General features: G+C 55.2%; 3 protein-coding genes across 3 annotated transcripts; 2 read left to right on the top strand and 1 right to left on the bottom strand.

The window, feature by feature from the left end:
• Window positions 1-9,770: 9,770 nt before the first annotated feature.
• On the bottom strand, window positions 9,771-16,536 carry LOC311523080 (calcium-binding protein 2-like). Its single transcript, XM_084632798.1, has 7 exons — window positions 16,068-16,536; window positions 15,334-15,664; window positions 12,926-12,956; window positions 12,187-12,330; window positions 11,268-11,377; window positions 11,002-11,149; window positions 9,771-10,144 (listed from the first exon to the last, which is right to left on the bottom strand). The coding sequence occupies exons 2-7, from the start codon at window positions 15,577-15,579 to the stop codon at window positions 10,116-10,118; spliced, it is 708 nt and encodes a 235-aa protein (XP_084488924.1). The 5' UTR covers window positions 15,580-15,664; window positions 16,068-16,536; the 3' UTR covers window positions 9,771-10,115.
• Window positions 16,537-30,490: 13,954 nt separating this feature from the next.
• On the top strand, window positions 30,491-31,507 carry GPR152 (G protein-coupled receptor 152; the record flags this gene model as incomplete). The annotated part of the gene is made up of 1 exon (XM_084631364.1): window positions 30,491-31,507. One exon carries the CDS (start codon window positions 30,491-30,493, stop codon window positions 31,445-31,447), a length of 957 nt encoding a protein of 318 aa, XP_084487490.1. The 3' UTR covers window positions 31,448-31,507.
• A 3,089-nt stretch (window positions 31,508-34,596) lies between these two features.
• On the top strand, window positions 34,597-44,949 carry CORO1B (coronin 1B). Its single transcript, XM_084632317.1, has 11 exons — window positions 34,597-34,756; window positions 36,787-36,989; window positions 37,517-37,639; window positions 37,890-38,019; window positions 40,463-40,644; window positions 41,138-41,257; window positions 41,759-41,863; window positions 42,094-42,239; window positions 42,455-42,512; window positions 42,858-43,136; window positions 43,967-44,949. Exons 2-11 carry the CDS (start codon window positions 36,789-36,791, stop codon window positions 44,090-44,092), a joined length of 1,470 nt encoding a protein of 489 aa, XP_084488443.1. The 5' UTR covers window positions 34,597-34,756; window positions 36,787-36,788; the 3' UTR covers window positions 44,093-44,949.
• The last annotated feature ends 15,480 nt before the right edge of the window (window positions 44,950-60,429 follow it).

The raw sequence follows: 60,429 nt of genomic DNA, 5'->3' as shown, positions 1-60,429 counted from the left end.
GAATTTGGTTAAGGATCAGTGCTGGGATGCAGGAGGCCCAAGGTCAATTCCCTGCTCTGCCACAGATTCACTGTGTGACCTTGGTTAAGTCATTTCACCTCTTCAGACTTCACTTGCAAAATCAGGATAATGATGCAGCTTCAGTTGTTTCATCTGTTTAGACTGCAAGCATTTCAGACAGGGATGGCCTATGACTCTGTGCCTGGGACAATGGGCCCCAATCTCATTTACTGTGTCCATGCAGAGTCCGGCAGAACAGGCCCTGATCTCCATGACTGTCTGTACAGCGTTCTGCACAATGGAGCCCTGATCTCAGCCAGAACCTCTAGGCACTGTCATAAATACAAATAGTAAGAATAATAGATTTAGAAGCCAGAAGGGATTGTTATGATCATCTGGTCACATGCATAACACAGGCTAGAATATCTTGCTGCAGAGGAAATCATTTATCTGCACTCCATGCAGAAACTGCTCTCTCCATGGGTAAGAATCAGCAATGTGTGTCAAACCCACTGCCTTTCAATATCTTCCAAGCTCTGAAAGGCCAACACACAATCCATTATCGCCACCAGTACAGGATACTCACTGTACACTGAGCCAGACCCCAATGGGATCATCATCAACTTCCATGCGCTCTGGATTGCACCATTAGTGTATTTCCTCTCTCAAAGATGAATTGGGGTTTGCCAAAGCCCAGAACTGTAGAGTCTGAGATGGAAAAGTCCCTTTACTTTCTAAAAACTAAACCAGACATACCCTGAGGCTTATCTTCCTGCGGAAACTGACTGGGATAGTGGAATAAACCATTCTAGAATATCTCCCCCTGTGGAGACCCTATTCCAGAACAAAACTAACTTTAATCCAGAATATTTACTCTGCTTTGGAAGTCACTTTTATTGTGGAATAGAGCAGCCACATGGGGACTTATTCTGGCAGACCTGTAGCAGAATCGTTTATTCCACTGTTGCACGGCTGGTCAGTTTCCTTGGGTAGATAAATTTCCAATGGGATCAGAAAAGAGCAATTTTAAAGAAAGCCACTTACTAGCGTGGGGGGGGGCCTCACCCAGCGGGGAGATTGAACCTGGATACAAGGCTACTGTCTCAGGGATGCTGCTTGCAGGGGTGGCCAACTGCTGCAGCCCAACTGGGATATGGGGCAAACTCATGAAACAAAGAACTGCTCTTTTCTAGCTAAGGTACTTATGCCCCCCTCCATAGTGTCTGAGTGCCTTCCAGTCCGTAATTGGCTGAGCAGGCTATATGCAGTATTGTGGCAGGCACGTTCGCCCCAGGATAAGAGAGACACAAAGTGCGTGAGGTAATCACTTTTATGAGGCCAGCTTCTGTTCGTGAAAGAGACAGGCTTTCGAGCGTATACAGGGAAGACCTGAAGCAGAGTTCTGTGGAGCTTGAAAGGTCATCTCTTTCTCCAACAGAAGTTGGTCCAATAAAAGATAATTACCCCATTCACTCTGTCACTCAGCTTGATGGCATCTCCAGTGTCTGTCTATCTTGGAATCACACACCCCATCCATTCCAAACTCCCAGGGAATTTCTAGGCAGTGATAGGCAGAAAACTATTAAAATGCGGGGGTGGGGATCTGAAATGGGGGATCCACAGAGCCCCGGCATCTGATTAGCACAGCCACAGCATCAAGCACCTCTCCACTTGTCTGTAGCTCATACAGCTGGTTGACCGCGCCTTTAATACCGGCACACATAACAACACCCCCATCTCAGCTCAGCATAGCCTCCCACTAGAGTTTAACATGTTGACACCCTGGATGACTGAGTGCCCAATAATAATGGTGGGGAGGGCCAGAGGGAATGGGTGGGATGCAGGTAGCCCCTGGCATGGGACGTGGTGAGAGGAAATGAGGGATTCTGGCATGGGTGGAAGAGGGGAAGTGGGATACACAGAACCCCTGGCTGGGGAGGTACCCTGGTATGGTGCCCACAGATCCCCTAGCATAGGAGGGGCCCACACAGTAGCAGCTGCAAAGGGGTTAATGGGCATAAGCTCTGTGAGGAAGTTGCTGACTAGCAACAGCTGAGCTCACAGGATGCTCCTGGAAGGAGAAGCCTCCTAGGGAGAGAGCAGCTGAGCTCCCAGGGCAGCAAGACCCTGGCCAGAACAGCATCTGAGCAAGGGCCCTCCCAGGGAGCTGGAACGGGCCCAGCCTGCAAGGGGCTGCGCGGCCAGGCAACCTGAACAGACTTGCCATCAGCCTGAAGGTAGGAAGTGGCCGTGGGAAGTAGCAGTGAGTGGGATGGATGGAGCTGCTTACTCTAGGGTTCCTGGGCTGGAAGGAAGTGGGAGGCCTGGGTTCCCCTTGCCACTCCTGCAGGAAGGGGAGGGCACAGCTCTGCCACAAGGGAGCTCGAGGACTCTTGAGCCCTGGGTGGGGATGATGGCTCAGGCCCATTATTTTCTTGAGGAAGGGGCTGGGATAACTAGGACAGGGGGTCTCAACTGGAGGTGGGGGGAGTCACACCTGCCCTGCCCCCCCATATTGCTATATGGGAGGGGATGGATGGTCTAGTGGTTAAAACACTAGCCTGGGACTTGGTTCAATTCCCTGCTGTGCTACAGACTCCCTGCATGACCTGGGCAAGTCCCTTAGCAGCTCTGTGCCTCAGTTTCCCAATCTGTGCAACAGGGATCACAGCACTGCCCTGCCTCCCGGGGAGGGAGCGTGATGGTTCATACGAAACAGATTGGGCGGTACTCCGTTACTACGGTGATGGGGGTCTGATAAGGATGGTGTCACACACAGACAGGAGGCTTCTACCCCAGGAGCCTGGAGAGCAGCGGATGCTCTGCTCAGACCGGCCGACCCAGGTGACTGCAGCATCGGCAATGGAGGATGCTGCGCGCTGGAGATTAGCTCGTTGGTGGAGTTAGAACCGGGGGGAAAGACACCATCTCTGAACTATGCAAGGTCCCCGCAATGGCAGCCCAGTGGGGAAAGGGCAGTACTAGAAGCAGCAAAGGGTATGCACCCCATAGGGCAAAGGGGAGCACATGGGACTGACACGAGCTCTGAGGTGTCAGAGCAGAAATACGGTGAGTCCGGGGGAACTGATGCCATCCACTCCATCCCCCACCCCAATCCCACTCCCCTTCTGGGGAAATGCTGGCGCACACACCAAGGGAGCGAATCCAGATCAGTGCAGGGGTCGCAATGGGAGAATCCACTCTCAGGAGCCCTTCTCCCCCAGCCCCACCCCTGGCTGGGGCTCTCAGACCCAGGCCCCTCCAGCGGCTTTGCCACGGGCAGGGAAAGGAATGAGACTACAAGCATGGAGATCTTCCCTGGGGCTGGGACCCAGCGGGGTGTGTGACAGCCGACACACTGGGCACTGAAGTGGGGTCCGCCGGAGCTAAAGGCACAGAGCCACTACAGCTGGAGCTCGAGATCTGGAACAGACTCCTAACCTCTCTGGATGAGCACCTGTCTCACCCTGCCCTCTGCTGGCTGGGTTCACAACTGCTCTTCTACACGCTGGTGGGATTCTCCTTTAGCTCAGCAGCCTGGGCAGAAGGCTCTGCTCCAGCCCCGCTGACAGGCAGGGAAACCTGGAAAGGGACACTAGGGGGCCACAGCCAGGTGACACTCTGTAGTGCAACAGCCAGCGGGAGGGCAGCATGGCAACCATGGGCCTCAGGACTGGTCCATGGGACGTAACCCATGAGGAGCAGCTTTGAGGGACCCAAGAGCTGATTCTCTCTAGGGGGCTGGGAGCTAGGGGTCTTGCCCCAGGCCTTGAGCCTGGTCTGTCTCCAGCACTGAGATCCCCATGGTCCCCAAAAAGAGTTAGATCCCAGGGGGAAGTGCTGGAGCAATGGGGGGCAGTTGAGATGGAAGGCTGGCCCAGTAGTTACGACACTGGCTTTGAGGGGCCTGGATTCAAGTTCCAGCTTTCCCATGTGCTCCCTGGGTAACCTTGGGCAAATCATGTAGCCTCTGGGTCTCAATTGCCCCATCTGTACAATGGGGATCACAGCACTGCTCTGCCTCATGGGGAGCTGCGAGGGTCAATACGCTAAGGGGTGCACAGGTGGTAGCTTGTGTCAACTGGGTGCACTGCACCCTATGGGCTCCATGCATCCCTCCATCCCCCCACAGCTCCCTGCTGCCACCTGCCATCCCCCTCTATTGCAGGGACTCTCTGCATTCCCCCAGTCCCTGTGTGCCCCCATTCTCTCATGCTAGGGACTCCCTGTGCCCCCCACTGGCCCCTTCCCCTATATCAGGGCCACCCATCTCCTCCCCACCTCCCCATGCCAGGGTCTGTGTGCACCCATCCATTCCCATTTTCTCCAATATCAGGTTCCTCCAATCTCCACCCCACCAGGGATCCCAGGTACCCCACCAGCCAGCGAGAGTGGCTGGAGCAGCCTCTTCAGCTCCAGCACCCCCTGGCTATAGTCACTGTTAGGCTGGGGAGTGGCACCTTCCCACGCCTCAGCCCTCTGGCCAGGTCCCATCCAGCCCCACTCCTTCAGGTGAATCAGTCCCTGAAGAGTGGACAAGTCTCTACCAGGAGTCTAGCTCAGTTGGACTCACTGGTCAGTGCTTGTGGCATAAAGCAGGAGGGCTGAAGCCCAGACACGCAATCACGGAGTCAGTGAGGCTACAGGGCCTACCCTGGAGGAAGAGTGAGACCCCTTGAGGGTCTAACAAACTGAAGGGGTTCCTCCAAGAAACTGTTTAAAAGGCGCAATGTAGCAGCAATCCTGTGGCAGTTGGTGTGAGCAGTGGGATACTGAATGTATCAGTAGTATTTTGCAATACTGACTTGCTGAAGTAAAAAACAAGGTTAGTCAAAGGAAAAAGCAAGAAAATGGCATATAACTATCTCCCTAAGAAGGACATCATAAACCTGTGCTGGGAGAGAGGGTTAAGCATTGGAAAGCTCAACAAGAAGCAACTGAGTGCATGGCTGGAGAAGGATGATTGGACCAAGAACCAGATTCCAGAGCCAGTTGAAGTTCTAAGGCGGTCCAAGATCAAGAAAGGCCACAGCAGCAGCAGGACGGCCTCAAGACCTGATTCTCCTTTCAGCAGGGAACCTTCATGACCTGGTTCCCCATTAATAGACTTGAAGTGGTGAGAATTGGAGCTGGGAGCTAAGGATCTTCAAGTAGAGTGGCAGAGACTGGAGTACTGTGCAAGGGAGGGAGCTGACCAGGAGAAGCAGCAAAAACATGAAAAAGAACACAGAAGCATGAACTGGAGATGGAGAAATGGAAGTGGGGAAAGACCTCGGGCTGCCAATCCTCAGGAAGCCTAGATACCATACAGTTGCCCCAGTTTAAGGGGATGATATAGATGCCGAAATCACTGCCTTTGAGAAGCCTTGTGATTTGAACCAGGATGACCCTGCTTACCAGCTCCAATGTCTTACCTACTAACTCAGTACCAGGGTACAATGCAGACATGTGAGTAGCTTTGTCACCCCTGCCCTCTAACCTGGGGTGCCCTTTACATGACTTTGCTACTGTAGACTCCAGTCTGGACAACTCACGAACAACAAGTCACTCCCAGCTGTGTCTGTGTGTGGGCTGCAGCCAGCCAGCCACACATGGATGATGCTCTGGCTTTCACCAGCCTTGACTATATTTCAGGGTGACACTAGCATACCCCCAGTCCTAGATTTTCCCCAGAAACGTACATCCTGTGCTGCCCAGCCCTTTCCTGGCCAACACATGTTCACTTAAAGTCCATCATTTTATTCATAGAAATGATATGCACCCACCTGCTGTCCTAAATGGAGGTTCCCAAACACTTCTGTTTAGACACACTGGATTAGATAAAGCAAGTTTATTAGCTACAGAGGGAGAGAGCTTTGAAGTGAATACATAATGAAGCATAAAAGTCAGAAAGGGTTACAAGAAAAGTAAAGATAAAACACAAATAAAGCCTCCCTGAACGAACGACGTTAAATTCACAGCAAAATTTCTCTCACCGCATGCTCTCAACAGTTTTACGGGCCAAACTTCCTAGGCCAAACCCTCTCTCCCCGCACAGGTTTATGATGTCCTTCTTAGGGAGATAGTTATATGCCATTTTCTTGCTTCTTCCTTTGACTAACCTTGCTTTTTACTTCAGCAAGTCAGTATTGCAAAACACTACTGATGCATTCAGTATCCCACTTCTAACACCAACTGCCACAGGATTGGTGCTACATTGCACCTTTTAAACAGTTTCTTGGAGGAACCCCTTCAGTGTGTTAGACCCTCAAGGGGTCTCACTCTTCCTCCAGGGTAGGCCCTGTAGCCTCACTGACTCCTTGATTGCGTGTCTGGGCTTCTGTGTAACGGCTGCTTCCTTTGTTCCTTCTGGTGCAGCAAATCGATGGACAGAGTGAAAGGAAGGAGGAGTCCCTTGGGGTGTCTGCCCCCTTTTTTTATAGTCCTGTCCCCACTTTGAGATGCATTTCCAGCTGGGAACAGGCGACAGGCAGCCTGTGTGGAGTGGAACCCCAGGCTGGTTCTTTGCTAAGATGTAGGGTTTTTGGTTTGGGGTTTTTTTGCCCCTGCCCCCTTTCCTGCCAAAGAATGGCCACTTAGCAGGTAATGGCCCTGCTTGTTGACACCAGGCTGAGGCATCAATTTGTCCTTCCTCTCTGAGGAACTGGTTTGGCCACTCCCCAGAAGTCTCTGGAAAACCTACTTCTAGTCATGATCTCCGCTTATGTTTAGAACTTCCCATAGAACGTGGCTATGTATATTTTGCCATGATATTATTGATCAGCAAATTATGAGTTTTTTCACGGATACCTCTCACGGCATGCCTTGTACAATAGGGTGTGGACTCAGGGGTACAGTCTGTCTCACTCGGTTCCAAAGCAATACAGGTATACAGCCAAACGGATAGAATTGATAGTGGGGGCCATGAACAATTTGAAAAGACTCCACTGCTTAAATCTGAAATGACACCTGAGGCTTACAGGAAAAGGTTTGGAGTGTATGCAAAAGATCAAGGTTGTGACACATATGGAAGCCACCACCCTGATGGAAGAATGATGATGGGGCAAAGATGCAGGTGTCACTACACTGGAGGATCTGGGGAACAACTTTGTAAGATATGTCCCTACAAGCTTAAAACATGGTTAGCGGACAGAAAGTCTAAGGCTGTAGTGGGAGCAGAAGGTTAATGGGAAGACATTCATGGGCTGGAGGGACTGTGGGACAGAGAGAATCCTTGCTGGTGAAACCCCATCAAATCCTGAAAGGCAGGACAACCTGAAGGAAGATTCCAAATGGGAAGCCATTGGCCCTACCTATGGCTGAGATCCCTTGGCAGACATCCAGGACATCAGCTTTGACTTCCTTTTGGGGAATGAATGTGTCACTTTAAGATAAAATTCAGCCCCTCCTCCTGGCCTAGCCCAGAGTCTGAACCAAGCAGACCGGAGGTGTTAGTGACAGTGCATATAGGGAGAAGGAGGAAAGGTTAAGGTCGGGAGACCCATAAGCAGACAGCTGTATCCAAGTGGGGCAGAGGAATGGACCCAGCCATCTCCACACAGCAGATGTGAGTCACATGGGCTCAGGCACAACTTCCCTGAGGCCTGCTGCTGTGACCAAGGGAGCCAGCCTGGGGAAGTAGAGGCCAAGCTAGGTCCAGTGGTGGCTGAGGCCCTAGCTAAGCTACTGGACTTGGACACAACTACTGGACTTGGACACAACTTGTCAGGGCATGGCCATGGACCTGATGGGTGCGCCTACCCAAGACAGTCTGAATCACAGCCCATCAGGGCCGGGGACCATAAGACAGGACTCTGTCCTGAGGGTGAGGGCAACAGGTTGACCCCACCAGACGCTCACGGGGTCACTTCCTAGCCAACCTAGGGGTCAGGACACCCCGGTCTGCAGCCAGGATGGCTGACCCATGGAGGAATGTGGGTTCCGTGCCCTCATCTTTCCCTGGAAAAAGACAGGGAGGAGGTAGTGGCAGGACTCAGTTTCAAACCCAAAGGGTCTGGGGTGGCCAAAGGGCTGGGGACTGCATGGAAATTTCCCATGTGCACCCTGCTCATGTCATCGAACAGAACAGACCAAAGGGAGGGTGTGAAACAGCTCTGCCCTGTGCTGTGAAACCTGTACGCTTGGTTAGAAACTGTGCTGTACGCATCTCGCAAGTGCCAGGTAGAACTGCTACCATGGAAATGGGCATTATGCTAGGGCGTCTCCTAATAACCATGGTGGGCTCAAGCCTCCCAGGTCAAAGGGTAAAGCCGTCTTGCTCAGTTCGGCCCCCAAGGGAGGAGAGCTGTGCTGAAGTGGAAATCTTCTGTAATATTTTTATGAATCTTGTGTGCCTCAGTTTCCCTCTGTACTGTGTTGCTAGCCAGTTTGGGAGTGGAGAGTTAAATCAGTTCTTGGGGGGGCTGTGTGGGACAGGAGGGGAGTGTGTATGTGAGAGACCTTGCTGTCTGGGCCGCAATGAATAGGTTCATCAGAAAACTGGTTGAAACTGACCCAGCTCAAGAGAGGGTCCTGAGAGACAATGGGAAGCCCTAAGGACTGGACACTGGACAGCAGGCAGGGCTGTGAATTCTGCATGTCCTTGCCTGGAGCCAAAGGATTGGGAGGTGACCAGTGGAGGACCAAGAGTGGGCTTCTGGAAGAACCTGGCCCCGACTAAGGACGCCAGAGAGACACAGTGCCTGAGATGGAATTTGCTACAGCAAGGCAGGTGGTTTGCTCGGGCTTGGCCAGAAGGATTGTGCTTTAACCTTCCTTTCTTTGGGCTACCCTCAGGACTTGGAAAGCTGTATGCCAGGGGACTAACCAACCCTGCCCTGGTTGGAAAAGCTGCCCCGTGTCACTGCAAATACCCGCTGGAGTGCATCAGGCCCTGGAGAGTTACACATCCCTAAGCGGACTTCTGGCTCAGTTGGCCTTGCTGGGCAGAGCTCCCCACATGAGGCAGGAGGGCTGGAGCCCAGAGGCAAGTGAGGGTGTGGCCAGCCCTGGAGGAAGAGTGGGACCCCCTTGGGGGCCTGGTCCACTGAGCAGAGTCCTCCAAAGCAGTGGTTCCCAATGTTTTTCTCTGCCATGGCATACCTTGATACCATCATATGACTCCTGTAACGTCAAGTTCATATGACTGTAGTGTAACGTTGCGTCTATCATAGGTCACTCTTAATTTTGAATCTTGAATATTCAGGAACCAACCCATAACGAGGCCAGTAGGGTTAAAATCCAAACAAACATGGTGGCTAGCATTAGATTGCGATCTGTCATTTGTGCCAGAATTAACATTTTCAGACAGTGGAAACTAACATTAAAGCTAAATATAAGAACTCTGGACATAAGCATGCTCAGTGGAGACAACAACACACCCTTGAGAATAATATTTTGGGATGACAAGCAATTAATAATTAATCATTTCTGGTCATTCCCAAAATAGTCTTCCCAAGTACATGTCACTTTCTCCACTGTTTTTAAATGTGATATAATTAATTATAATGCCGTTCCAGGTCTGGCTCGTTTCAGCTTTTACCCTAAGTCAAAAGTAAATATAAAATTTAGGCTTGAATTGTATGTCTTTTTTTATGTGCATCACCATCAAAGGCTCATTGCACCACATTGCATTCATCAGGGCACGTCTGTCTGTGTTTACTTTTTCTCCCTCTTAGCCTCACTTTGGGAAATGGAATGTGACGCGTGCATAGTATTTGAAAGGGGCCTCGTCCCGGAGAGCAAACGTACAGACTGCCATCCAGCTCATTGAAATACAAGGGAAGGTTTTTTATTCTTACGTGTAGTTTTTTAATAAATTCCACAGCCCGCCTATTGGGCTCCCAGCTGGGGTGCAGGGCCTGCCCTCGTCAGAGACTTAGCAGCCCCCCAATGGGGTTGCCAACTGGGCATTCAGGCCCCTGCTCCCTGGCAGCGCACTGTGAGGGAGAGGGGCCAGCAGAGGGGCAGGCAGACCCGGTGGGAGGGGTCTTCTTAGGCCCATAAGGGAGGCGTGAGGGAACTTCCTGCTGGCGAAGAAGGGGGGTCACCAGTTGTCAAGAAGTGGGGATCCACTTGGAGCTGCTCGGGTCCCCTGGAGGCTGGAATGGCGATGGCGATGGGGGGTGAGGGCCTTGTTAGCGGGAGGACAACATCATCACAAACTCTGAGAGAGACACAACGTGGGACCTGGAGTGAGCAAACACCAGCACCTCCCAATGCACATCCTGCACAGCACAGCCGGACTGCACTGTCCTGTGCTACCCCACACTGCATCCCACCCCCTAGACCGTAACCTGTGCCACAGCTCCCCCTACCAGGCTTCAGGATGCTGCTGCCCACCCCAAACAGTGCATGTAGAGCTTCTACAGGAGGGGGCACAGGGCTGCAGGGGGGCTGTGAAGGGCAGGGTGAGGGCTTGGAGCAGCCAAAGGGAGGAATCATGCCCCCCGGGAGACAGGATGCTGGGGGGAGATTGTCCCCTCCACCCCGCAGCCATCACTGCCACTCCTCTCATTTGCCCCTCCCCAGTCCTAGCTTTGGCTCCCTCCCCTCCTCCATCCAATCCCAAAGGAGGCAGCTCTGCCCCCAGGCACCCTGTGAAAAAACAGCCCTCCTGGGGCTCTAGAAAGTGAGTCTGAGCCTCACCCTGTTCTGGAGGGGGTGGGGGGTGGCTCTTTAGCCCAGGGACCTAGACCCTATAGTTCTGGGTTAAGGGCCCAGCACACAACTAAACACAAGGGGGAGAGCACAGAGAGGACTGCGGGGGTGGGAGGGTGTCACAGGAAGACACTGGCAGGGAGAGAAGGGGGAGATCTCTGCAGGGATGAGTCCTTGCTGTGGGGGGGGGGGCAGAGGAGGTATCCCTAGGGCTCAGTATGAAGGGAGGTGGGGGGTCTCTAGCACCAGTGGGTGGGAGGCAGGTTCCCAAAGGCCAGTGCAGTCAGTGGGGTGAGGGGAGTCCCTGGGGTCAATGGGTTCCCCAGGGGGTTGGTGGGGTGGGTGCTGCAGAGGGTGTCTCACCGTCAAAGTCCACGTGGCCATCCCCATTGAGGTCAACGTCGCGCAGGATCTCCTCCACCTCCGGCAGCGGGACCTGCTCCCCCAGCAGGGCCAGGAGGGCGTCCTTCAGCTCCATGCTGCTGATCTCCCCGTCCCCGTTCCTGTCCAACTGGGGGCAGGGGGACAGAGAATGGGGTGAGCGTGGGACCGCCCGACTGGATGGGTGCAGCCACATCCCCACCTGCTCCCCCTCCCCCCTGTGCCCATGTTCCCCTACACCCCCATACCTCACGGAAGGCGATCTTGAGCTCACGCACCCCCACCATGTGGGCCGTCTCCTCCCGCAGTTTCGGCCCCATCATCTCCACAAAGTCCTCAAAGTCCACGCGCCCACCCACTGCGGGAGAGACAAGGAAATCAGTGCCCAGCCCCCGCAATGGGGAGGGGTCCCACGGAGGGAAGTCACATCAGGGGAGTGGGGTCTCTCTGGGACAGGGGCAGGTCTCACAGGGGGAAGCAGTGTGAGGGGAGGGGGCGTCTCTCTGGGGCAGGGGCAGGTCCTATGGCAGGGGAGCAGTGCGAGGGAATGGGAGTCTCTCTGGGGCTGGGGTAGGGTCCCACAAGGGGAGCAGTGTGAGGAGGGGGGTCTCTCTGGGGCAGGGGCAGGGTCCCACGGGGGGACCAGTGTGAGGGGAGGGGTGTCTATCTGGGGCAGAGGCAGGGGCAGGTCCCACGGCGGGAGCAGTGAAAGGGGAGGTGGATCTCTCTGGAGTAGAGGCAGGTCCCACAGGGGGAGCAGTGTGAGGGGACAGGGGTCTCTCTGGGGCAGGGGTAGGGTCCCATGGGGCAGAGGAGTGTGAGGAGATGGGGGTCTCTCTGGGGCAGGGGAAGATCCCACAGGGGGGAGCAGTGTGAGGAGGGGGGTCTCTCTGGGGCAGGGGAAGGTCCCACAGGGAGGAGCAGTCTGAGGGGATGGGGGTCTCTCTCAGGGGCCAGTGCTGGGTCCCAAGGTGGGAGCAGTGTGAGTGGACGGGGGTCTCTCTGGGGCAGGGGCAGGTCCCACGGTGGGGAACAGTCTGAGGGGACGGGGGTCTCTCTGGGGCAGGGGCAGGTCCCACAGAAGGAGCAGTGAGAAGGGGTCTCATGGGTGGGTGAGATGCAGTGCGGGGAGGGACCCCTGAGGGTACAGCCATTCCCCACACTCACTCCTCATCTTGATGTGCTGGGAGATCTCAATGAGCTCCATCTCAGTGGGCATGTAGCCCATGGTGCGCATGCAGGCGCCCAGGTCCTTGTAGCTCACAAAGCCATCTTGGTCCGTGTCAAACTCCTTGAAGGCGTCCAGCAGCTCTGCCAAGAGGAAGAGCCAGAGCCACCCTCAGCGCTGGGGTGCCTATCCCAGGCGTCCCCCTGGGGGCTCCAGGGAAACCAGCCACAGTGGGGTGAGAACTGGGTCAGAACCAACCCGAACTGGCCATCGATGCATGGGGGTGACCCCTTCTTTGGCCGCTGCACTGATGCCACCCAGCGCCCAAGACCCTGCTGCCAGGACCCCCAGGGGTGCACGGTGAGGGGTTCCACCAGTAGCAGTGGTTCCAGCTGGGATGCCCCCTAGTGGTCATTCTAATTGTAAAGTGGGCAATGCCAGGTGGGATATGCTACCCAGAATCCTCTGCTGCAGGCTGGGCATGCCTAGGTTTGCCCAGAGACATTCTAGCCCAGGACAGGGTCACAACTGGGAGAGTCTACAAATAAATCCAGACCCACCCCCTCAGATTGGCAGGCACTGTGCCCTTCCTTGTGTCCCTGGCCATTGACCCAGAGGGGACTGGGCATGTCTGAGAGACAGGCACAATCTATTGCCCCACCTCTAAGAGGTCAAACAGACATGCCTGGGCCCCAGTGCCCCCCTTCCAGGGGCAGGCCCCCACTCCTGCCAACTCACCATCCAGTTCTACTGGGGAAAGATCTCTCTCCTGGGGGCAGAAAGAAGAGCAGGCAGTTAGACCCCAGGAACGTGGGGAGGACCCCCCTTAGATAGGCAGCCCCAGTACAGAGCTGTTGTCAGGGAAACCCTCCCCACAAAACCCACCCCTAGGAGCCATGCCAGCATGGCAAGCAGGGTCAGGAGCCAGGGCAGGAGACAGCAGGAAAGGGCTAACTGGGAAAAACTGCCCCCATCCCAGAGCAAGCAGGGATTGAACAAGGCAAGTGGGGGAGGGCAGAGGGTAGAGCAGCCCCAAAAAGCAAGCAGGGGTGGACGACAGGGGCTCCATGCCCAGGGTGTTTCCGTGGCTCCCAGGGATGCTGGGAGCTCAGTGCTAATGCCCCCAACCGCTGCCCTTTGTAACTCGATCCCCATCACCTTCCCCACTAGCCTTGAACAGCAGGGTCAGCGCAGCAGAGCCACACGCCCCCAGCCCCACAGCACAGCCAGCACCCCACGCCAGCCTGCCTCAGCCAACTGGCCCCCTAGCGCCTGAACCAGCCAGTGCCCCCGCCCCAGGCCCAGATCAGAGCTGGCGTCCCCTAGAGGGGAAAGGCCTTGTGTTCCATTCACTGCCCCCTGAGCCAGGCAGTCCTCCCCACTCCAGGGCCAGATCAGAGCCAGCATCCCTTAGAGGATTTTGGGCCCAGCAGTGATATTTTATTGGAGAAATGTGAGGAGGGGTCTCATCTCTTTGAGCACACACCTCATTGCAGAGAGGGGTGATGTGAAGGGTCCAGTGGGGGAGGGGAGGCGCGGGAGGTGCTGTCAGGGTGGCAACTTCATTTAGAAGCCACAGAAGCGGGTGAGAAATCCCAGCCAAAATTAACCTGCTGAAACTGGGATTAAGGAGATTGTGGGCAAAGCTGTGATCTCCAGCCCCAGCCTGGTTCAACGGCCAGCTCCCAGTGCCCCCCACCCCACCCACACTCCAGCCCTCCAATGGTTCAACCCGTTCAACCCCTGCCCCACTCCCCCCAGCAGGGCCCTGCTCCCCACTCCATCGCCTGAGAGCCCCTACTCCCCCATCTCTGACTGGCCCCGGCACTGGCTGCCCCACGCCCAGGGATAATGGGATTGGCGGGCTCCCAGCAGGGAGCTGAGAAGGGGTTATTTATACCAGCTAATCGGGGTGACAGGGTGCAGGCAGCAGGGCCATTGTTAAGCCCCAAGGGCGCCATGCCATGCTGCAGCCCACTGAGCTGCCTGGGGGGCAGAGAAGGACCTGGAGGACTGGGCTCCATCCCTCCAGGCTCTTGGCCCCAGGGAATGATGGGCACCAGTGGGGCTGCCCCATTTCCCATCTGGGAGTGGGGACCCCTGGCCCACCGGTGCCTGCAGTGCCCCATTCTCCCCCACCCCTTGGGCCCTCTGAGCCTGCCCAGCGCCTCCCCGCTCTGGAGGAGCCTGGGGGCAGGGTGCCTGCCCCCCAGCACCGTTCTGGGCATCAGAAAGCTGTACGTGCTGCACAGCCACCCTGCCCTGCTGCCCCCATCCCACCCCAGCATGCCCCCACCATGATCGTGCCCACCCAGCCATGGTCCGCCCTCCCCACCCAAACAATCCAGCTAGCCATGCCTCATCTCACCCCAAAGAGCTCCCCAACCAACACCGTCCAACTGGCCATGCCCCCACTGCCTCCCTACTGCAGCTGCCTCTCCTCTCCCAGCCCACCCCCACACAGCACTCCCCACCCCACATGCCCAGCCCTTCTCACACCACAGCCTGTCCTCTCCATGCCCACACTTGCCGGGCACCTTTTTGCCCACATTTCCCCCTCTTCGTACCCATGATCCACCCTCTTCCCTCGAGCCCAGCCCCCCACAACAATCCATCCACTCCTCCTGCCCCCACACACCCATACCCCACCACCGCACCTGTATTTCTGCTCCTACCCCCTGTGCCTCCATGCCCTGCCCCATCCCACCCCCATGTCCTCATCCCACTCTGCCCCCACATCCTGACCTCCTCAAATCCCCATGCTGTGCCCCATCACTGCTCCCACTCCCATGTACCCATCCCTGCCCCCAACCCAGTGTCCCATGCCCCACACCCAGCACTCGCATGCTCCACCCTGGAGCCCCATGCCCGACCCTACACCCAGCGCCCCCATGCCCACCCCTGAACGCCATGCCCCGCCTCAATGCCCCATGCCCTACCCTACACCCATGCCCCCCGCGAAGCCCAATGCCTCACCTCAATGCTCCATCCCACACCCAGCACATCCATGCCCCACCCTGGAGCCCCATGTTCTGCCCCACTCCCGGAACCCCTATGCCCTGCCCCACATCCAGCACCCTCATGCCCTGCCTCCTTGGTGCCCCATCCTGCTCTGCCCCCCCCATCTCCGCCCCAGGCAAGCGCACCCTGCTGAAGACAGTGTTGAGGAAGGGCGAGTAGGCCTTGGTGGCGTCGGCATGGGCATCGGCGTGATGCTTCTTGCCATGCTTGCGCCCGTGGCTGGAGTGTGAGCTGCGACGCGACTCGGAGCCGGGGCTCTTGCTGGCTTTGGGCTCCTCCTCCTCCTTAGGGGGCGCCTGGCCCCCCTTATTCAGGTCCTGCCCCTCTCTGCATGTCTCCGACTCGACCTCATCTAGCCGCTTGTGGGGCATGGGGCCGGGCACCGGGGCGCGGCAGCCAACTCTGGGACAGGCAGCTCCAGGTCAGGCACAGAGCAAGCAGACGGGACAGCGGGGCCTTAAGAAGGAGTCAGAGAAATCCTCTTATTTTCCCACCCCCGCCCCCAGGAACACCAGGGCTGAGGGGCAAAGCCAATTAGCTGGGATTACAGGCAGGACACTGGCAGCTCAGCCGCTCCAGCACCAGCCCCACCTGTATGAATTGCTGCCCCCCACCAGTGCCCCCTGGCACCCCCCCCAGCTCCCTGTCCCTCTCCACTGCCCCCCATGGCTCCCCCTCCTCTCCTCACCCCCCCCACTGCCTCCCATGGCTCCCCTTCCTCTCACTACTGCCCCCCGATCCTCTCCCCTCCTCATCCCCCCCATTGCCCCCACAACTCTCCAGCTCTCCCTCCCCACTGCCCCCTTGTTGCCGGCACCCAGTGCCGAGAGGCTGAACAACAGCTGGAGTGGTTCGTTACCGGGTGTGCTACACCCAATAATCACAACGGGGTGGAGAAGCAGAAAAGTTTATTTGCAGCTGCAAAAAGGTACAGGGAGAATAAAATCTCAAATCCTGCACAACAGAGCAGGAAGTTACACAGGCTTTTATACATCCTTTTTCCCAGCATACTTATCCAATAGCAAGCTGCTCCAAGTATCCATATAGCCAGCCAATCCAGTTCCCAGCTAGTTCCCTGATTCTCTGTATCATTTGTTAAACTATACATAAAGCTGCTTTATTCAGCATTGTTCTTCCATATCTGCCCTGTTTGGCCTTGCTTAGTTTCAGGCAGTCTGACTCTGTAACATACTGTTGCAGACTCTCAGCATAACTGCTGTGTGTGCCTCCAGGCGGGGGCTGGGGGGGCCAAGGACACTTGGGCCTAGTAGGCAGAGCTGCTGCGAGTGCCTCCAGGCGGGAGGGGGGGGCCAAGGACACCGGGGCCTAGTGCGAGGGGGCTTCATCGACACTCGTGGTCTTCCATCCCCTCAAGTTACCTAGTGGCTATGCCCCAGTGTTCCCAACACCCTCACACTCCCCCTCCCCTCACTACTGCCCTCCTACCCCCAGCTCCCCCTCCCTTCCACCCCCCAAAACTCCCCCTCCGGGCCTCCCCCCATGGCTCGCCCTTCCCCCTGCTTCCTCTCCCTCACCATTGCACCACCCACAGCTCCCTGTCCTCTTCCCACTCTGCTCTCTGCCCAGCTCTCTGTCTCCTGCCCACTGCCCTCCTCCATGGCTCCCCTCCACACAGTTCACCTTCCCCTCAGCACTGCCTTCCCCCTGCACTCCCCCTGTTGTGCCCATCCCCACCACTTCTGCTGCCCCCTCTCCTCCCTCATTCTTCCCAGTTTTCACAGCCTGGCCTAGAAGCTCAACCCAACCCCACACACCCCTGGGCCACTACCCAGCCCTGCCTGGAGAAACTGGGGATCCGCTGCTGGGGCGGGCGGGGCTGGCAGTGCAGGCTCCTCCCCCTCCCTGGTGTCAGAGCACCTCCTGCTAGGGAGGGCCCCCTATGTTAGAGCCACTGTCTCTGGATACTCAATGGCAAATCCACTACAACCAAGATATTCTTACCACTTTGGGTAGGCGTAGGGCCCACAGTGGCCAATGCTCAAATGTATCTTGTGTCAGCAGCAAGGGGTGCAGAGGAACTCACTGGGGTCCTGCAGGTCTCTCACCTCTGGCGTCTGTCCCAAAGTCTGCAATAGTCTCTCACGTCACTCTCCATCCCTGACCAGTAAAAATCCTTCCTTAACCTCTCATGAGTCCTCTGTGCTCCCACATGCCCAACCGAAGGGCAGTCATGCACCTGAAACCATTAACCACCACCCCCACCAACCAGTGCCGGGCAGGCACAAGTCTGCTTGTAAGGTTTCAGAGGGCTTTTGTTGTTCCTCAGGAGCTTCCCTGTACAACCTTCCTGCCCCTTCAGAAACCCTTTCCCTGCTTCCCCTCCCTGGGGTTCGTGAGGGGTGGCCCCGGATGCTTTCTAGAGTGGGGGCCACTCTCTGCTCCAGGCTGGCAGCTGCTAGCTGGGACAGTGTCTTCAGTTCATAGGGTTTAACTCCCCTGCCCAGGCCCGAGCTCAAGCTACTTTCCTCTGCTACGTGGCAGTTATAGTTGGTGTCGGCCTCTCCCACACCTGAAAGCACACTGCTTTCTCCTGCTGAGCTGGCGCTGGCTGTGCCCTCCCCACCCCGCCCGGTGGTTTTTTGGTCTTTACCATTTCCTTCTGAGATCAGAACATTGCATTTTTGCAGCAGGTTATTGCATTAACAGCTTTCGTCAGCGTTCAGCCATCCTTTCCCACCGGCCATTCTCTTTGAACACAATCCGGCACCCCCGCTTTTAAGGTACCCACCAAACCATCTCACTCCAAACAAGAGCAGTGGAAACTACCTCAAAGTAGGGGGACCATGAGTACCCGAACTGTGGCCCCGCCCCCTCCTGCTGGGCACTATCCCTTCTCCCCAAGCCCTGTCCTTGTGCCACCCCATCTTCCCAAGCCCCCAGCCTCCACTTGCTCCTCTCCACCCCCTTCCACTCCCCATCACCCCCCCTTATGGTTGGTAACAAGTGATGGGTCCATAGCCTCTTGACACCCATGATTCCAAATGCACTTTAGCAAAAGGCACAGGAGTTTTCTATTGTCCCAGTGCCAGGAGATCTATCTTTCCTCCCTGCAGCTTGTCACAGTCCCTGACCATCTTTTCTCTGACCAGAGAATTCTGGGCCCCACTGTCTCCACCCTCGGCGTTCTTTACCATTCACCTTTCATAAACTCCAGTGGTGGAGACCTCACAAAATTAATCAGGCATCCCTCAAGCACCTCTGTGTTAATGACAGCTGTACTAACCTGGGCTGAACAGGACATAGTGTAACACAGAGACCTGGTTGTGGTTCAAAAGCAGTGTCAGCGACTCTTGGCACACCTGATACGCTCGCTACACCTAACGCACAGTTGTCACGCTATAGAGCCAAAAGGTGGCATGTACGATATCAATGGAAAAACAAACAGCTCACTGGTCATTAATATCCTTGGGTGATATATGCCTGGGTCTGTAGAAAGAGTTATAAATATAGGCCAGAATTATGTTCTTAAAATGTGTTTAGCAAGCAATGCATAAGCCCAGTCTGCCCTGGACAAAGAAATGGGTATTTGTTTGTCTAACCAACCTCATCCTCAGGCAGAGTCAACGAAGGCACCTTTACATAAAAGGTAAACAAAGCCATCAACCTAGCGAGTGGGGGAGATAGCATCTTAGCTGTAAAGACAGAGGGTCCGGACCTCAAATGAATCAACTGATTGTTTACAATATTACTGTATTATGAAAAGGTATCAACAAAGGTCTTTTATGAAAGCTAATGACACACTAGTGATTAATATCATTGTGAGATGTTGGTATTAACACTCTATGGGGAATTATGGATGCTCACGGATATCATGCTTTAAAATCTGAGACCTGATAAAAGGAGAAACATGTTTTCTCCCAGACAGTGGGGAAGGCAGCTGGCTACCTGTCACCAAGAAAATTAAGCAATATATGACCAAAAGCAATGAAAGCCCAATTTACATATGAGCCAGCAGGGGGATGGGGAAACCATAGAAAGAGAAGAACAGCATGAGGACATCCTGAGCCTGGGGAGAAAACAATGAGTTTAGGAAGATCTAAGGAGACAGAAGAAGCCAACATTGCATCCACCACTGGACAGACACAAGGGGCCAGAGCTCTTGCAAGCTGAGAAAGATGGGCCCTTCAACCAAAGGGGTTGACATCCCTGGGAATTGAACATAGGTGAGAAACCTGCTTAGGCAAAGATCTTTCATCTAGTAAGACAAGGGACACCAGCCCCTTGTACTTCTGTGGAAGGTCCTGACAGAGAGAGAGAGAGAGAGAGAGAGAGTCAGCCGTGGCTGGACAGAAAAAGACTGGTAAGAATACACCATGAACCAAAGCTGTAGCTCGTTAAGTCTTAGCCACTGGAAAGTGTATTTTACTTTTATTTGCTTGTAGCCACTTTGTCTTTATCCCTTGTATCTTAACTCATGGAAACCCTCTGTCTCTTTGTTAATTAACTTGCTTTACTTGTAATTTGAACAAATCCTGAGCTGTGTTCGAATTGAAGTGATTGCTAACGCCAGTTAAAGAACTAAGCTGAGTTTTTGTCTCACTAAAGGAGCACTGGACCTTCTTACTCCTCGGAGTGTTCCAGGAGAGGGCTGGACATTTCAGGGCAGATGGTTTGGGGGAAATTCGGGACTGGGAGGTGTTGGGGTCGCCCTGCAAGTAGTAACCGAGACTGGTGGAGACCAGGGTGGGGCTGTTGTGTTGTAAACAGGCTGCCGGAGCCAGAGCGCTGAACAGGGTGGCACAGCATAGACACTCAGGGAACTGCATGCTGGCAGCCGAGCATTTAAGCAGAGCAGGGTTACAGGGCATGCAGTGACAACTTCTCGCTGGCCTGGGTTGAACCCACAAATATGACAAAGGGCTTAGTTTCTTTTCACTTAGAGCAAGTGTGTCTTATGCGTTCAGTCACCCCCATAGGTAACACATTCCCTCATACAGCGGGTCTGCGAGTGAGATTCCCAATGTGAGTGCCTGGGCTCCCAACCATGCTTCTTTTTCCCAGAGTTAAACTAGGCTCCCACCTTTCCACTGGGCTACTGCCCCTCCCTTTGCAGTTTGCACTCTCCAGATGCTCTAGCTTGCACATAATCATCAGTGAGATTGGCTGCTTTTTGGGTAGAATCCAGCAACTTATCCCAAATGGCTTGCCTGATCTCTTCAGAACAACATGCTCAGGGACTGTTCCTGGGTGAAGAGATCAAACAGTTGGTCCTAATTCTGTGCCCCTGTCCCCTTGGCCCGTTTTCTCATCAAATCACGCAATTTATACACACATTCCCTATAACTCATCTTGTCATTCATTCTGAGGCCTCAGCATTTCATCTAAACGCTTGAGGAGTAATTCACATCCTTTGCAATGCACTCTTTTTAAATTTATCATATTTCAAAGCCTGGTCAATTGGCATTTCATTAAATACATCCAATGCTTTACCCGAGAACTTAGTAATCAACGTTGTGTTGTTCTTCTGCTCTGGAACTTTATGAACCTCACAGAGTCTTTTGAAAGTGGTAAGGAATTCCTTAATAGGGTCTACTCCTCTGTATGCAGGGCACAGCTTATCCCAGCTGGGTGTCCCTTGGGGAGAGAGAATACCTGTGGGTTGGGGGATCTGTCCACGCCTTTCCTTCTCTTTCAGCTCCATGGCTTATTGGTGGGCAGCCACTTCCAGTACCAGGGCCCACCAATGTGCTTCTTTGGCTCTTCACTCCACTTCCCATTTTGGGTATTCACACTTGCTTTCTCATTGTTCAAATTCCCATTCTGGTGTCCTCATGCTGCTTCTCAGCATCTCTTGTCAGAGCTTCTTCCTCCTTCTCCAGACCAGCTAGCTCTAACTTTGCAGTTGTTTCACTGTCACTCATTTGAAACTTCCTTTGTTCTATTTCCACACCCGAAATAAACAGAAAATAATCAAACTGTAACTGTTCTTTGATTTGTACTTGGGCATCACTGTTTTACAAAAAAATGGCCAAACAGACCAATGATCCATCTAGACCAATATCCTGTCTGCCAACAGTGGCCAATGCCAGGTGCCCTGGAGGGAATGAACAGAACAGGGCAATTATCCAGTGAGCCATCTGCTGTCATCCAGTCCCAGCTTTTGGCAGTCAGAGGCTAGGGACACTCAGAGCACTGGGTTGCACTTCTGCCCATCCTGGCTTATAGCCATTGATAGACCTATTCTCCATGAACTTCTCTAGTTCTTTTTTGAACCCCATTATAGTTTTGGCTTTCACAACATCCCCTGGCAATGAGTTCCACAGGTTGACTGTGCACTGTGTGAAGAAATTCTTCCTTTTGTTTGTTTTAAACCTGCAGCCTAGTAATTTCAGAGGGGGAAATTGCTGAAATTCATTGGTATATTATGGGAAAGTATAAATAGCACATTCTTATTTACTTTCTCCACACCAGTCATAATTTTATAGACCTTTATCATCTCCCCTGTTAGTCATCTCTTTTCCCTCCACAGGTTTGGCCCATCACAGCTCCCACTGGCTGCAGTTCACCGTTCCAGGCCAATGGGGGCTACGGGAAGCGGCATGGTCCGAGGGATGTGTTGTCGCTGCTTCCCGTAGCCCCCATTGGCCTGGAACGGCGAACCGAGGCCAGTGGGAGCTGCGATCAGCCAAACCTGCAGACGCAGCAGGTAAACAAATCGTCCCAGCCCACCAGCGGATTTCCCTGATGGGCTGCGTGCCAAAGGTTGCTGATCCCTGAATTACAGTGTGAAAGTAATAATTAACACTCATAATTTCACTTGAGAAGTGCTAATAAGTGAGCTGCAGGGAGAGAGGGCCCATGCCTGATAATGGTGTGGGGGGGGGAAGCATGAGAGCAGCCAGTTTCAGCAGTGTCACTGAGCATGCTCAGTCTGCATGAGCCTGCTCAGTACAAGCCAAGCAGCAAACCAAGGAGGGGAAACGTGACCCCACATGCCCCCCACACATGTCACCATGCCTATTGCAGTTGTACCGGTGGGCATCAGGGGAAAAAGTTTGGGAGCCCTGCTTTAAGTGATACTACACAAGAGGAAAAGACAGGGCATGGGTACAAAAAAACTAAACCAAACCCGCTTCCTAGGGTCCAAACCTTTGTTTTAGCCAGTCACAATCTTTGTCTAAGGAGTTTTCTTACTCACACCAGGTTGCCAGCATCTCTAGCCCCACAAGCTAGCAGCTCCAACTTTCACAGGCTCTAAAGGCGCTTTACCCTACGTCTCCAAAGTGATGGATAACTAGGAGGTCTCTCCCCTTCTTTTTCTAGTCCAGTAGACATTTTACAAGTATTCTTTGGAGGATTTTCTCCCCTGCTGTGTGTGTCTTCCTTTGGATTTCCCATCCCCCTGCTGTCTCATATGTAATTGGGGCTTCCATTGTTTAGGGTCCAGAGTGCCCTGTGTCTATTAAGGACAGGGAGACAGCTGCCTTCCCTGCCTGCCTGGGGGGAAATCTGTTTCTCCCTTTGTTTGGTCACAGACTTTAAAGCTTAATGTCCGTGAGTATCCATGATTCAGCATGCAGGGATATTACAGACTGTGACCCAAGGTGCCCAGGGTAGCCCAAACTGAAAATGCCAGGGTCAGGGCAGACAGCCAAAACTGATGGTTAACAGTGATGTTAGATTCACCAACCAGTCACAAACTGCTCCTGATCCCCCACACTGGTTATCAAGAAGCTGAAAAAAAGAAATCACACAGCCCCCTTTATTGCATTCCAGTTCTTTGGCTCCCAACCAGCACATAGATCTGGTAAAGCGAGAAGTTACTTAAAACTTTATTCATTATACAAAATGTTCTTCTGATCCCGAAAGGGCAAGCTGCATTACCAGATCAATACTAGTTTGGATCTTACCCAAAATACCATGCTGCCAGCCAATCCTTTAGTGTCTAAAACTAAAGGTTTTATTATAAAAGAAAAGAACGAGAAGAGAGTTGTTAAATGGTCAAAGAAATCAGATACATACATATGACTTCAGAGTCCATGTATCAGGTTCTTAGCAGCATTGGTGAGTTTGCTGACTTGTAAAGTCCCTCTGGAACACATCCAAAGCTTGGATGGGTCTATCAGTCCTTTGTCCAAAACTTCAGTTTGTAGAGAAGTGGCTCCAGAGGTGAGACGCAGGATTGAAAACAAAATGGATGTGATGCAGCTGCCTTTTTATATCCTTTGTTATGTGGCTTGTACATCCTTTGTCCCAAACACAAGCTCACAGCATATAGGCATGGAAAAGTATTTGCAGTTCCCTGTCCACAGGCATGTCCCTACATGTCCTGCTGACTCATAGGCTTGATGGGCCATCAAGCAGGTTGGATAGTCCTGATGCAAATCTGTCTGGGAGTGTCACCCAGATATACACCACAAGTTTGAGATATCAATATAGCACACATATTTGCCCGCACGATACAAAGATGATACATACATACAAACAAGCTTATCATATTTAACAAATTGTACCTTTTCCTCTGATCACTTACATCGCCTATCCGGTATAAGATTCATTGCAATTTTGTGATACTGGCATTGATAATATTATAAATGGTTACCCACATTCCATAGAGTGTCACACAGACATCTCACAGTTATATTAAACACCAGGGTGTCCCCGGCTTTCCTAAAAGTCCTTACTCACTACACTTTTATAAGTACAGTGATATTGTAGGCAACCAGTTGATTCAATTGCTTATTCTTTGAGGTTTAGATCCCCGCTGGGGTGTCTTGACCCTGATTGTCACTTACCCTTTTATGTCATGATAACTGGAGACAATAGAAGCCACCACCCAAGGCAATCAGCCACCAGAAAGAGCCTGAACTGAGTTAAGCTGTGTGGTTGAAAGGGTTTCCCTGGCTGGGATTGACAGCAAACGCAGGGGCTAGGGCAGGAGTGAGCAAACTACGGCCTGCGGGCTGGATCTAGCCGCTCAGGCCTTTGGATCTGGTCCACGGGATTGCCACTCCTGTGGTGCCGCAGGCCCCGCGCTGCTCCCAGAAGTGGCCAGCACCACGTCCATGAGGCCCCTGGGGGAAGGGGGGCAGCAGACTCCAAACGCTGCCCTGGCCTGTGGGTACCTACCCCCGCAGCTCCCATTGGCCAGGAATGGGGAACCGCGGCCATTGGGAGCTTCGGGGGAGGTACCCACAGGAGAGAGCAGCACGCAGAGCCTGCTGTCCTCCTTCCCCCAGGGGCTACAGGGACATGGCGCTGTCCACTTCCCAGAGTGGCACAGGCCCGGGGACAGGGCAGGCAGGCAGGGAGCCTGCCCTGGCCCTGGTGCACGCCACTGCCACCCTGGAGCCGCTCCAGGTAAGTGGCACCTGGCCAGAGCCTGAACCCCTCCTGCACCCCAACCCCCTGTCCTGAGCCCCCTGCCTGCATCCCAACCCCCTGCCGCACCCCACACCACTCCTGCACCCCAACCCCCTGCCCTGAGCCCCCTACCACACCCCTCATCCCTCCTGCACCCCAAGCCCCTGCCCTGAGCCCCCTCCCACACTCTGCACCCCTCCCTGCACCACTGCCCTGAGCCCCCTCCCACACTGTGCAGCCCCTCCTGTACCCCAACACCTTTTCCTGAGCCCCCTCATACACTCCACACCCCTCCTCTGCCCCAACCCCTTGCCCTGAGCCCCTTCCTACACACTGCACTCCCTCCCACACCCCAACCTCCTGCCCCAGCCCTACATTCATGGCCCTGCAAGGAGTTGTGAGCGTAGCCATGACGGGCTGAGCTCCTTGGGGCACAGGACCAGCTGGAGAGGCAGGCTTCAGGATTTCTGAGCAAGGAAACGATCAGCGGCTGATTGTTCCTGTTGGTGCAGGGGCACAGGACTGTGTGGGAGTATTCAGTAGATAAACAGGACTGCACCACGGAAATGCAGTTGGAAATAACCCTGCAAGGCCCCAAATACTGGGGGGTGGAGCAAACTCTAGGACAAACCTGGTCTCATTGCACTGCTGTCCCCCCGCCTGCAGCTGCGGTGTCTAACAGGCACTAATCGAGGGTCCTGTGGGCTGAGCTGCCCTTTGATTGCTCAATTCACAAACCCACCTGTTCCCCACTGGGATCTGATTCTCAGAAATGCTCCCTCTTCCTTTAACCCAAACCCACATTTTCCTCCCCCAAAAACCCCAACTCGGCCGGCCTCTCTCCATCACTGGTTGCTGAGCAACATGTTTTTTCTCCTCCTTTTCTCCCTTTGCTCTTGGCCCACAGTTCAGATCACTGTGCTCCCCGGGCCAGGGCCAGATCCTTTGTTTAACCCCACACTGATCATCTGGAGTCGACCCCTGGCAGCTGATGAAAACCTTCCGCCCTGATTTTGCCCTAGGCTTTGTAGCCGGACAGCATTTGCAGCTGCGGTTTCCCACTCTCGCTGGTCCGCAGTTTTGTCTAACCACATGCCTGCTACGTGACACAGACAGAGCTGGGCAGCAAATCTTAACTCACATCCCTCAGGACCCCCAAAGGAGAGGAGAGGAGGGGGCAGCAGACCGGCAGCACTTCCAGGATCCATCTGAGATCAGTCCCCACCCCCGTGCTGGGTCCAGCCATCCTGTGAGACACAACCACTGCCCCAAAGAGCTTATAGTCTAAACAGACCAGCCAGAAACAGGGCGGGAGAGGAAACTGAGGTGCAGGGCAGGGAAGTGACTTGATCATATTTACCCAGTAGGCCTTGGGAAGAGCAGGTCTCCTGGCTCCCAGTCCAGTGCTCTATCCACTAGGCCACGCTGCCTCTTAACTCATGTTATTCCCCAACTCTCCCAGCCAAGGCACTTGGTCCCAACAGCCTGTCCCTGCTGACACGCACTCCTAACCCCGTGAATTCCCCACCCCGGGCTGGCAGGTGCCCTGTCCTGTCCACAGGGGCCATCCTTGGGCTTTCACTTGACGGAGTCTGCAGCCATGGATGAAGCTAGCTGAGCAGGTGAGGACAGGCTCTAAGGCCGGATGTCATCTCTTCCCAATCCAATTGGTCCCAAGGGGTCTGTGGCTTGGGGCTGGGGCCTGGAGTCGGGCTGCAGCAAGCGCTAGCTGGACTGCCCCCGGTTGAATGATATCTGCCTCCCCACCCCACTGGCTTGCATCATACCCCCACCCCTCCCCTGCTGCTTCCTCCCTTGCCACCAGTATAAATCAGCTTCCTGCTCCTACTGGCTCTCATCCGTCTCCAGAGACGGGGCAGCGATTGGACACCAGGCGGGGGCTCGCTTCATCCTAACCCCTGCCTGAATCTCACTGCAGACACTTCAGGTAGGTCCTACTTTATCCCCCCTTCCCGTGGGTGACCTCCCAGCCTTTGGTGGCAGCTTGCAGGGGGGCATTGAGACTAACGCTTCATGAATGGCACTAATTAGCTGGCACCAGACCCTGCCTGGCTGGCTCTGCAGCCTGGTCCTGCTCTGACAGGCTGGCCATGACCAGAGACTGTGTGACTGATGCCCAGGTGGCCCTGCCCATGGTCTCCATCTCTAGGCCGGACGGTGCATCTTGGCATCGGTGGGCACTTGGCTCCGTGCCAGCATCAGGGGGGAAAATATCTTCTCCCAGCCTCAGAGTCAGGACTTGGGGAGAGCCCTGGCCCAGGAGACAAGTTCTTCTGGGTCTCAGCCCTTTGGTGCCAGTCTGGGCAGAGGGGCACTGGGGGCAGAGCCCAAGCCCCAGTGCCATGAGCTGCGTGTCATGGCAATGTCCATGCCCACCAGGCTGTGGCTGTGTGCCGTGGTGGTCAGAGGGAGCCATCCCTTCCCTCCCTGGCTCTAGGCAGAGTCTCTCTTTCTCCCTGCCACTCCATCCCTACCCCCTCCAGTCCTGTCCGTTTCCCCAGGGGCAGTTATGGGGCCTGATTCCCCATGGAGTGACCCTGGAACAGGGCAGGCAGGCAGCACAGGGGGACAATGACTGGTGTGGGTGCAGGGATGGATAGCAGCCACCCTCCTGGGCAAACCGTCTGCTGAGCTGGCCCCCTTTCCCAGAGGAGGGGAGCAGTAGGGTCTGGGTTCCTGATTGCCCCCCTGCAGGGGTATCGGGGAGGTGCTAAGGGGTCATTAACCCCAGTAACTTCCATGGGGCGGCTCTGATAGGGCATAGGGTGAGGCCTCCGGGGCATGTTCTGTGAGCTGGGGGTGGGGGAGCAGATGGCAAGAAGCGGTCCCCAGGCCTGGCACAGATGGGCCCTCCACCCAGATGCAGTGAGGAATGAGCGGGCGCTGGGTAGCCGGGGCTGGTGCCCTCAGCAGCAGCTGCAATGCCAATCAGATCTGCCCCACCCTCTCTCTGGGAGAAGCAGGATGGGCTGAGAGTGGGTGCGGGGAGAGCGGACCCAGCCGCAGACCGAGGGAAAGGGACAGCGAGATGTGGGAGAGGAATCCCCATCCCGACCCCTCCTGCTCTGGCTCAGGAAGGTGGCCCCGCCCCGAGATGGGGAACCCCTGCAAGCCACCCTTTGGCACCCTCCCCATCCAGAAGCTTGTGCCTCCTGCTGCTGCAGGCCTCCCACTGCGGGCACAGGAGACCTCACTCAGCACAGGGGCAGGGCAGCCCCTGCTGTCCAGAGGGGGAAACTGATGCACAGTGCTCATCCCGCACATAAGCAGCAGAGCTGGGGAGAGGACCCAGGAGTCCTGACCACACCCTCCCCCCACTCCTAACACCACTGTTTGCTCACTGTTAGTGGCGAGGTCTCTCTGTTCTCCATACCCTGGGCACCCCCTCACTGGGCCAATCCCTGGTCTATGCTGGTCTATGCTGCCCCCAGTGGGAGGGAGGGAGGGGTCAGAACCATTCTGTACTGTCCAGCTTTGAGGTAATTAGAGCAGCCCTGAGGCTCCACAGCCTGGCACACCTAGGGCAGGTCTCAGATCAGGGCCCCGCTGTGCCAGGGGCTGCACAGGGTGAGAGACACTCCCTGCCCCAAAGAGCTCATGGCTTAACTAGACAAAGGACGGCTCATCATTCCCTATGGTTGCCTGTGAGAGAGGCAGGCATTGAAGCCAGATCTCCTGGGTCCCAGTGTCTCAGCCACAAGCCCAGCTTCCCCATCACGCTGTCTGGAATGGCTTATGAGACTGTGAGTGCCAACCTCAGGGCAGGCTGTCAAACACAGAGCAGACACCCCAAACTGGTGGAGTGTCTATCATTAGATTTCACCAGCCAAGTTCCAGATGTAGTCTCCTGGATCACTATACCAGTCTTACCTCGGAGTCACAGACAGTCCCTCAGACTCTCCACTCTATCTTGCCACTCGGACAAACTGGGCTTAGTGATAAATGGTCACTAACACCAAAAATCACAGGTTGCTCCCAGTCCCAAGAGACTGGTCACTTACCCCAGATCAATTGGTACCGTAGGTCTTACACCAAAGACAACGCCCTATAGTAAACTATCTAAAGGTTTATCAACTAGGAAAGAAATAAGGGAGTTATTTACAGGCTCAAGCAAAGCAGATGTAAGCAGAGTCTGAATGAGCTCTCCCCTGACATCTAGTGGTGAACTGTGGAAAAAGAGTTCAGAAGCAGATCTCGTTTGCATGGGCACACCCACCCTGCCTTGGTGCTCAGCATGATGGGATTGCTTGTGCAAATGATCATTTGTGGCTAGTGTTGGATCCGCAGTCTCCTTGTTATTGGGGCAGGAGTAATAAAGGGTTGTTATCCTTGTTGTGTGAACCTAGGACAGCAGAACTGTACCTGGCCTACCCCGATGGAGGTTGGCCATCCCTGGTCTAATACTTAAACCTAGGTATCAGTGATTTCAGCTCTGCAGCCTGTAGTAACACTCTCTAAATCAGCTCTTTTACCATACCATGGAGAGAAAGAAGGACAAATGATTTCTACACCCCATAACCAGAATCCAGCATGTACAATCTCGCTGCCACCGAGAGCTAGAGAGATCCAGAGGGGTCTCCCCCCACTGCTGGGATACAGGGCCTCCGAGGGGTTCAGATTAGAAAGATCAGTCACTGCCTTGGGGAGAAATACCTCGATCAGCTGCCAGGCCGGCAGACATGAGTCTGTCTAAACATGGAAGGAGGCACTGAGGAGAAACTGAGTCTCCAAACTAGGCTCTGCACACAGTGAGGCCCAGGGTTCCATATGTGCAGTGGCAGGGAGTTCGACAGGACCCATTCACAGTGCCATCATCCTATGGGAGCATGGCTGCTTTGAGTGAGCATCTCCCTGGGATCCCCGGGGGGACATATCCCGTGGGTAATGCATTTACAGCTATCTGTGTGGCTGTACAGCCAGGCAGCTATGCTCCAGTTGGAACCTTTTCACATCAGCCCCCAGCCAAAATAAGACAGGCTGCAACGTCCCTAGGCTAGGACAACCTCTGCTGGCCAGGGAGCAATTTGGGCCAACATGGCTATTTGAGTACCACAAAGAGAGGGCTGTGGGTTGGCAAAGCAGCCCAGTGGATCAGGACTCAAGAGGGCAGGGCTCCATTCCCATCTCTGCCACCAAATCAGTGGGTGATCTCGGGTAAGTCATTTCCCACCTCTCTGTGCCTCAGTTTCCCCTCTCCAACTGTGTCTGTCTGCATTGTTTAGATTGAGAGGTTTTTAAGGGCAGGGACTGGCCATCTGCACAGTGCCTGGTTCAGTGGGGTGCAGATCTCAGCTGGAGTGCTAGCACGATGCTATTGACAAGCATTCCTAATCCCGACTGCTACTCTGTAGGGACCCCAAAGGGACTGGCAAACCGGCTAATCCCACAGGCATCAGAGCAACAAGGGTGGTACTGTTGGACAGAAACCCCTGTGGTGCCAAAGCTATACAGGATCCATGACAGGAGCAGCTGGCTTTAATGAAGCAGCCAGGAATAGGACCCAGGAGTCCTGACCTCCCCCACCCTCAACACTCCCTTCTCAGAACATGTGCCAGCCTCTCCCTGACAGTGAGTTGGGGAAAATTCCCCCTGGAGACAAGGGTGTGATTACTGTTCCTAGCACTTGGAGAGCCTGTGAGAGACAGGCCCTCCTGCAAAGAGCTGTCAAGGTATATAGACTCAGAGTGATGAAGGGAAACTGAGGCACCAGGGGGAAGTTATTTGCTTAAGGTCACCCAGGCCAGTGGCAGAACTAGGTCTCCACCTGGTGCTCTAGCCACTGGACCATGCTTCCCCTGCAGGAGAGGAAGCTGGCAGTGCCCATGTCCTAGGGGCAATGGCTGGGTGAGAGGCCCTGCCCTGATTCCTTCCATGTCCCTTCCATTGGCAGGCTGGCCCGCCTGGTGCTGCCCATGCTGAGACTGCTTGGAGGGGTGGATGGAGCCATTTAACACCTCGCACGCCAATGGGACGGAACCCTTTATACCGGCATCATGGCAGGCAGCCTTCCTGATCGGCACGCTGGGCATCGGGCTGCCAGCCAACACCTTCATCATCTGGCTGACAGGGTGGCGGCTGCAGCGCCGGGGCCTGTCCGTCTTCATCCTAAGCCTTGCCACCTCTGACTTCCTCTTCCTCTCCGTCACGGTCACGCAGATCATGGAGACCCTGCAGGGCGACAGCTGGGTGCTGGGCGCCCCCATGTGCCGCCTGCGCCACTTCCTCTATGACTTGAGCTACCACTGCAGCCTCTTCCTGCTGGCCGCCCTCAGCGTGGACCGCTGCCTGCTGGTGCTGCTGCCCCTCTGGTACCACTGCCACCGCCCCCTGCGTCTCTCCAGCTACATCTGCCTTGGTGCCTGGCTGGTGGCCGCCCTGCTCAGCATCAAGGGCTTTATCTTCGCCGACGTCGTCCTGTGGCCAGACGGCGTGCTCGCCTGCAGCAACATCCGAGGCAAATACGAATGGCCCCTGCGCCTCCTGGAGGTGCTGCTAGAGGGACTCTTCCCCTTCACCATCATGGTGATCACCCATGCTGCCACCTTGGCCCGCACCTTCCGGCGCCACACTCGGCCCCCCAGCCAGTTCTACCGCATCGTGGCCGCCACCCTGACGGCCTATGTGCTGCTCAACCTCCCTTTCCAGATCATCCAGCTGCTCTTCCTGGCCTCCTGGGAGCACGAGGAGTTCAACAGTCGCATCTTCCCCTTCATGGTCTACTTCGGCTACCTGATCAACCTCAACAGCAGCATCAATCCTCTCATCTACATCTTCTTCGGCTCCAACGTCTGCATGGGCTGCAGCCGCTACACAACCTCCTCCCTTGCCACGGCCCTCACCAAGGAGCAAGGGAAGAGTCCTGGGGACACACCCAGCAAGTCCTTCTCAGCCTAGCCCTGCCAGCAAGGCTAAGCTCCATGGCCCAGCCCCTGCTCTGGCACAGCTCCAGTCACCAGTTGAGTGGTCACTGGCTCCCCTGACAGGGCCCGGCCACAAGGAGGGGGGTCTGTGCACAATTGTAGGTTTACTATGTAAATGGATACAAGGTGGGGCTTGGTCAGGGACAACCAGCTCCAGGTAGCCACCAGGGGAAGTCACACCAGTGCTAAGGCCCAGTTTGCCCCCATATTTTCCCAACCTAGACAAGCTCCAGCGGGGACAGATCCTCAGCAGATGCAAACCAGGCCCAGCTCCACGTGCAGGTCAATGACCTGGGAACACCAGGCCCTAGGCAAGGCAATGTAAACACTGACGTGGCTGCAGCTGCCAACCCATAGATGCCAGGAAACACTGCGAGGAAGGGGACTCTGCCCCTTTGGGACTATTTGTGCCTGGCAATCTTGCCTTTAGGTGTGCCTCCCAGATCACTGTGTTTTAATACAGTGGCTGTTCTGCACACTACAGCTAGCTACCCAGCACTGAGGGTACAGGTGCCCCCCTAACTCTGTCCCCTAGGGCCCCTGCAGCCTGACCATTCTGACCTGCAGAAAGCAGGCCCAGTCTCCTCTTCGCACACATGACTATGACACAGAAGCTGCAGTCCAGGTGTATGCGGGGGATGGAATTAGAACCACACACCTGAATGGTCAGAATTAAGGCCATGGGGCTGCCTTGGGGATCCCCACCTTCCCACACCCACCAGGGGGCAGGTACTGCTCCCCCCTACCGCTTCATGGGGGCAGGACACCCCATAGAGGGCCACACCCCACGGCTTTAATTCTGACCCCTTGGGCCTGTGGTTCTTTAATTCTGACCTTCTGAGCTGTGGGGGGCCACACACACACAGCTCCTCCTCAGTTGCCTCCAGCAGGGTGTCCAGTGTGTGGGCCTGGCTGCCCACCAGCACCTCCTGCTAGGGACTCAGAGCCACCTTTTGCCCTCATCAGGAGGGAGTGGGGTAGAAGAGGTGCCCTGGAGATGCGCTGAGCTCATGTCAGCCTAGGGGCTCTCAGGTGAGTGACCGCAGGTAGGGACATGGGGGATCAAGGGGAGAAGGGTTCCCCCTGCTGAGTAATCTCAGCCACACTGACACAGAGGTAGGGGGCTGAAAGCTGCATCACAAGGTGTTGGAGGGGGAAGTGATTTTCTCCTACCCCCAGCCAGGGGCACGCCCACATTTCCAGGGAGCTAAGTGCATAGCAAAAGGGGGATCCATCCGGGGCCTTGGGATCCAGACCCCAGTTAGTGTGTATCTGCCCAGTGACCCCAGTAGGAAGAGAGAGGAGCTGCAAATTCATTCCTGGAGTGAAGAATGAGGAAGCAGGACAAGAACTCCCCTTTCCCACGCAGGCCACTGGCAGAAGTGATTGAACCCGTGACCTAGGGAGCTAAAAACATAAGCCTCTACTGCTTGAACTAATCCCCCTGCTCTGGGAGTGGATGGGTCACTACAAAAAGTAATTTTCCCTCCCTTGGTATTCACCCCTTCTTGTCAACTGTTGAGAATAGGCCACTTCCACCTTAATTGAATTGGCTCGTTAGCACTGACCCCCCTCCCCCACTTGGTAAGGCAACTCCCATCTTTTCATGTGCTATAATATATATTCTGCTTATTGTATTTTTCACTCCCTGCATCTGATGACGTGGGTTTTAGCCCACAAAAGCTTATGCCCCAATCAGTTTGTCTCTAAGGTGCCACAAGGACTCCTCCTTGTTTCTGCTGATTCAGACTAACGCAGCTACCGCTCAGGAACTTGCCCCTGTTCTGTTAGCTACAGATGGAGCAGGCCCAGCAAGCTGTAACGAAGGCCCAGGCACCCCAGCAAGAGCAGAGCACCAGGCAGAACGAGCCTGAGTGACAATAGCTCCCCTCAGTCTGATTCCACTCCCCTCCTTGGGGCCGCATTCTGCCCCCACAGGCCACTGGTCACCTCCTACAGTCGCAGTTGCTGATTCTTTACGGGCCCCTCTCAGGGCTCCTTTTACTCAGCGGTGCCAGGTTAGGGTGGGGACCTCATCTGTGTGTGCCTTCTGGGCTGCAAGGAGAGTGTGATCACCCATTGTATTTGCTGTGCTGCCATGTCCAGCACCAGTGGATTTGGTGGCCATGTGGCTTGGGGTGGCCTGTACAGATGCTGCTTGGCTACCTGCTGCACCCCATATGCTAGCAAGCTTTTGCTCTGCTCTAAGGCCGCTGCGCCAGTCCAGCTAGGGACAGGGAAGTGTTAAAGCTGCTGTCACCCCATGAGAGGAACATCCTGGCCCGGGGAGCATGTCTGACAGCCAACTGCGGGTCTGCCCTCTGTTGGCCCAGGCTCCGCGATGGGTGCTGAGACAGACCTGTGGCCGTACGTCCTGCACACTCAGCGCCCTCCCCAGCCCCACACATGTGTGTTTGTGTGATGTCGCTTGTCCTCTAGTTTTATTAAATGTGTTCCTGGAGAGGGCGTTCTGTGCTTCTTTGGGGACCCCTGCAAAGGGGCATGGAGAGCCATATATCTGGATGGGAGCTGGTGTCCCCTGGAGGGGAAAAGCCCCGTGTCCCATTCCTTGCCCCGCTGAGCCAGCCAGTCTCCCGCCCTCGGGCCAGATCAGGGCCTCCGCTGCCAGAGGGAAAGGCCCCATGTCCCATTCCCTGGTCCCGGGAGCCAGCCAGACCCCGCCACCCGCTAGCCTCTCTCTCCCGCTGGTTTGACCGGGGGAGCCCAGAAGGGGGTGCTCCATCTCCTCAGTCCCCGGGAGGGGGGTCACAGCAGTCAGGCCCAGCCCCGCATGGGTGTCTGAGATGACAGGCGTGCATCCGGTGAAGTGAGCTGTAGCTCACGAAAGCTCATGCTCAAATAAATTGGTTAGTCTCTAAGGTGCCACAAGTCCTCCTGTTCTTTTTGAGATGACAGGATCCATCCTCACCTCCCTCTGGCTCCCCTGAACTGGCCCATCCATGTGACCCATCACTCCCGGTCCTGGCCCATCCCCCCCGTTGGCCCATCCCCATTCCCCGCCCCCCAACCCCCTTTGGCCCATCCCCCCATGTTGGCCCATCCCCATTTCCCCCCTCCCCCCGCTGGCCCATCCCCACTCTGGAGCTGACCCCCCCGCGGCCCGGGGCGGGCCGATCTCGGCGCAGCCAGTCCCAGGCCTGGCCCGGCCCGGCCCACGCAGGTGAAGGGAGCGGCCTCCCCCGCTACTTCCTGCCGGCCCGGCGCGGCGCCTCCATCCGCCCGGCAGCGGCCCCGACCGCCAGCGCCAGCGCCAGCACGGCCGGTGAGTGCGGCCCCCTGGTGGGGGGGCGCCGGGGTTGGGGGGCCCAGCCCCGGGCTGGGGGGGCCTCGCTCACGCTCCGGGCCGGGCCGGGCCGCCGGCGTTGGTGTCCGTGCGGCGGGGTGTACGGGGAAGTGGGAAATGAAAATCCTGCGGGGAAATGGTGAAATCGGGGGGCAGGTTACAGTGTGCTTCCCACCCCCCCGCCCCACCTTCAGTTTCGGCCCTCTGCCCTGAGCAGAGTTCATGGCATTTTGCCCTCCCGTCTCTAAGATGTGCCCCCGCCCCCGCCCGGCTGGCTCTGGGGCGTGTCTGATTCCCAGGGCATCGGTTTCTGCTCCGGGTGGGAATCGGGAGTGATCCCCCCCTGCTCGAGAAGTGCGGGGCCGGGCTTCCCCCAGGCTGAATCCGGAGTGATCCTGCCTGGGGCCTCACCCCTGGGTGGTTCTGGGGCCAAGCTGACCCCTCTTTTTAGGGGGGCTGTTGAACGTGTGTGGGGGGGGTCTGAGCTGCATTTGCCCATCCCCATGGCATCTGACCCCCAATCAAAGAATATCAGGGTTGGAAGGGACCTCAGGAGGTCATCTAGTCCAACCCCCTGCTCAAATCAGGACCAATCCCAACTAAATCATCCCAGCCAGGGCTTTGTCACGCCTGACCTTAAAAACCTCTAAGGATGGAGATTCCACCAGCTCCCTGGGGAACCCATTCCAGTGCTTCACCACCCTCCTAGTGAAATAGTGTTTCCTAATATCCAACCTAGACCTCCCCCACTGCAACTTGAGATCATTGCTCCTTGTTATGTCATCTGCCACCACTGAGAACAACCGAGCTCCATCCTCTTTAAAACCCTCCTTCAGGTAGTTGAAGGCTGCTATCAAATCCCCCCCTTGCTCATGTAGCCTCTGTGCAATGGGAAATACCACCCCGCCATCCCTGTTGATTTCCTCACCCAGGTCCTGTATCCTACCTTTTGTTCTGCCCCTAGGCACTGGAGGCCTTCAGGCCAGACCCTCTCTTGCCTCAGTTTCCTGATCCATTGGGGCTAATGATCCTGCCCTCACCCACCCACTCTAGAGTGCTGTGAGCCCAATACTCTGAGCAGGGACACCCACCCCCATGGCCCATTGGGCACCCTGGGCATTTAGATGAGAATGCTGTCCAAGAGGGGTGTTTGGTTTGTGTGATCTGAAATGGGGTGGGGGGGACATAGGCTGTGACCCTGGAAACCCCTGGACCATCTTCCTCTGCATCAGCATCTTGCTGAGAAGCCCCCAGCAGAGGGTGATCTAGCCAGGGGGAATGACCCTCTCCCCCCCAAAAACACCTCCTTCACCAAGATTGGAATTTAACCAGGGGGCTGTGAAGGGACCCATGTCTGTTTGTGCTAAGGACAGCGTGTCTGAGCCCTTTGCCCGCAAACCTAAAGATGATGCTTGGCTCATTGAATGGGGGAGCTGGTTGAGGGCTTCACCTTGTAAACAGAGCCCCTGGAAGGCTGGGTTTCAGCCCGAACCCAACAGGCCCCTTTGTCCTGCGAAGCTCGAAGCTCGGGCTGATAAGGGAGGAATTCTGGGTTATTTTGTGGGGAGGTCTTGCCCTTTCCCATGAGCCTCATGCTCCTGGCTGTGCCCCAAGTGGTAGGATTGATGTTTCCCTGACATCCTGCAGATCAGAGTCGGGGGGGAGCCAGCCCGTACAGCCCGCACAAGGCTCCAGCAGCAGTTTCTAGGAGACCTTGTCTCCACTTCCCAATCCCGCCATGCTGTGGCACTGAATACTTCGTTCACTTCCTGCCCTAAACTCTTGTATAACATGGCTGTGCAGTTACAGCTGCCATGCTCCAACCCCGAGGCAGTTGCATCCTGGCATTGAGCAAGGGATCCTGTATATAAAGCAGTTGCGCTCCACCGCAGAGACAGCTGCCACTCAGCGTTGGATGAGGGGTCCTGTGCGTATTAAATCAGCTAGCGTGTCCCACCCAAGAAGTCGCTGCATTTCAGGCCTGGCCTCTCTGACTCTTGCCCCCCCAGCCATGTCGTTCCGGAAGGTTGTGCGTCAGAGCAAGTTCCGCCATGTCTTCGGGCAGCCCGTCAAGAACGACCAGTGCTATGATGACATCCGCGTCTCCCGCGTCACCTGGGACAGCAGCTTCTGTACTGTCAACCCCAAGTTCGTGGCTGTGATCGTGGAGGCCAGTGGGGGAGGAGCCTTTATGGTGCTACCAGTGCTCAAGGTGACTGGGGTAGCGGGGGGCAGGAGCTGAGTCCTACCAGCTCATTGCACTGGTGATACTAATGTGCTTTGAGCCTCAGGCGAGATGGGAATGGGGAGAGCTGTGGTTAGCCTTGGGGTAGAGAATGGGTCTGTGTGAGGGTCTATTTCCCCCCCCCCCCCCCCCGGTGCTGCTTCCACCTGGCAATAAGGGGGACAGTGTAGTTGGGAAGGTGATGTCCTGGAATTTTGTAGTTCACAGATGTAATGAGTTTGTTCTCAACTGCATCACATGTGCATCCCTGAAAATATGCCCCTACACACACACACACACACACACACACCCCCAAAATCAACAGGATTGCAAGTGTATATAGGAGGAGCCCAGGGCTGGGATAGAAGGGAGCTGCGGGTTGGGACGGAGGGGCATTGGCAGAGCTGTGGGGGGAGCCAACAGCTCGAATAGCAGGGGAATGCGGGTCAGGATGGAGGGGCTCCGGCTGTAGATTGGGGAGGAATCTCCTGTGACTCTGCCCCTTCTCCCCCCAGACAGGGCGCATTGATAAGTCATACCCCACGGTGTGTGGGCACACGGGCCCTGTCCTGGACATCGACTGGTGCCCGCACAGTGACCATGTCATCGCCAGCGGCTCTGAGGACTGCACCGTCATGGTGAGAGGGCTGGGTGCAGGGGTGGCCGTATGTGGGGGAAGGGGTTGGGGCAGGGGCAGCCAGCTCTGTCTGGATTCGGTGTAATTAGCAATCTCTCTCCTCCCCATGTGTGTCAGGGCATGCCCATGGTGGCAGGTGGAGCAGATGCCCTGTGTCAGCCAAGAAGGTTCTCTGATGGGGTGAGGGGGCACAGTGGGGTGGGCTCTCTGGGGGGGGCACAGGCCCCCCTCTAACCTATGTGCCCTGACAGGTCTGGCAGATCCCAGAGAATGGACTAACACAGCCCTTGACAGAGCCTGTGGTAGCCCTGGAGGGGCACTCGAAGCGCGTGGGCATCGTCACCTGGCACCCGACCGCCCGCAATGTCCTCCTCAGCGCAGGTACAGCCTCCCCCTCCCCATGATTCTGTGGGGGGGGCGGGGGCAGGGCAGGGTCCTGGCAGGGGGGCAGACGGGGCTATATGTGGAGGGCTCTGTACCAGATGACTGGTGAATAGTTAATGTAAAGCCTTTTTTGTTTGTTTGCTTTGGTTTTAAATGGCTCTGAAGCAATAAACCTAACTTCAATCCCAAGCAAATTAGTAAAGGGCAGGATTATCAGATGCATAGATGAGCACGATATGTTGGGGAGAGTCAACACGTTTTTTGTAAATGGAAATGATGCCTCACCAATCTACTAGAATTCTTAGGGGCTGGGGTGTCAACAATCGTGGATAAGGGTGGTCTAGTGGACTTGAACTTTCAGAAAGCCTTTGTCAGAAGTCTCTCACCAAAGGCTCCTAAGCAAACTGAGCAGTCATGGGATAAGAGGGAAGGTCCTCTCATGGATCTGGAACTGGTTAAAAGAGAGGAAGTAAAGGGTAGGAATAAATGGTCAGTTTTCACGGTGAAGAACACTGAGCAGCAGGGCCCTCCATGCATCTGTACTGTGTCCAGTGCTGTTCAGCATGTTCATAAGTGATCTGGAAAAAAAGCAAAGGAGGACGTGTGGCACCTTAGAGATGAACCAATTTATTTGAGCATGAGCTTTCGTGAGCTACAGCATCGGATGCATCCGATGAAGTGAGCTGTAGCTCACAAAAGCTTATGCTCAAATAAATTGGTTCGTCTCTAAGGTGCCACAAGTCCTCCTTTTCTTTTTGCGAATACAGACTAACACGGCTGCTGCTCTGAAACCTAGAAAAAGAGAAACTGAGGTGGCAAAGTGTGCAGACAATACAACATTACTCAAGATAGTTAAGTCTCAGGCAGACTGGGAAGAGTTACAAAGGGATCTCTCAAAACTGGCTGACTGGGCAACAAAATGGCAGATGAAATTCAATGTTGATAAATGCAAAGTAACGCCCATTGGAAAACATATTAACTATACATACAAAATGACAGGGTCTAAATTAGCTGTTACCACTCGAGAGAGATCTTGGGGTCATTGTGGATAGTTCTCTGAAAACATCCACTCAATGTGCAGCAGCAGTCAAAAAAAGCAAACAGATTATCAGGAACCATTAGGAAAGGGATAGATAATAAGACAGAAAATATCATAACGCCTCGATTTAAATCCGTGGTATGTCCACACTACAAATACTGCGTGCAGCTCTGGTCTCCCCATTCCAAAAAAAAATATTAGAAATGGGAAAGATACAGAGAAAGGCAACAAAAATAATGAGGAATCTGGACCAGCTTCCATATAAGGAGAGATCGAAAAGAGATAGCTAAGGGGGGATATGATAGTGGTCTATTAAATCATTAATGGTGTGGAGAATCGGGAAGTGTTACCAACTCCTTCACATAACACAAGAGCCAGTGGTCACCCAGTGAAATTAAGAGGTAGCAGGTTTAAAACAAACATAAGGAAGTGCTTCACACAACGCAGTCAAACCTGTGGAACTCATTGCCAGGAGATGGTGTGAAGGCCAAAAGTATAGGTCCATCAATGGCTATTAGCCAAGACAGTCAGGGACACAACCCCATGCTCAGAGTGTCCCTAAACCTCTGAGTGCCAGAAGCTGGCACTGGATGACAGGGGATGGACGCCTCAATAATTTCCCTGTTCTGTTCAGTCCCTCTGAAGCATCTGGCCATGGCTAGGATACTGGGCTAGATGGACCATTGGTCTGACCCAGTGGCCATTCTTATACTATCTGGAGTGGGGAGGGGCAAGGGGGATTACCCCCTTCTCTACCACCACCACCACCCCCCCGCTGTGATAATGTGGTGATCGTGTGGAACGTGGGCATAGCCGAGGGGTTGGGGGAGTTGTCTCTCGGGGTCGGGGTGTGATGGGCTGACTTACGAGGAGAGGCTGAGGGAACTAGGATTGTTTAGTCTGTAGAAGAGAAGAATGAGGGGGGATTGGATAGCTGCTTTCAACTACCTGAAAGGGGGTTCCAAAGAGCATGGATCTAGACTGTTCTCAGTGGTAGCTGATGACAGAACAAGGAGTAATGGTCTCCAGTTGCAGTGGGGGAAGTTTAGATTGCATATTAGGAAAAACTTTTTCACTAGGAGAGTGGGGAAGCACGGGAATGCATTACCTAGGGAGGTGTTGGAATCTCCTTCCTTTGAGATTTTTAAGATTAGGCTTGACCAAGCCCTGGCTGGGATGATTTAGTTGGTGCTAGTCCTGCTTTGAGCAGGGGGTTGGACTAATGACCTCCTGAGGTCCCTTCCAACCCTGATATTCTATGATTCTGTGACTGGTCCCCCCAGGCTGTGATAACGTGGTGATCATGTGAAACGTGGGCATGGCCAAGGAGCTGGGGGTAGGGAGTGGAGGGTTGAGGGAGCTGTCCCTCGGGGTCAGGGTGTGATGGACCAGTCCCCCCAGGCTGTGATAACGTGGTGATCGTGTGGAACGTGGGCACGGCCGAGGAGCTGTACCACCTGGACAGCATGCACCCCGACCTCATCTACAACGTCAGCTGGAGCCACAACGGGAGCCTCTTCTGCTCCGCCTGCAAGGACAAGAGCGTGCGCATCGTGGATCCCCGCCGAGGGGTGGTCGTGGCGGTACGGACCCCTCTGGGGCCCCCCAGCATGGGCTGCAGATGGTGGGACAGACCCACCCTGGACCCCAGACCCCCAGCTCCAAATGATGGCCCCTGGGTTCTTCCCTATCCTGGCAGCATTGCATGGGTTCCCCTCCCCTCCTGTGCTCTGCAGACCCATTCTGCCCCCTGGCTGAGTGTGGGGCCCAGAGGTGCCCTGGCGTGGGGGCAGGGTGTTAGAAGTCTGATCTGGGGAGTGGGGGGTATTTAAAGGCACCAGCTGCTCCCATCAGTGCTGATGTGGGGGTAAGTTTGTCCCTTCCGCCTGGTGGGTGGGGGGTGTGTGAACCTGACTCCTTTACCCCAGTGGAGTTGAAGTTCCAGGGGGGTGGTGGCGGCCCCAGGACCCTTCTTGCCATGCAGCACTTGGCGTGGGGGTGGGGAAGCTAGTGGTTGGGAGGGGGGCAGTGTGTCAGTCCGTCCCTCACCCTGCTGTCCTTCCCCTACTCCTCCAGGAGAAGGAGCGTGCACACGAGGGAGCGCGGCCCATGCGTGCCATCTTCCTGGCTGATGGCAAGATCTTCACCACAGGCTTCAGCCGCATGAGCGAGCGGCAGCTGGCGCTCTGGGACCCGGTGAGCTGGGGGCTTTGGGGATACAGGGGGCAGGCGTGCCCAGGAGGGTCCCCTGGGATGGGAGGTATGCCAGTTTGCCCCCAACAGGGCTGCATGGCACCGCCCCAGTGCGGAGTAGTGATGTCCTGGCCTCCCTGCAAGGCCCTGGATTGCTGACCCAGGATCTCCCACTACCAGCAAGGCCAGGAGCCAGTCTTGCCCGCCCACATCCACTTGGGGCCAGGGATCCATCGTTGGCAGCTGTACTGGAGGAGAATAACGCTGGAGAGGGGCAGCTGGGCTCCCTGGTGGCTGCTGCCTCTGCTGGCTTCCCCCAGTCTGTCCTCCATGAGGGTGAGATCCCAGAGGTGGATTCTTCTTGACCCCAGACCTACAGACATGCTTCAGGGCTAATATCCTGGCTTTGGCAGGGCGGAGGGTTCTCCGGATGGGCGGGATCTGGGTGCGGGGCCTATCCTCTCCATCACCAACTCCTCTCCTCCCTTCCCCATCCCACTGCAGGAGAACCTGGAAGAGCCCATGGCGCTGCAGGAGCTGGACTCCAGCAATGGAGCCCTGCTGCCCTTCTATGACCCCGATACCAATGTCATCTATGTCTGCGGCAAGGTAGGGGTCCAACCATCAGGGGGAGGTCCTTCCCCTGCTGACCCCAGGCTAATGCTGTTAGGAGCAGCCTGTGGCCACACATAGAAGGGGCTGGTACCAGCTTGTGCTGATCCACACAGGGCGAGGATGGGTGGGGGCAGGTGGCACTGCCAGTGTCCATGGGGATTCTGTGGTGTGATGATGCCCATATGCCACCCCCCATTTCTCTCTGCCTCCCTCTTCCCCCACAGGGGGACTCAAGCATCCGGTACTTTGAGATCACAGAGGAGCCACCCTACATCCACTTCCTGAACACCTTCACCAGCAAGGAGCCCCAGCGCGGCATGGGCTGGATGCCGAAGCGGGGTCTGGACGTCAGCAAGTGTGAGATTGCCAGGTGCGGGCTCCTGAAACGGGGCATGTGGGGTGGGGCTGGCACTGATAGAGGGATTGGGGGTGACTGGCGGGCGGGGGATGGGGGGCAGTGATCCTGGATGTTGGGTGGGGGGGGAGGTTTTTCAGGGGGGGCAGTGATCCTGGAGATGGGGGTAATCTAGAGGGGATGGGGGGTGACTTATGTTCCGCTAACTCCTATGCTCCCCAACTGTGCAGGTTTTACAAGCTTCATGAGCGCAAGTGTGAGCCCATCATCATGACAGTGCCAAGGAAGGTGAGTGCCTGGCACAGCAGAGGGAGGGAGATTCTGTGTGTGGGGGTCAAACTTTGGGTGGGGGGCATCCCTGTTCTGTGCCCTTCCTTGGTAGCAGGGCTTGATGCAGAGCAGTGGCTGCAGCATGTCCGGTTGGAACGCCGCTGCTGCCCCTCAGAGGAAGGAGCTAACTCCCCCGCAACAAAGCTCCTTTCCAAGCCAGCGTCTTGGAGTTGGGAATCCCCAGCCTCAGCTCTTGCTGGCCATGGGGCTGCCCATAGTAGGGGGGCTGCCTCCTCCCCAGTGGCTGGGAGTTCCACAGGCTGGTGCTGCATGGCTGACCCCATGTGCGTGTCTCCCTTGCAGTCGGACCTGTTCCAGGACGACCTGTACCCAGACACGGCTGGGCCAGATGCAGCCATGGAGGCTGAGGAATGGGTGGCCGGGAAGACAGCAGGCCCTGTGCTAATCTCGCTACGCGAAGCCTACGTGCCCAGCAAGCAGCGGGACCTGAAAGTCAGCAAGAAGAACGTGCTGCATGAGAGCCGCCCAGCTCCCATCTCCAGCACCGGCAGTGCCACGCGCCTCAGTGCCACGGCTGCGCCTGCCGCGGTACCCAGCATCAGCATCAGCACCGCCCCCGGGGTATGTACAGCATCCCACTGCTCTCCTCACCTGGGTTCGAGCCTGCTCAACCCCACCCTGTGACACAGGTGGGAGGAGGAGCCTGTGCTGCCTGGCCCTGCTCTGTGGTGCTGCGGCTGCACCGCCGACCCGGGGCTGGGGCCGCTCCAGCCGCAATGCTGGGCCTGCGCCTTCAGAGGCGGGTCGGGCCCGGCGGGGCGGCTGGCCGGTGCTTTGGGGGTTGGGGCGCTAGCTTGGGGCAGGGGCCAGCGGCCACGGTGGGGGCTGGGCTCTGGTGGGTGCGGAAGGGGTGGAGCCTCAGGTGGGTAGGGCTGGGGGGCTAGCCTCCCCAAGTCAGTGGTTCACCCACCGTCCATGGGGTGGGGGGCCTGGGCTTTGACCCCATGGTTGATGGTCTGTCTGCAGGGTGGCGGGCGGGTGAGGGCCTGGGCTCTGGCCCTGTGGCTGATGGTCGGTCCGTCTGTCTGCAGGGTGGCAGGCGGGTGGGGGCCTGGGCTCTGGTCGGTCGTTCGGTCTGCAGGGTGGCGGGCGGGTGGGGGCCTGGGCTCTGGCCCTGTGGCTGATGGTCGGTCCGTCTGTCTGCAGGGTGGCAGGCGGGTGGGGGCCTGGGCTCTGGTCGGTCGTTCGGTCTGCAGGGTGGCGGGCGGGTGGGGGCCTGGGCTCTGGCCCTGTGGCTGATGGTCGGTCCGTCTGTCTGCAGGGTGGCAGGCGGGTGGGGGCCTGGGCTCTGGCCCTGTGGCTGATGGTCGGTCGGTCGGTCTGCAGGGTGGCGGGCGGGTGGGGGCCTGGGCTCTGGCCCTGTGGCTGATGGTCGGTCCGTCTGTCTGCAGGGTGGCGGGCGGCTGGAGGAGGTGCTGCAGGAGCTGCAAGCGCTGCGGCTGCAGGTGAAGGAGCAGGGCGAGCGCATCAGCAGGCTGGAGGAACAGCTGAGCCGCATCGAGAACGGGGATGTCTAGGGTGGCTGGCGAGGGGGAGGGGCATGGCACCACCTTCCAAGGGATTGCATAAACCAGGGTTTTGACTCTTCACCTCGGATCTGCCAGTAACCCCCCTCCCGAGGTGAGGGGGGCCCTGAGCCCCACTCCCACCTCTCCCCTTCCTGCTCTGCCGTGGAGAAACTTTTCCCTTTTTTATATGGCTGACCAAAACACCCCACCTCTTAAAGGAGTGGGTGGTTCGTGTGCCCCCCCTCCCCCCTTGCCTTAGGCAGCGTTGCCCTCTCCTGGAAGCTCCTCTCACTCTGGACAGGGTCACTCACCCCAAGAAGCTGATGTGCTGAGGGGTGGCTTCCTGCCTCTGTCTGCCCCTGGTGGGGAATGGTGCTGGGTTCAGCTCTGTCCTTTTCTTCCCAGCCCTATTCAGGGGCCCCTCTCTGCCTGCGCAACCCCCTCCTCTCCCAGCACAGGTCCTGGCTTTAGAGGAGCCAAACACTAAGCTCCACCTCCATCCACACCCCTGCTGCTGGCCGAGGTTGGGTGCAGCCTGGCCCCGCCCCCCTCTTCCCATGCCCATGGGAACACAGGGGGCAAGATCGGTGGGTCGCTGTGCTCAGCTTTCCCCTTTAAATCAGACTTGGGTCTGCAGCTGCCACCACCATGCCAGTGCAGTGGGGTTGGAGTAGGGCACATCCCTGGTTTTATGTGACTGTGCCCTCTTTAATAGGCACGGGGGGGCAGTCATAGGAGGGACCGTTCAGACCCAGCAAAGTGGCTTCTGCCTAGATGCAAATAAGGAAAAGAGAAAAACCACATGCAGAGCCCTGTGCAGGGCCAGATCTATATTTTCATTCCAAATAAAAGGTCTTTATAATAAACCCTTGGGCTGGGCGTGTCTTACTGTGGGCCCCATGCTCCAGCCACTGCACCGGGGGGCTGGGCACCAAGAGCTGCAGCAGCTAACCAGGGCCCCGCAGGGAAACTGGGGCAGAGCGGGAGATAAGCAGGAGAGCTGGCTCAGGGGCAGACAGTGGGTATATACAAGACAGGAGGGGAGACCTTTGTACCAGCAGTGGGCACCTGATGCCCTGGGAAGGCAGCACCCAAATAGCTGTGCTAAAAAGAAATGGTTTGCTTTGCCCATTTGGGCGTCTGTAACTCACTGCCAGTGGACAGCACTAAAGTGCTTAGCCTGCTGCAAGGGCCTGCTCCACTGGAGAATGAAAACAGGCAGTGCGTTGCCAGGGGGCAGCCCCCCTCCTGCCACAGGCGCAGGTGGTAGCGGGGAGTGCGGGGGAACTAGAGCCTTCCTGCGGGGCTGATTATCCCAGCAGTGCCCACCTGGGGGCGTGGGGCTCCTGGGGGGGCAGCCAAGCAGGGAGGCTGCAGCGGGTGTCTCCTGATTTCATTTGTTGCTCTGGCTGGGCTGTTCCCCAGTCCCTGGGAGCTCTGGCACCATTTCCCCCTTTGGCTCGTGTCTGTTGCAGGGAGAGCTCAGCTCCAGCCCTGGGGCAGATTTAGCCCCCAGGGCAGTGTGCCCCCACCAATGCGGCTGGCAGAGATGCAGTGGCTGGCAACCATGTCATCCCCCTTTCTTCCCCCTCAGGGCCATGAGAACAAGGGGAAGAGATGGTTTCCCACCCACATGTTGAGCTCAGGGTCCTTCCTGTCACAGGCGCAGGCAGGGCCTTGCGGGGGAGACAGGAAACCAGTGGTTGGGGCTAATGAGCTGATACGGCAGCAGGGCTGGGGCAGGCAGGAAAGGAGGCTGCAGTGAGCACAGTGTGGTGCTGGGAGGTGAATTCAGGGCCCAGCTGCTCAGCCCTGAGCAGGGTCTCTAAGCAGTAGCCCATGTCTCCCTTGCAGCCATCTTACTTCCCCAGTGCAGCTACAGTTGTTTAACCCCCTGGGCAAGTCTGTCCTGTCCCTCTCCTGGACCTGTTAGAGGATAACAGCTTTCTACTGCTATCTGCGCCTGTTCTGTGCCCAGGGGAAGAGATGTGTGGTGGTGGTTTGACCGGCCTGAGAGGGGAAAAAGAGGAAATGAGCATCAGCCCCCAGCTGCTGTCTGTGGGCACCATCTGCCTTGCGCTCCCTACCTGTGGGAGCCGTTGAGCCGGAGGGGAGCCTGTGTGTGTGAGCTGATGGGATGGATATGGGATGATTGTGGGTAGTTGAGCCCCACTTCCCCCAATTCCTGGAGAAGTTTCCTGTGCTCCACCCCAGCAATTTCCCATAGGCAGCACCTGGACGATCCTGGGCTTCCTCTGTGCCCTGCCTGTCTGCAGCTCCACCTTCTCCACATGGGCCAGGTTGGGCTGACAGAGGGCACAGCAAGTGGGTTGTACCCCATCCCCTACCAGTCACTGGTTCGAATCCAGCCCTGCTCGGGTGGTAGTGGAGTGCCCCTCTACTGGCTTTTGGACTACCTCCTTATGATGAGTTGGGTAGGCCTCAGTTCCCACGCCCTCAGCCACTGCCCAAATGGGCAAAAATGCCAAGGACCAAGCCCCCTTGCCCGAATCTTGGGCGGGGAGAGTTGGCTGCCTGCTCTGGAGGTGAATGAAACCTGTGGCCTATAAACAGTTGAGGGCTCGATGCAAATCAGCTGATTAATTTGCATAAAGTGCCCCCCCGCCCGATGGGGGCTGCACAGTCCTCGGCTGCTGTTGCAGCTGCTCCCCAGTGCAGCGGGCTGGATGGGCTGGCAGGAAACGCCCGCCCACGGCTGCGCGTCTCTGTTGCTCCCCGCCAGTCGCACAGTCCCCCACCCTGCCGGGAGCTGCCAGCTGCCATCATCTCGCAATGGTAAGGACCCTCTCTGGGGGCTGAACCCCCCACCACCACCACCCCCAGGGCAGGAGGGGGGGAACTCCCCCCTCTATCCCGGGGAGATGGGAAGCTAGAAGTTAGATAAGGTTAATGGGCTTCTTCCCCTGGCTCTGCCCTGGGCACCAGGCTGGGCCAGGTATGTTTGGAGGGAAACTAGGCAGGGGGCTGGTTTCAAGCCAGGATGTGAATGGCCTGGGGGGGCGTGGGGGGAGGGTAGAGATGCATGACACACACCACCACCATCACCCCCCCCCCCCAACTGGGAACTCAATAGGGGCAGGGACTGGCCTGGGTCTGTATTGGCAACAGGTGGGGTGGGGCCCGGGTGGGGCCCTCCCCATACAGAAGCATTGGCAAAGGGCACGGTGGCTGCCACCTGATGGCCTCATGCCCCAAAGGGGAGGCCTGGCTGGAGCTGGAACTCTAGGGCAGTGGGATGGAGTATGGGGTATCCTAACCCCTCCCCCACCCCTGCCCAGGCCCTGCTCCCAAGGTCTGACACTCAGCCCAAAATTTGCCCCCCCCCCTTTCCCACCTAGGTGAAGGGACCATGTACCGGGGGGGGTTGCCTGTGCCTTTACTGTGCCTCAGTTTCCCCTCTGTAAAATGGGAAGGAGATCTGTTATTGGGTCTGTGGAGGAAACAGCTGAGTAATGGCCACTGCTGACCCTGCCATTCCCTGTACCTCACCACAGGCAAAACCATGGGCAGATGGGCAAAGGCTGCTAGGAAAACCGCATCCAGAACAGCACGGGCCGCCCTGCTAACACCAACAGGCTCCCACAAAACCCACTGCTCCCTCCCCTCCCCTCCCCTCATCACTGGTCTGCTCCTCTTCCTCCTTCCCTGGGTCTCTATTCACTGCCCCTCCCCTTGAGAGTTGCTGCCAGCCCTCAGGAGCTGCTCTGGAAGTGGGGGGGGGGGGGGAGATGCTGTAATCCATAGCCCTGAAACATGAGGGGAAGGTGCCGGTGCTTGTGTGGTGCCCCCCAGCTTTGACTAGAGGCGTGCAGTCTCTGTGCGGAGGGGGGGGTTGTATTGGATGGGGGGGGGTTAGTTGGAGCAGCTTGGCAGGTTGTGATCTGAGGTACCCTGAGCCCTGCTCCCCCGCTCCAATGTATGTGATCCCAGGACAGAGGCGCCTGTGGTGCATGAAGGCACCAGTCTGCTGCTTTCAAGGCTGAGTTCTGCAGTAGCCGGGCAGCGGTGTGTCTTGCCCTGGGACGTGGCCACGCTGTGGTGCCATAGATGCTTCAGGGGAATGGGCCAGGCGGGGAGATAACAGCCCTAGCATAGCTCAGCAGTGGCCAGGGTGGGCAGCTCCTAGTCGCTGTCGCAAAGAGAAGCTATTGGCCTGAAGCCCAACGAGCGCCGACCTGAGATGGGCGAGCGCCAGGCGGGGGTGCTGGGGCGTTGCTCAGAAGGCAGCTAGGTGGTTGCATGGCAGAGAGGCGGGTAACTTGGCGCTTCTGCTCCTGGTTGGCAGCGGGTGAAGTTTCGTCTCCCCCTGCCCAGGCAGACCACGAGCCAGCACAGGGCACCCAGCTCTCGGCTTGACAGCCTTCGGGCCATTTCCAGTCCATGGTCTGTAAAGACTCCATTTCTCAGCAGCCCAGCACAGTTCTCCTCCTCCCCTCGGCCCCCGCCCCCCCCCCCCCCGGTGCTGCAATGAGTTAGTGCTGGTGCCGCCCCTGCCTCTCGGGCTGGCCGCATGCCTACTCCACCTGGCCCAGCAAAGGCCCGAGCCACCTAAGACAGGAGAGAGCCCCAGCCAGACTTGCCTGCCCCAGTGAAGACAGGGCTGCTGTTCAGTGAAAGCAGAAGTGGAGCTGGGCAAAGATCAATTGCCCCCTCTGCCAAAGTTCCTGCTAGCCCAGCCTTAGGCTTCCCCCATGCGCAAGGCAGCTGCCCACGAGAGAGCTGGAGGCAGAGAGGCTTAGACAGCCTGGGGCATAGGGGCAGTGGAAGCTAAAGTGATAAAGCCCCATTAGAGGTAGGCCTTCTAGGCCCGCAAACGTTACAACAGACCCCCTGCAGCCCATTCTGCTCCAAGGGGCAGCCCCACCTCCTCTCCTGCCCCCCCCCCCACAGCCCTCAGTGTTAGGGGCTCCTGGGGCAGCTGCCCCTGCCCCCATCCCAAGCAGCTCAGCTTTTGGCCCTGCTCCCTTCCAGCCAGAGGGGATCTCCTGCCCCTCTGGGCACTGGCCAGGGCCCCGTGGGGCTGGCTGAGCCCCCGTGGCTGGCAGTGCGGTGGGCTTAGGGGCCATGGGAGCTCAGCAGAGCAGCTGCTGGGTGAGGTACACCATCCAGTCCCACCGGGCCTCTCAGCCCCTGCACTGTTGGGAGCCCCACAGGCCCAGCACGGGTCAGGAGGGGGAGCGGACCCCACAAACACACACACACCACACCCCACACACACACACCCTTCCCTACTGCTCCATTTCATTGCAAGGAGTTCTCCCAAGGATAAATGACTACAAGTAGCAGGGGGACTACATCAAACCCCCACGCAAGAGGCTCAGACTAAATGTACATCACAAAGCCAGTCAAGGACCAGACGAACAGCCCATGGCAAAACAGCAGAGTCAAGGAGGTGTTAGCAGCAAAGAGGCATCCTTTATGTCAAACCCTAGTGAGGCTAACAGGAACGAGAAAAGCGTTAAGTGTGAAAGTGTAGCTAGGCAGGCGAAAAATTGAGCCACAGCTTGCTAAAGAAGCAAAAAATAACAGCATGCTTTTTTTTGAAGTACGTCAGAAGCAGGAAGCCTGCAAAACAGTCAGGAGATGATAAAGGTGCTAAAGGAGAACTCAAGGAAGACAAGGCCATTGCAGAGAAGCTAAATGAATTCTTTGCATCAGCCTTCGCTTCAGAGGATGTGGGGGATATCGTCCCATCCTACCCTGAAAGCTAGCCTTTTGGGGGGGAAATCTGAAGTACTGTCCCAAATTGATGTGTCAGTAGAAAAGGTTTTGGAACAAATTGATAAATTAAACAGTAATATGTCCCCAGGACTGGATCTTATTCACCCAAGAGTTCTGAAGGAACTCAAATATGAAATTGCACAACTACTAACTGTGGTATTGCTTCAATCAGCCTCTGTACCAGATGACTGGAGGATAATTAATGTAATACCAATTTTTAAAAGGGTTACAGAGGCAATCCTGGCAATTACTGGCCAGTAAGCCTAACTTCAGTATCGGGTAAATTGATTGAATCTATAGTAAAGAACAGAATTATTGGTAGAGTCCCTTCTGTAAAGGGAAATCATGCCTTACCAATCTATTAGAATTCTTTGAGGGTGTCAACAAATATGTGGATGAGGGTGATTCTTGGACTTGGACTTTCAGAAAGTTTTTGACAAGGTCCCTCACCAAAGGCTCCTAAGCAAACCAAGCAGTCATGGGATAAGAGGGAAGGTCTTCTCATGGATCAATAACTGGCTAAAAGACAGGAAACAAAGGGTAGGAATAAATGGTCAGTTTTCAGAATGAAGAGAGGTAAATAGCAGGGCCCCTGGGGATCTGTATTGGAACCAGTGCTGTTCAACATATTCATAAATGATCTGAAAAAGAAAGTGAACAGTGAGGTGGCAAAATCTGCGGATGATACAAAGTTATTTGAGATAGTTAAGTCCAAAGCAGACTGTGCACAGTTACAAAGGGATCTCACAAAACTGGGTAGCAACTGGGCAACAAAATGGCAGATGAACTTCAGTGTTGACAAGTGCAAAGTAATGCACACTGGAAAAAAATAATCCTGACTAGACATACAAAATGATGGGAGTCTAAATTAGCTGTTACCATTCAAAAATGATCTTGGAGTCATTGTGGACAATTATCTGAAAACACCTGCTCAATGCACAGCAGTGGTCAAAAAGACTAACAATGCTAGGAACCAGTAGGAAAAGGATAGATATTAACACTGAAAATATCATAATTACTATATAAATCCAGGGTACACCCACAAATCTCAGAAATGATCTGGTTGAACTGGAAAACATTCAGAGAAGGGCAACAAAAGATGATGGAGGGTCTGGAACAGGTTCCGTATGAGGAAAGACTAAAAAGTCGGGGGCTGTTCTGCTTAGGAAAGAGACGGCTAAGAGGGGATATGATAGAGGTCTAGAAAATGAACGATGTGGAGAAAGTGAATAGAAAAATGTTATTTATCCTTTCCTACAATACAAGAACCAGGGGTCACCCAATGAAATTAATAGGCAGTAAGCTTAAAACAAACAAAAGGAAGCACTTCTTCAAACAATGCACAGTCAACCTGTGGAACTCATTGCCAGGGGATGTTGTGAAGGCCAAATGTATAACTAGGTTACAAAAATAATTAGATAAGTTCATGGAGAATAGGTTCATCAATGGCTATTAGCCAAGAGGGTCACAGATGCATTCCCATTCTCTGGGTGTCCCTAAACCTCTGACTGCCAGAAGCTGGGACTGGACGACAGGGGATGGTTCACTCAACAATTGCCCTGTTCTGTTCAGTTCCTCTGATGCATCTGGACCTGGCCACTGTTGACAGACAGGATACTGGGCTAGATGGACCATAGCCTGACCCACTATGGTAGCTCTTTATGTTCCTATTCCTTGCTCCTCAGAGCCCCCTGGCAACATGGGTGACCCTGTGCCGGCTGGCAGGGCCCTGCCTGGCTGGCTATAGTTCTGGGAAGGGCTGCTCTCTGGGGCAGGGACAAGTGGGGCCCCATCCCTGCAGTGGTCAGCACTCTGGCCTGCTGCTCTAGGGAGTCAGGCTTGGCTCACACTGAGAGGCTGAGTTTGCTGAGCTGGGCCCAGTGCCAGCCCAGGGGGCTAGAGCTCGGAACAAGTGGGGGCTGGGCCCTGCAGCTGCTGCCAGCTGCAAAGCCACCTCTCGCACCACTGCTGTCACCGGCCTGACCGCAGCTTCCTGTTACCCTTGTCAGCCGGGTGAGGCCTGCACCCCCAGGAGCCACCCACACAGGCCATGTAACATGTGATACACACCACCCGCTGTCCACCCACCCCCGACACACGGCAGAGTGGGGAAGCCACACCAGAGCGAGACTCTCAGCCCCTGCAGGGCACTGAGAATGAGCTGAGCAGAAACCGCTCCCCTCCCCCGACACACACATGGCCTGGCAACCGACTGCGAGGGGCACGAGACCCGACAATGCACCATCCAGGCCTGCGCCCATCACCTGAGGGCGGGGGGAGGGTAAGGCACCCCCCACACACACACACGTAAACACACTCACACACACACACACACCCCTGCCTAACTCCCCACCTAGTGCCAACCCGCAGCCACCTGCACCCAACTCTCCTCAGCCCTGCTAATGCCCCCCCAGTGCCAACCAAAGGCCCCTGTGAGCCACGTGCCCCCCCAGTGCCAACCAAAGGCCCCTGTGAGCTGCATGCCCCCCCAGTGCCAACCAAAGGCCCCTGTGAGCTGCGTGCCCCCCCAGTGCCAACCAAAGGCCCCTGTGAGCTGCGTGCCCTCCCAGTGCCAACCAAAGGCCCCTGTAAGTCGCGTGGCCCCCCCAGGGCCAACCAAAGGCCCCTGTAAGTCGCATGGCCCCCCCCGTGCCAACCAAAGGCCCCTGTAAGTCGCGTGGCCCCCTCCAGTGCCAACCAAAGGCCCCTGTAAGCCACATGGCCGCACAGCAGCCTAATTAGCGCTCAGGAAACCCCCAGCCCCAGACCTGCCGTGGCTAGGGGAGGGTTGATCCAAACCTGCAACAGCTGGGGCGCCCCTCCCCAGCCCCAACTCAGCCCCAGCCCAGACCTGCCTTGGCTGGGGCGCCCCTTCCCCGGCTCCACCTCAGCCCCAGACCTGCCGCAGCCGGGGGAGGGGCTCTCCTCGCTCGGCCCAAACCCAACCCCCAGCCTGAACCTGCCACGGCCCAGGGAGGGGCGCCTCTCCCCCACAGCCCAGGTGCTGCTGTGGGACAGAGAGAGCAGGGGGGAGTCCTCTCTCCCTGCCATAGCCCCGGAGCACCTTCCTGCACCCAAAACCCCTCACCCCGGCCCTGCTCCAGAGCCCGCACCCTCCCCTGCAACCTTCTGCCCCAACCCTGAGCCCCCTCCCACACTCAGAACCCCTTGGCCCCCCCCACCCCCACCACATGAATTTGTTATGTGCACCACATCACCTCCATATTGGTGCACATAACGTAAGATGGGTGGGAAAAATTAGAGGGAACACTGCTGCCAACCCACAGCCCCCTGCACCCACCTTGGGCTCCCCACATATACACCCTAATGACCCCCCCCCCCCCAGTGCCAACACACAGCCCCCTGCACCCAGTCCTGGTCTGCCTGCACACACCCAGCCTAATGGGTTCGCTGGGAGCCTCCCAGAATCAGGCTCTATCTCCTGGAGGCTACTGAAGCCAAATCAGGAGATTTTTGGCCCCTAAAAGTCCAGCTGCACAACGGGGCTAAGGCAGGCTCCCTGCCTACCCTGGGTCTGCACCTTCCCAGAAGTGGCCAGCACATCTCTGTGGCCCCTTGGGAAGGAGATCAGGGGGGCTGTCCCTGTGCTGCCCGCTCCCCGAGTGCTGACACCACATCTCCCATTGGCTGGGAACTGCGGCCAATGGGAGCTGCAGGGGCAGTGCCTGCAGGCAGAGGAAGCATGCGGAGCCCCCTGCCCACCCCACAGGGGCCACAGAGACATGCCAGCTGCTTGTGGGAGCAGCTCGGGGCCAGAGCAGGCAGGGAGCCTGCCTTAGTCCTGCTGCGCCACTGACAGGGAGCCTTCTGACAAGGTAAGCGCTGCCTGGCCGGAGCCTGCATCTCTCACCCCCTCTCACACCCCAACCTCCTGCCTCAGCCCTGAGCCCCCTCCCGCACCCAAACTCCCTCCCAGAGCCCACACACCCTCCTGCACACCAACCCCCTGCCCCAGCCTAGAACCTCCTCCTGCATCCAAACTCCCTCCCAGAGCCCGCACCCCTCACTCCCTCCTGCCCCCCAACCTCCTGCCCCAGCCCAGTGAATGTGAGTGAGGGCTGGGGAGAGCGAGGGACAAAGGGAGGGTGGATGGAGTGCCTGGGGCAGGGCGGGTAAGGGGTGGGGAAGGGGTTGTTTGGGTTTGTGTGATTAGACAGTTGGCAACCCTACCCTCCAGTGTCAACCCACAGCCCCCCACACCCAAACCTGACCTCCCCCTCAGCTCTGCCTAACATCCCCCCATGCTATCCACAGCCCCCTGCACCCAACCCTGGGCTTCCCACCTCAGCCCTGCCTAATGCCCACCAGTGCCAACCTGCAGCCCCCTGCACCCAACCCTGAGCTCCCCACATATACACCCTGTCTAACGCCCCCCCCGTGCCGACCCGCAGCCCTGTGCACCCAACTCTGAACTCACCACACCCTAACACCCCACTCCATCCCCAGCACCCACCTTAGGCTCCCCCACCTCAGCCCTGCCTAATGCCCCCCCAGTGCCAATCTGCAGGCCCTGCACCCAACCCTAGGCTCCCCACAAACACCCTGCCCAACACCCCCAGCCCTTGTTAATCTAAGCTGAGATTCCCTCAGTACTTCAATCAAAAACACTGTTTTAAGTAAAATATAAACCAGATTTATTTACTACAGAAAGATAGATTTAAATGATTATAAGTAACAGGCATAGAGATCAAAGTTGAATACATAAGAAATAAAAAAATCTCACAGTCTAAATTCTACAGAGTAAACAAGATTTGAATCAAGCAGTTTCTCACCCCACTGGATGTTTCAGGCAGTTTACAGTTTTTATTACACAGGGGGAATTTGCTTCCCAGCCTGGGACCAATCACCCCCGTTCAAAGACTTTGCTTTCCAAACGAGCTTCCAGGTGTTGCGATGTGGGAGGAGAGAGGCCAAGTGGTGATGTCATTGACCCTCACTTAGACTTTCTCTCCAGGTGCTAGAAAGATCCTTGCTGCGACATTGCGGTTAGGCAGCCCCCATTGCGTACGTGCCCTCTCTGAGGAGGCTCTGGGAGAGTGGATTCTTCTTGGTGTGCCATCAACTCGTATCTGGCTGGTCCTGATGTAAATTTGTCGTCAGTTGCTCCTTTGTTGCCACTGAAAGGCTGGCTCTGTGCGTGTCCCGCTTACCACATATTTCAGTACCAAACATACAGTAATACTTCATAACTTCACATGCCATGATAGTACAGACAATCCAACCGAATAGCAATGTTCAATGGATCAAGACTTTATAAATGATACCGCACAAGGCATACCTTTTTTAAAATATCACAATCACCACTCGGTGGTGAATATGGGGGTCCAGGGTGCTACTTTGAGGTAGTTTCCCCTTCCATACAGTAGAACAGGTTTATTATGGTTTCTCTGCTCTAACAAGCTCCAAGTCTGTTTATAGGTATGAGCTGAAAAGCAGCATTACCACAGAGCTTCTTAACACATGGTTTGATCTTATTTACCACTCTGAGCATGTTCAAAAGCTTTTCCCAAAAATCATGCATATTGCACCTTTTCATCAGGCTTACCATCAGCCCCAAATTCTTTATCACAAGGTTTACCATTAGCATCAAAATTTTTATCAGGAGGTTTAAGAGCAGCACCAAACCCTTTATCACAGATGGGCATTTACAAGTAGCTCTGTCATATCCTGCCCTCTATTTAGACAGTCTGGTTTGTTCAACACCCATTGTGTCTTTCAACTCCTTCCTGAACCTTAGCATGTGTTCAGTTACTGGCTTTTCTTTCTCTTCAGTATGGGTTCTCAATCCATTCATATCTTCGGGGTTTTAGAATCATAGAATATCAGGGTTGGAAGGGACCTCAGGAGGTCATCTAGTCCAACCCCCTGCTCAAAGCAGGACCAATCCCCAACTAAATCATCCAGCCAGGGCTTTGTCACGCCTGACCTTAAAAACTTTTAAGGAAGCAAATTCCACCACCTCCCTAGGTAACGCATTCCAGTGTTTCACCACTCTCCGAGTGAAAAAGTTTTTCCTAATATCCAACCTAAACCTCCCCCACTGCAACTTGAGACCATTACTCCTCATTCTGTCATCTGCTATCACCGAGAACAGTCTAGATCCATCCTCTTTGGAACCCCCTTTCAGGTATTGAAAGCAGCTATCAAATCCCCCCTCATTCTTCTCTTCCGCAGACTAAACAATCCCAGTTCCCTCAGCCTCTCCTCATAAGTCATGTGTTCCAGTCCCCTAATCATTTTTGTTGCCCTCCGCTGGACGTTTTCCAATTTTTCCACATCCTTCTTGTAGTGTGGGGCCCAAAACTGGACACAGTACTGCAGATGAGGCCTCACCAATGTCGAATAGAGGGGAACGACCACGTCCCTCAATCTGCTGGAAATGCCCCTACTTATATATCCCAAAATGCCATTGGCCTTCTTGGCAACAACGTCACACTGTTGATTCATATCCAACTACTTGTCCACTGTAACCCCTACATCCTTTTCTGCAGAACTGCTGCCTAGCCATTCGGTCCCTAGTCTGTAGCGGTGCATGGGATTCTTCCGTCCTAAGTGCAGGGCTCTGCACTTGTCCTTGTTGAACCTCATCATATTTCTTTTGGCCCAATCCTCTAATTTGTCTGGGACCCTCTGTACCCTATCCCTACCCTCCAGCGTATCTACCTCTCCTCCCAGTTTAGTGTCACCTGCAAACTTGCTGAGGGTGCAATCCACACCATCCTCCAGATCATTAATGAAGATACTGTACAAAACCGGCCCCAGGACCGACCCTTGGGGCACTCCACTTGATACCAGCTGCCAACTAGACATGGAGCCCTTGATCACTACCCGCTGAGCCCGACAATCTAGCCAGCTTTCTATCCACCTTATCATCCATTCATCCAGCCCATACTTCTTTAATTTGCTAGCAAGAATACTGTGGGAGACCATGTCAAAAGCTTTATTAAAGTCAAGGAACAACACGTCCACCGCTTTCCCCTCATCCACAGAGCCAGTTATCTCATCATAGAAGGCAATTAGATTAGTCAGGCATGACTTGCCCTTGGTGAATCCATGCTGACTGTTCCTGATCACTTTCCTCTCCTCTAAGTGCTTCAGAACTGATTCCTTGAGGACCTGCTCCATGATTTTTCTAGGGACTGAGGTGAGGCTGACTGGCCTGTAGTTCCCAGGATCCTCCTTCTTCCCTTTTTTAAAGATGGGCACTACATTAGCCTTTTTCCAGTCGTCCAGGACTCCCCCAATCACCAGGAGTTTTCAAAGATAATGGCCAATGGCTCTGCAATCACATCTGCCAACTCCTTTAGCACTCTCGGATGCAACGCATCCGGCCCCATGGACTTGTGCTCGTCCAGCTTTTCTAAATAGTCCCGAACCACTTCTTTCTCCGCAGAGGGCTGGTCACCTCCTCCCCAAGCTGTGCTGCCCAGTGCAGTAGTCTGGGAGCTGACCTTGTTCGTGAAGACAGAGGCAAAAAAAAAGCACTGAGTACTTTAGCTTTTTCCACATCCTCTGTCACTAGGTTGCCTCCCTCATTCAATAAGGGGCCCACACTTGCCTTGACTTTCTTCTTGTTGCTAACATACCTGAAAAAACCCTTCTTGTTACTCTTAACATCTCTTGCTAGCTGCAAGGTTCCTGGACTCAGCTTCTTGGCTGTTACAGGCATGGGAGCTGCATCTCGACTTGATTTTTCACAAGCATATAAAGATGGGTGTCCTAAAAAACTGGGACCTGGATTGGAGTACCTCCATCACCCCTTTCCCTGAGAAATTAGCTATGTGACTGCCAGGTGTGATTTGGCCTTCCTGATTTCACTCCTGCATGCCCGAACAATATTTTTATACCTTCCCTGCTCATTTGTCCAATCTTCCACTTCTTGTAAGCTTCTTTTTTGTGTTCAAGATCAGCAAGGATTTCACTGTTAAGCCAAGCTGGTCGCCTGCCATATTTACTGTTCTTTCTACACTTCGGGATGGTTTGTCCCTGTAACCTCAATAAGGATTCTTTAAAATACAGCCAGCTCTCCTGGACTCCTTTCCCCCTCATGTGATTCTCCCAGGGAATCCTGCCCATCAGTTCCCTGAGGTTGTCAAAGTCTGCTTTTCTGCAGTCCAGGGTCCGTATTCTGCTGCTCTCCTTTCTTTCCTGTGTCAGGATCCTGAACTCGACCATCTCATGGTCACTGCCTCCCAGGTTCCCATCCACTTTGGTACTCCACAGTCTGGTGAGGTAAGGATGTAAGGGGATTCTGCATTTTGGCTGGTCCTGTGTCAGCTGTCTCCCAACCTCAATATGTCCATATGCAAGAAATCCATCTCCTCTTCTGGTTTTTACCCTGTGTTCCCCACTCCTAGCACTGGGAACTTCCCCACCCCCTTTTCTTAGGCATTCATGATTTGTGTCTCTAGGTTACAATTGCTTGCTCATTAGTCAGACACACCTTTTTCCAGCAGCTCTCCGTCAGCTGCTTTTTGTGTCTTACCAGCCTCTCTCCTCTGCCAGCTGAGTGATTTGCATGCTCACAAACATTGCCTGGAAGGTTCCTGGACTCAGCTTCTTGGCTGTTACAGGCATGGGAGCTGCATCTCGACTTGATTTTTCACAAGCATATAAAGATGGGTGTCCTAAAAAACTGGGACCTGGATTGGAGTACCTCCATCACCCCTTTCCCTGAGAAATTAGCTATGTGACTGCTATGCTCTGAAAGGCCAGTTACACAGTCCCCTCTTTGAACCTAAGTTACAGGCAGCATGCCTGGGTGCACAGATGCTGAATCAGCCACTCAGTCCTGGGCATCCTCTCTCAAGTGACCAGTGAGGCAATATCCATGTGCTCCCACTATTCTTTCCCCATTTTCCTTCTCTGGCGTCCCCTCTTGGACACATCTCTCTAAGCTCTCTAGAGCAGAATCTATCCCTTGTATAGCTGCAAAGGGCTCACAGCTAATGGCTGGAACAGTTTTCTCAGTGCCAGGCATTCCACCCCTCTCCCTTCCTGAAGAGGTGCTGCCTTCAGCTGTGGTGCAGGAGCTGGTCTCAATCCCCCCCTCCCAAACCCCCCCCCCCATGAATCATATTACTTCCCTTTGCTACAGAGGATTCAAAGAGATTTTCTCCCTTTCCTTCAGCAGGTTCTGGGACTATACTCTTTCCCCCTGAGGTCCCAGCAAAATATTCCTTCTTGTTCCAGGCTACAACAATCTGAGCTATATGGAAAAAATCATTGCCAGTAACCATGTCAATGGGGATATCATCCACTACTCCTACCTTTAATGCAGTTTCTAACCCATCAGTTTCAATGTGCCTTATAGCCAAAGGCACAAGAGTCTAGAAACCTCCTACTAATAAAAGCTCTGCCATCTGTCCTGGCCATGTCTTATCATCTCAAATTACATTCGAATTAACCACAGAAATCTCTGCACCTGTATCTTCCCATCCTACATTTTCCCTGCCATTAATTTTGACAACCTTTATGTGTTCCACGCCTGCATCTGCAGAGGCCAGTCCCATAAAATCAGTGTGAAAAGAGCCAGGTGCCCCAGAGGCTCCTGTGTGGAGGACAGCAGCATCAACAAGGGCTCCTTGCTGCCTGCTTCCTCCCCGCACAGGGCACTCATTTCTCAGGTGATCAGTGGAATTACTATGATAGCACCTTTTGGGCTCGTCTAGTTTCACTGAAGGTTTGGGATGGGGATTAGAAGAATTGTTTTGGGGTGGTGAGTGCCCAGCCTCCCACTTTCTTCCCAGGGGCAAAATGAGATTCTCCCATCCCACCAAGGTTTAAACCCTCCACCCCAACCCTTTCTGTGACTTACTCTGAATAGGTTTCAGAGTAGCAGCCATGTTAGTCTGTATCCGCAAAAAGAAAAGGAGGACTTGTGGCACCTTAGAGACTAACAAATTTAATTGAGCATAAGCTTTCTTGGGCTAAAACCCACTTCATCAGGTGCATGCAGTGGAAAATACAGTAGGAAGATTATAAACAGAGAGAAAGAGAGAGAGAGAGAGAACACATGAAAAAATGGGGGTTGCCATACCAACTCTTAACAAGATCATTCAGTTATCACTGCAAAAGTTCTTTTTCTCCTGCTGATAATAGCCCACCTTAATTGATTGGTCTCTTTAAGAGTTGGTATGGCAACCCCCATTTTTTCATGTTCTCTGTATATATCTATCTTCCTACTGTATTTTCCAATGCATGCATCCGATGAAGCAGGCCCCAGCCCATGAAAGCCTATGCCCAACAAACCTGCTAGTCTCGAAAGTGCCACAAGCACTCCTCATTCCTTCTGCTGATACAGACGAACACAGCTATTACTCTGAAACCTGTAGTTATATGGTGAGTTATACTACTCAGACTGGAAGCAAATTTAAAATGAGCACAGAGAAAATCTCTTAACCTTAGTCCATTCCTAGGCTAAAGGGAGCTACAAGAACTGGAAATTGTACAAACCCAACCATCTTACACTCTTCACATCATTATCTATTTGTTTGCAATACAGTAGGAAGATAGAGAACATGACAAATGGGGGTTGCCATACCAACTCTTAACGGGACCAATCAAATAAGGTGGGCTATTAT

This window comes from Lepidochelys olivacea, assembly GCF_965140295.1.
Source record: "Lepidochelys olivacea isolate rLepOli2 genome assembly, chromosome: 6".
Lineage (NCBI taxonomy): Eukaryota > Metazoa > Chordata > Testudines > Cheloniidae > Lepidochelys > Lepidochelys olivacea.
Note: the sequence above shows the minus strand (reverse complement) of the source record. Positions and strands in the feature narration are given on the sequence as shown.

Coding starts and splice junctions, on each gene's coding strand:
- CORO1B (XM_084632317.1), top strand. CDS start 36,789: ATGTCGTTCCGGAAGGTTGTGCGTCAGAGCAAGTTCCGCCATGTCTTC. Junction 41,258..41,758: donor AGCTGGCGCTCTGGGACCCG/GTGAGCTGGGGG, acceptor ATCCCACTGCAG/GAGAACCTGGAAGAGCCCAT. Junction 42,513..42,857: donor TCATGACAGTGCCAAGGAAG/GTGAGTGCCTGG, acceptor TCTCCCTTGCAG/TCGGACCTGTTCCAGGACGA.
- LOC311523080 (XM_084632798.1), bottom strand. CDS start 15,579: ATGCCCCACAAGCGGCTAGATGAGGTCGAGTCGGAGACATGCAGAGAG. Junction 12,331..12,925: donor TTCCCCAGTAGAACTGGATG/GTGAGTTGGCAG, acceptor TCCTCTTGGCAG/AGCTGCTGGACGCCTTCAAG. Junction 11,378..12,186: donor CCAGCACATCAAGATGAGGA/GTGAGTGTGGGG, acceptor TCTCTCCCGCAG/TGGGTGGGCGCGTGGACTTT.